The 72,089-nt window shown below is 33.7% G+C and overlaps 1 long non-coding RNA gene and 1 pseudogene across 1 annotated transcript; both read right to left on the reverse strand.

The window, feature by feature from the left end:
- Nucleotides 1-12,250: 12,250 nt before the first annotated feature.
- Nucleotides 12,251-29,619, reverse strand: LOC114087664 (uncharacterized). The gene is made up of 3 exons (XR_003581874.2): nt 29,516-29,619; nt 14,195-14,355; nt 12,251-13,477 (listed from the first exon to the last, which is right to left on the reverse strand). It is a non-coding gene; the product is annotated as an uncharacterized lncRNA (long non-coding RNA).
- A 4,725-nt stretch (nt 29,620-34,344) lies between these two features.
- On the reverse strand, nt 34,345-43,362 carry LOC114087790 (oxidoreductase HTATIP2 pseudogene; annotated as a pseudogene).
- Nucleotides 43,363-72,089: the final 28,727 nt, after the last annotated feature.

Below are 72,089 nucleotides of genomic sequence, written 5' to 3' on the forward strand. Positions count from 1 at the left end.
GTGTCCACCCTGCCCCCTGCATCATATTCACTCTCATTTCTACTGTGGCTTTTGAAATTTTATCATGAATACCTCACTTCATTAGCTTCTGATACAGAGTGAGAAAAACATGCTCAATTTGATCCCCACAGCATTTAATTCAGTCCTCAAAATATCTGAATTCTGCAAATCCTCAGTGCTGACTCAGTTCTGCCCAGATTTCATTGCTTCTACTTCCTACTGTAGCAAGTCTCCTAAACCATCACTGTCTACCTTAGAAAGAAAGATGGCATCCTTTTAATTTTCCATGTTGATATTTTCCACTTGTAAATGTATAATACTGGGGTGAAAATGGCATAATAATTTTGGAAAATAGCATAATAATTTTAGGGTTCTCATTTGTTTTTAAGTTAAATATATAATCATAACATAACTGACATTCTTACTATAAGCATATACCTACAATACATGAAACTATGACTATGCAGACTTCAAATTATAGACTTCATTCAAAATAACCCCCCAAATCAATTGTAATATTCAAATGATGAATGTGTAAGCATTATATGGTATATCCATACAATAACTATTATCCATCAGTTAAAAAGCAAACGAGCCACTAATATAACATGTTAAAACATCTAGATAAATGAAGACATATAAAAATTAGTGAAAGAAACTAGACACAAAAGATTACATGTGTACAATTATATTTACATATAATTAAATGAAACATAAATATAATAAATATAGTGGTAGATATATATATAGTCAGTCCTTGCCCAGGGTCGGGGATAAGAGTAAGCATTTTTTTTTTTTTAAAGAGAGAGGAGAGAGAGAGAGAGAATTTTAATATTTATTTATTTAGTTAGTTTTCGGCGGACACAAAATCTTTGTATGTGGTGCTGAGGATCGAACCCAGGCCGCACGCATGCCAGGCGAGCATGCTACCGCTTGAGCCACATCCCCAGCCCCAAGAGTAAGTATTGACTGCTTAAGAGCACAGAGAATAAATGGAGTGATAAAAGTGTCCTAAATCTAGATAATGGAAGTCATTGAATTTCTTGCACAATTACCAAAAATTATCAGATTGTATAAATGATATGAATGAGTTATTTTAAGTATATTATGGCAAAGTTGGAAAATATATCATCAGATGTAGATATTTTGCATAAATTGAATTATTTTGATAACACATCTATGAAACTGATGTCAGTGATTGATTCTCAGGAAAGAAGTGGGACATTAGAAATTAGGAATGAGCAAAAACATTTGTTTCTATAGAACTGATTAGGCTGAGGAGGGCTTAGTGGTGGTCCTTAAGGACCCTGCTTCCACTTTCAACTCCATGAAAATATGATCAATAAATATAAAATCTAACATAAGACAATGCATGCACTAAGTTTGTATATTTTAATAAATTCTTCTAAGTGATTCATTCATATATAAATAAATAACTTCACATATATATATTTAAGTTTTATTCATAAAAATCTGAGCACACAATCAGTGTAGAAGTACTGGTGGTTAATACAATGCATTAGAAAAATGTACAATTCAAAGTTTAATTTCAAAGTCTTTCTACACTGTAGAGTTTTATAAAATTGTCATTGAACACTAAGCATATAAGAGAACATTATTTTCTACTATTTTATTAGGAAGATCAATAGACAGTCCAATTCAACTTGCAGCATCCATTCATTTCTCATATAACATTAAATGATTTTCCACAGAATTAAAAGAACCATGTATATAAGCTTTATTGTATCAATTATATTTTTAAACTTTAAATATTTCATATGATAAATTTCCTTTTTTATTAAGATTCCCTACCTATTTATTTGTTTTTTAACATTTTACTTTAATTCTTTTAGCACATTTATAAACATTATAAAACATTTGTCTGCTAAATTCAACATCTGGTCCTAAGTCATTTTATTTGAATGCTGTTTTGAAAAGATGACTCATATATTCTTATTTCTTCCCATATCTAGAAATATTGTTGGTGTTGTTGAAACTACACATTTTGAAAATGTATATTGCAGTGTCTATTGATTCTGCTCTGTAATTTGATGGTAATTAAATTTTTATTGTCCTATGCAATTGATGTACTCTGATTTTTGAATATGTGTTCTCTGTTATGTACAATGGTACACTGTGATCTCTGTAGCTTGTCCCCCCAGACATATATTCTGCACTGATGTGGCTTAAGAGCCAGACAGTAATTTCAATAGCTGTGCTCAAACTCTTCAAGTCAATAGGCTTCCTGTCAATCAAGAAGTATGTGGATGAAAAATGCTCTCATTGGCACAAGATTCAACATTTCCAGATTTTTCATCTCCATTAGTATCCTGAATTTTCCGTTCTTATTTATAATTTATGTGGATTTTCAGTCATCACAGAATGTATTGGTAAGTTCACTATCCCTTCAAGAAATTTCTTGTCAGATAACTTAGGTTACTCTTCCATAGACACATGTAAATAGACCACAAACTTGCTGTTCTAATCTCACAATGTGGCTATTTTTTTTCATTAATCTCTTGGGTAGTTTTCAAGCTGGTTGAAGTTTTTATATTTTAATAATCACATTTTTATTTTCATTTTTGAAATAATTTTTTCCACTCCATTTTTCTCTGAAATGAAATTGACAACTTTTTAAGCAAAGTTTTAAATGTGTGCACATAAACTAGTTTTAAAATTTATTTGAATAATTCTGTTTTTATTTTATTTTGACTTTAATTTCAGAAAATTAAAGGCAAAATAAAATTGGACAGATTCATAATAACCATGTCATCTGATTAGTACTTAACATGTTTAGCAATACATTTTCCTTAAGAGTTATATTTATTTATATCAGAGAGTTAGCATGGCAACTGTAATCTAATTGATTAATATTTAGCAATATTGGCCTTTTCAGGTCCTGCATCCTTGGTGTTGGTTCATTTTCTTAGAAAACAAACCATCATGGCTTCCTGTCTGACAACTGTTCTGACTTAAGTGTCTGGTTTAGTTTATATAATATTCTTCTTACATTATACTGATTAGAGAGCTTGGGGGCAGGGATACACTAAAACACCAAATAAGTTTGCTGAATATTTACTCTGACATCCAAATTTTCAAATATATCAAATATTAAATCATTGATTTTTTTGTTCTTTTTTGGACTATCATTTTACTAGAACATAAAAAGGCTAACTATAATTTGTACTGTCAGCGAATAATATAATCATCCAGGAAGAAACAAAATTTTTTTCATTTTATCACTCTTAGATCTATTCTTACTGAGAATGATTAAGGTCTTATTGTCATGACAGTACTAAACTAAAGAAGAACTTAACTAACAGAAATAGAGGATTTCAAATGACATCAAAGCAGCTATTTGCACTCATTTAAAAAATAATTAATTTTACATAATGCCATGACAACTTAACATATGATTAAGCCTTCGGAAGATGTTTATTACATTATTTTTAATTTTATGTTTTATTAGTTGAGTTTTTTATATATAATGTTGAGGTTCATTATGACATAATTATATAAGCATGGAATATAATTTGCTCTATTTCAGTCCCCTGTACTTCCTTTACCTTCTCTTTCTCCCTCCTCCTTATCCCTTTCTTCTATTCTACTGATCCTTAAAGTTTAAAATATAATAAAGCAATTTTGTAAATCTGCTTAAATACATTATTATTTTATAATATAATTTAATAACTGAAAATAAATATATTCAGTCATATAAAGATTGATGTAGTGCAAATATTAACAAACCTATGGATACTAGAAAGATAATATAAAAATGCAGAATTCTGTTGTTCATTAATGAGGATTTTATTTGTGTAATGCTTGCTTAAGTCAACTAGTTTGCTAGCAAATAGATATTAGAGCCAGTTTATGTTTTATGGCGTTGCGGATAACACAAGGACACCGTGAGAAACAGTGTGGATTTACTCATCAACTCAGCTGAAATATTCTAAATCAATCAACAGTTTCTTTGCTAACTAAAAAATTCCATACCAGTCAATAACCCATATTGATTGATTTGTAGAGAATCAATTTTTAGTATTCAGGATTAATTTCATTTCACATATTCAAATATTACTTCTGAAATATCACTATAATGACATTATACACTAAGAGCATAAGAACTAAAATTTGTATTTATACAATTTAGTATTGTTATGTATTATAAGTCACTTCCCCTGCATACCTTTGGAAAAAGGCTTATTTTAGTAATATTGTAATTCAAGTACTGCTTGTTTTCTATGTTAATAGAGCACATTCATTGCTCTTTGGAACCTGTTATTCAAAAACCTATGAATATTATTAAATATTTTTATGATACTTGGATAACACACTTCTTAATACTCAACATTTTAGAATGATTAATAAAATTACACATGTTTGATCTTCATGATTCCCTGGCATTGGGAGACATGAATAAGTTATCAGGTAGGACTGGCTCACACCAACTAATATCTCATTGTACAGATTGCCTCAATAATCAAGAATCTTGACTTCTGACAGTCCTTTGGTCAAATTTAAATGGTTTGTTGGATGTCTTTTGTTTAGTTGAAACTTTTTAGAAAGATATTTTAGTCTACTCACTGGTCTTTTTAAAATTTTTTTTTGTGATTTTTTTGTTTGTTCTTTTTTGTTTACATGATAGCTGAATATATTTTGACATACATAATGCAGTATAACTCCCCATTCTTGTGGTTTTACATAATGTGTTGTTATGCTCAACATGTTTCCATATATGAACATAGGTCCCATCCCCTCTCCACTACTCCTATTCACCCCTGCCTAATCTGGTGAACCTCCACTCTTCTCCCACCCCGCATACTGTGAGTCAGCATCTACATATCAGAAAGAAATTTCAGCCTTTGTGTTTTTGTGATTGGTTTATTTCACTTAGCATTATAGTCTCCAGTTTCATCCATTTACCAGAAAATAATACAATTTCATTCTTCTTTATGGCTGAGTAATATTCCATTGCATATATGTAGCACATTTTCTTTAACCATTCATCTATTGAAGGGCACCTAGATTGGTTCCATAGCCTAACCAACTTTCTTGCACAAATATCACAAAAATATTTAATAATATTGATAGGTTTTCAATGACCAGATTCCAAATAACAATGAATGCCCTCCATTAACAAAGAAAATAAGCAAAATTTAAATTATAATATTACTTTGAATTGAGCTGTTATGAACATTGATGTGGCCACATCACTATAGTATGCTGATTTTAAGTCCTTTGGGTATATGCTGAGGAGTGGGATAACTGGGTCAAATGGTGGTTCCATTCCAAGTTTATTGAGAAATCTCCATAACGTTTTCCAGAGTGGTTGCATGAATATGTTTAACAGACATATCATTTGCTTTTAACCTTTGCCTGAAAATAGAAGAGTAATTTTTCTTTGTTGCTTAAAGACCTCAGTCTGAACATAACAATTGGGATCAAGAAACTAATTTCTCTTCCAATCGGTGAAGGTCTTGAATTCCTGAATTATTTCCCTTCCACTCTCATTAAAAACCCAATTTTTTCTTACTACACTCATGTGTCTTCTACTATAGCTTACCAACTAGAGCTATGTTTTTCTTTTACTGCTTGAAAGAATTCCTCCATGCAAGACACTTCGCTGGGGAGAGTTCCACTTTATTACAAAAGGCTGTAGGCTTATAGAGATCTAAGGAGAGATGGCAGGGCTTAGGTAAATGATGGGTCACTCATTTATTAGTAAGTCCCCAGATGTCAGTTCTGGAGCCCACAAAATTAGTTCTTATTGGGGCTAAGGTTTCCTGCCAGCGAGATCTGAATTTGGCGCCGGTGGGGGTTTTTGGCGCCGTCAGGAAGAGAAGCTCCTCAGGCGCCATGTTGGGGTTTTTTGGGGTGTAGCTGCCATTATACCTTTTCCCAGCACTGCTCCTTCCCCAAGTCTATGTAAATTAGCTATGCCTGCAAGCCACAGCCCCCCCGCCCGTATTTCACTACCAGGAAGGCTGGTTTTCCAAAATGCTGTGTTATTGCTGCAATATCTCAAACCACCACATCCATACCCAATATTTTGAGTTTAAATAATATTATGAGCTAAAAGCATAATTGGTCATAAGAAAAATGAACAATGATAGTTCTCAAATTTGCTTAAAGATCATTCTTGTTTTAGTACTCAATGATGATTAGGAAAGATAGTCATGGCTTATTGTTTATTTCAATATGGAATCTATTTCCTGAATTCTAAAATTTATGATTTTTTACATATTAAAATTTTCTGTGATTATTTTTTAAGGTATCCAGTGATGACTGTCAAGGAATAAACATGCTGGGTGCTAGCTAGAGTTCTAGTCTTCACAAGACAGGATTTTATAAGTCATCAATATAATCAGGTACTACTGAATAAAACTAGTGCTTAGCTTTATTAGGCTTTCCTCAGCTAATATTTCTGCTAATGTCATATCCAATCACATAAATTATTATTCCAGTTTTATAGATGATGAATCTATATATTTGAAGACTGATTCTTGCAAGCCATAGCATGAATAAATGGTGGTCGTATTTTCTAAAATATTTCAGGCAAAGAAACATATTAGGCTGGAAAAAGCTGTTAGTAATAAAAATTTAAAAATATGTGATCATTAATAATGTGTACAATACCTGTATCTAAACATGCAATAAAACTTGAGGTAGGGAAATAACATATATGATAGACAGCTAAGAGGAGACTATTCACATAAGGTCAAAAGCAAGCAGGTAATAATAGAAACAATTATAATATAAATATTTAAAAATATTAAAGTGATAGTCTCTAAAAGTAGTTGTTTATTAACATTTTTTTTCAAACAGTATAATTTTATTATCAATTAACTCAATAAATGAAATGTTACTATGTGATTAAGGATGATGATTTTTTTCATATTCTAAGTTTAGGTTATCTCATCCTTTTTACATATGTATAAAATAATTTTAAAGTTAAAATGCATTATGTTACTCACTAAAATTATTTTGCAAAAACATTAAAGTCATTTAGAATTATTATGTATTCATAGCACTTAATGAAATATATTGTAAATGTGAATTATGAATGTAATAAAACCTGGAGAAATTACATTTTGAATAGGATGAATAGAGAAGTATATATTATTTAATATCATTGACAGTTTATATATGAACACCCACACAGAAATACAAGCTAATCTAAAAATATAAATTTTTAGATAAGTGGAATTTTAGGTATATATTTCTTTTAATAATATTAAATATCTTTTAATTAAATAGAATATGAAATATATTACATATATTCCTATAATAATTTTTAAAAATTTTTTTGTGTTTATTGATCTCTTCCCAAATGAAGAAGATTTCAGAGTTAACAATTTGAGAAAAAATAATGTATTTAGTAATAAAGGTTAAGAGGATCACATTTCCATTAACTACATTCTAACAATCTTCTTAAGGAATTCAGAAATTGATAGAAAATAATCTAGAAAAATGGTTCAGCCTTGGGAATTTTATATGGACTACACAAAGAACTCTTTTAATACCAGAGTACTTTCCAATTAAACAAGGATAAAAACTTAAAAAACAAAACAGTAATGAAAACAAACAAGTGGAGTGATGTTTAATATCATTAGCCATGAAGAAAATGCAAATTAAAAACAATGTGATGCCACTATCATTCAGTCTACCAAAATAAATTAAAAACAAAGACAATACCAAATATTGTTAAGGATGTGAAGCAACTGGATTCCATTCTGCTGGAAGGCATGTCGACCAGCATAGACAGAACACAGTCTATATGACAATTTCTACCAAGTTAAACACACAATTATCCATTTGTCTTTTCACTCAGCAATTATGCTCAATTACATAGCTATGCACTACAAATATTATACAATTCAAAGACAAAGAAACAAAAATATTGCTGCTAATAACAACACAATATGGAAAAAATCTCACAGTTTATGTTCAGTGAAAGAAAACAAACTCAAACAGTAAATTCTGCAGAATTCCACTCACATGATGGAAGCTGATACAAAAAGACAAGTACCACATGTTCTCTTTCATAAGTGGAAGCTAAAATAATGTTGAGTTGAATATAGAATAGGCACTACTAAAGGTTGGGAAGAATGGAGGAAAGATGGATAAAAAGAGGTTTGATAAAAGAGACCAAAGTATGATTAAATAGAAGAAATGAGTTCTAATATAACCCACCATAGGGGAGGACTATAGTTTACAATAAATTATTATATAATTTATGATCTTGAAGAGAGACAGTCAAAATCTTCAACCATAAAGAAATGACAAGGACAGAAAAATGCTAATTACTATAACTTGACCCAGCATGTGCTGTATATTTGTGTAGAAGTATTTCACTAAGCTCCATGGATATGCATGATTGTTGTGCTTCTATGTATCAATTCAAAATAAACATATTTACAAAAACTAAAAAAAAATAATATGAACATATCTTTTCAAATTTTGATGAAGCCTGTTTGTCTTACTCTTACTATATAAATAATGCTTTTGTGTCCTGGAAAAGAAACTTTGAAGTTTTAGTTTTGCAAATATTTCCCTTATATTTTATATGCTACTTCTTTATTTTTCTGTGATGGATTTTATTGTAATTTTTTATCATGTGACATAATCAGTAACAAAGTTTTTATTTTTATAAAATACACTGCAGATTATTCAAGCATTACCAACAAATTAAGGATCATTATATCTTGTGAACAATTTGTTTATGCTTAGCTTTTAAAGAAAGTACAAAGTAATCTTCATTCTTGGGTTTTTTTCAATGCATATGCTTTTTAACTTTGAGAAATATTCAAGTTAACATTTTTATTCCCACAACTTTTTAAGAAAAGAATTAAATATTGTTTAATTGAAAAGCATTGGTATTCATTATATTTAAAATGTTGATATCTCAATAGAATGATCATCTGAATACTGGAGAAGGCTGTTTGTTACAGTACTAGCCCCAGTGAAATTATTAATAATCACTTGAGCCACAGACATTAGAGATTTTGCACATACACACATGAGCACACATTCACCAACATTGCTCTATCTGCAAGCTCCAAATCAAAACTTGTGGTACGAAACTAATTGGAATTTTGGTTTCTGGACCAACTTCACAAAATGTCAAGGAATATCTCAAGTTCTCTTCATAAATTTCTTTTTCTTTTTTGGTTTTTGAGAAATCTATTTTATTGTCTGAATATGAATGTGATTCAACAATAATCATGTCTCTCGGCTCTTTAAAGACTCATTAAACAATACTTCCATTGAGACCATACATTGCCGAAATTCAACAATATTTGAAATGTCCACCTTGCACTCACATTATGAGGGCCTTTGCAATAAACTCTTAACTGCCTCCAAACAATGACTGGTAGGACTTTATTAGAAAGTTACTTGAGACTACTGCCAAACACTTTTCCTTTAAAGATAACTGTGGTTCTGAATTTTAGTTAAAATTGCTTCTGAGAAGACATAACATTATTCCAAAATCTGAAATACCCATGATGTCATAGACCAAGAACATTTCAGTAGAAAGGCACATGCAGACAAAGCTTTTCTCATCAAACGTTCAAGAACATGTTTCAGGGCATCCCTGAAGGTATAAATTGCCCACATAAGATGTTTCTGCCATGACCTGTGGACTACATTGGATCCTCCTGAGAAAGTCTCCTGACTCCGCTGCCAAATGTGTTCCTCTTTATGATCAGTTACTACAGGTTGCTTAATAAATAGCACCTTTACTGTTCGAAGGTAAGAGTGGGGCCTGTGTCTGGAAACAACTATATTGCATTTGGTCAATTGTCATATTTGTAAAGGGAGAAGATAAGTCCACTCAATAGATAGAAAAAATGATGGTGTTGCTGATCAATGGGTAATGATAATAATAAAGGAGTGTGAATTTATACCCATCTTGTGCATTTAGCCAATGAACTGGAAAAAGGTTCAAAATAACTGGGAGATAAAAAGGAATCGCAATGTAGAACATAACTTAAAAATATTTATGCATTCAGAGAAGAAGAAAAATAAGTAATTCTGAATTAATTGCAGGGAATTAGACCAGTAGATATCGTCATTTTTAAATTTTTTTACTGAAATGGTCCCCTTGGGTAGACATAATGCAAGTTCATAAAGTCATTCAAGTGGTGAAACAATAAGCAGAAAAAATATGTGCATTGTTTTCTATACCACTTTCTTCCACAATAAATAAGTTTTTTTAACAATTCTTTTTCAATAGAAATAGAGATGCAGCTATGTGTAATCTTATCATGCAAGTCAGGTTGATCCATAAATGGCAAATAAATAATACTTACCCACCTTTTAGTATGTCAGATAGATAATTTAGAGTTTAAACATAAACTTTATTGATTCTTAATTTGAATTTGTTTATTTGGTATCTGAAGAAGTTGCTATATTATTACTAGTATTCTTTAAGTGAACTATTATTTTAATTTGAATCCCTAGGTATATCAGTTGATGAAGCAATCCATTTTGTGACATGTATACCACAACTCTGGGCTAAGATTAACCAACATACACAATGGGTTTATCATTTGCCTACAACATACACATCAGTGGACTGATTTCTTGCTAAAAATAATTGTAATCCCTGATTGCAAAATTGAGGGTTCATAAGACTGAAGAAGTGATTTACATGTTGGAACAAATGTATGTAAAAGTGAAGAGATTACCATTGGATTAAGAGAAATTTACATCCAGGTTTTTCACTTCTTCTTTAAGTTTATGAGTTCCTAAAGAAGTCTTGTTCACCAAATATGACATCATGGCCATATCTTCAAATGTTGCTTTGAAAAAGAGATCCATGCCTATGGCCATACCACCCTGATCTCCTCTGAAAAAGAGATGTACATATAACTGCTGTCAGTCTAGTTGCAAAGTATATTGGGATATATATTGTAACTTTGGCACTTTTGGAGTTTCCTATAGAATTTTACATAATGGCCAAATGATTGCTGCTATTTGGAAATAAAATATGTGCTTCATGTCTTACCACTGAACAGAAGTGATTGTTCAGAACAAAATATGTGCATTGTTTTCTATCTTTGTGAAAAACCATCAGTTCACTGGTTTCTGGGATTTAAGCCAGGAGGATGGTGATATTCAAATAATGTTGTTCCCCTATTGTGATATTTATTATTCAATTAATTTTTTGATGCTTCCATCTCCTATTTGCAAGAGCAATAAGAATCCCTTAATTGCTTTGCATTGCACATAGATCTCCTTTGACTATTCTTAGAAAACAAATTTAATTAGGAATGTTAAAAAATACTCGAAAGTAATTTTACCTTATGATTTTTAGTCACTACTAAATTAGAGGTCAAAACAGTAGTCAAGATTATAAAATAAGCAAAACTCAAGTGTTTGTATCAAATCCTTTTAAAATTCATTTTATAGCTAATAGGTTTTTAATGCATTTTTCACATTTATTATATAGATTAATTCTGATTACAATGTATAAAATTCAAAATTGTTTAAAACAAGTCTACATTCAATTAATATTTTATATGCAGCCTTGTTAACAAATAGAGTCAATATTTGTAGCCTTAACTTCTTTTAACTGAATTTTTTCATAACTGTATTGCTTGCATATTGATCATTGTGTATCTGAGCTGAACTCTTTATGTTTTGTTTGTTTTAGTTGAAACATGAACAAATGATGATATATCTTATCAAAAGATAAGATTAATATAAGTAGGTGGCATCATTACTTCAATGTCTTAATAGCAGAAATATCTCTTAGTGATATAGCCCATTTTAGAGACTGGATTCACAATGGTATAATTAAATATACAATCAAGAATTCAGTCTGGATGGGAACATGATTGTGGAACCTTTTGGTCAAGTGAAATGGCTATGTGGCAGAATAGAATGGTAACTGGAAATCAGAGGATGTAGATTTTGTTTGAGAAAATGCAGGATACTAAATTAAAGTAACAGACTCTCAAGTCAGATTGCCTGGATCTAATCCCAGCTCTGTAACTGATCTTTTTTTGTGATCTTTGCTCTTCTGAACTTCTCTTTTTTATCTGTATTAACAGGATTAATAATATCTCCTTCTCGAAATGATTATTTTAAATAATATATTTTAATAAAATCTCTTATATTAGTCCTAATGCATAGTATTTACTTAATTTTTATTATTATTGTCATTGGTTATGAAAAGTTGAACATAACTTTAATCCTTGCAATGTTAACCTTAAAAATGACAGTAAAAATGAAGTACACACAATTAGGAATAAAACAACTATTTTATTTCCAGACTATAGTTTATCATGTTAGATGTTAACAGAATTAACCTCTTGCCTTACCAATTTTTCCTTATGTTAGGACTTCTTCTCAATTTTCTAATTAATTGTGTTGTTCAATCCATAGTTCCTATTACTTTTTCACTCTCTCTCACTACCGAATGCTCTTGCTTTCTATTTTACTAAGCTTAAATTCTCGGGTACATTGTTTTAATCACAATTACATTTACCCACAAAGGCCATAAACAAAATAATTTTATCAAATTGGGGAAAGCACAGGTGAACAATACTCTGCTTGTTCACATCACATCTTGAGGCCTGGTATATGAGCACTGTCATTTTGAATGGCCTCCTTGGAGTTTCAATAGGACCTACTGCTGCAAGGAATCCTGTAATATCTCCCTAGACTACCAACTCTGTCACCATCTAAAAGGACTATTTAATGTCTTCTCTTTTTCAACACTCCCAACCAACATATGGTACTGTCTCTCCAGATGTTGAGAGATACCTGACCAATTGTTTTCAAAATCATAGGGTAAAGGAGTATGTTTCCCATTTGGATTTCCAAATGTATCCTGTAGAAACACAGACACAGAAGTCAGAGCATAGAGTTCAATTTGTGAATTTTGAGACTCTTTTGAATTTTTCAAGGACTTGTCATGTCTCTGACTGAGCCAGCAACATTATTATTAGTTGAAACCAAAGAATTAATGAATGTCATCCATGTATAACAAACAATCTGAAGTTTTTAGAGCTTTTCATTCCAGCAGAAGAAGTTTTTAAGAAGATGACTTTTGGCTCTAGCTTGCCTTTCCACCTTTTGCCATGTGAGGGAATAATGGCATTGCCCTCTGGAAGATGCAGAAACCAGGTGGCATCCCGGAGGTACACAGCAGCCCTCACCAGCCAACAAAATATGCAAGCAACTTGATCATTAACTCCCTGGTCTTTCAATATCTTCCAAATTTGTTTCAGTGTTAATGAGCAGAATCTCATTTGACCTCATATCCTGACACTTTTTTTCTTATTTTTCTCTTCTCATGTTTCTTATCACACCAAGTAATTCATTGCATGCTTTATTTGCCTCTGAATCCCTGTGTTTTGAATGGAGTGATCTGAGATCAGCTCATCTTCTGCCTTCAGCAGGTACCTGTCTTATGATTTCCTTTTGGACCACAATGTGAGCTGTTCTTCCTTATGAAGGCTGAGTACTGTGCAAATAGAAAGCATGGAAGAATTAATTCTTCAAAATGTGAAGTTTTACCAGTAGTAAACCAACTAGTTTCACCCATCTAGAATTATTCTTTTACATTTTCACCAACTTTGCATTAAATGAGAGTGGTATTTGTAGTAGGTTTTTGTTTATTTGTTTGTTTATCTTTCTCATTATAAATATATATAAGAACATGTAGTTCTGTTTTGTTCTTTGGATTTATAGCACATATTCAAAATCGATTGTCTTGGTTGGATCTATCAAAATCCAAAGTTTAAAGAAAGATTTAAAAGGCAAGTTGGAATCAAAACATTCAAATTCCCAGGAGGCAATTGTTTGAGTAATAGATGAATAGTTAAGGCCACCAGGTAAATGATCAATTGCATAATTCCATCTTCACCTGGTCTCATCATTATCCAAAAATGTGTAAACTCTTTAGAGCTTGTATCAATTTACCTTCAATTAAATATAAAATGTGGAGATAACATATACACAGAAATATTTATATTAACATGCAAAACATTAACATATTAATATTCATCTATAATAATAGAATACTTTTGTACTTGCAGAAATTCAAAGTAAAATAATAGGCATTTTATTGAGAAATATTCTCAATATATAATCATTAAAATTTTCATTGAAACATGTTTTCCCTATGAAGAGTTCTTAGGTAAGGAAAATTTGATTATAGAAACTTGAAAGGTGAGCTTACGGAGAAGCATATCCATAAATGTCATCTATTTATTGATGTATATGCTGATGCTAGAAGAGATTTCTTGAAGTTTATGCATCTGGTCCCAATCCTTTCATTAGAACAATGGCATTCTTCCTCTCTGCCTTATAACCTTCATAAAATTCAGTTCAACTGGAAAACTGTCACCCAGAAAAGAATTTTCGAAACTGTAGTTACTTCATTGCTCTTTAGATCACAGAACAAACTTTAGATGTGGAAGATAATAATGAAAATAACAAAACAAGCAAATTATCTTTCAAGGCTTTTAATCTCATAGACTTGCTATCAAGGAACCAGTCTTTTTGAGAAGTGCTGCCTTATAGATCCTTGGAACTGTGCTTAGCTTCCATCTTTGCCACTGTTACTACTCCACTGATGTTTATGTTTTCTGGGGCTGCACAATGAGAAAATAAAACCAACTAGTTATATCTTTGGGCAAGTAGTTCTTCCCCCATATGCCTCTAACATAGCACTCTTTGACTCTGAATTGCCCCATCACTTTTTCTTATAAACCTAGCATTAGGACCAGTAGCCAATTTGTGGTTCTTCTCTTTTAGTTGTAACTTTGGTCATTCTAACTGAAACATGCCCATGCCAATACTGTAAGCAATGTGGAGATGGTCTCCATTTATTACGTGGGCCCTATAAATTCTGACCTTAATAAGGAACACATTTTTTTGTATACAGAAATATTAACTTAGTTCTGACAATTTTATCAGTTCTAGGAATAGAGCAAGGAATCATGATTATTATTTTTTTTTTTTTGCAATAACTTTAAGGACCTTCCTGTTCCTCCAGTTTTGCCTTCTGATGATTATGTATATTAATCAGAACTTTCTTTTTTACTCCTAAGGAACCTTGAAAGAGTATTTGCTAGTTTTATGGATTCTTGTAGTTATACAATACCATCTAGTATCTATTGATCCAGAGATGCATCAGTGCATCACTTTTAACAAATTAAACCTTGTGACCATCTTTTTTTTATCATCAGTTCTATTCTGCAAAAGAGAGCCAACATTCATTTCATTTCTTTTTTTTTTTTTATGATGTTGGTGACCCTGAGTAGGGTCATTTTATAGTGCATAGTATTGTACCAGTAGTCCACTTAATAATGTTTTGCATATAGCCCTTGCTGCTCTGCCACAGCAATTTCTTTTTTTAAATGGATGTGGTTCTCTTTTTCTCTTCCTCTTCCTTCCTAATCTCTCCCTCTCCCTAATCTCAGGGATAAAATGATTATCTTTCTTCCCCATCCTAGGCAGAGTTATCTGTCCCTGTGTACATACCCACCATAGGAACAAAGTATTCCAAACTTTGGGAATGGTACTAGAAGATCTCAGAAATAACTATCTCCCAAATTACCAATTGAATTACAACTCCAGAAAGGGAGCATGTGGAATGGAGCCTTTGAGTCACCTCTTCAAAAGCACCCTCTTCCTGCTGATGGGAAGAATCACAGCTTTTGGGACAGGAGTGTTCTGTGTTTCTCCTTTGCTAGCAAAGTAATAAACCTTTCTTTTCCTTTTTCTCAAAACCATGTCCTCATTATTGGGTTGGCATCAGGAACAAGGACTGAGCTTTCGGCAACAGTATGTCCTGTGAAACTATGCAGTAAACTACACTGTGCTTCTAAGCTATTGTTTAGTAGCCTATTTATACTAAATGCAATTTTTCTTTATAATATTTTAAATTTATGATAGGTTTATTAGGACTTAACATTATCATAAGTTTAGTAGCATCTGTATATGTATCTTCAAATGAATGGTTGAATTCTTCTACATATTTAAATAGTTTTATTGTCCAGTTGTTTTAAACTACATTTACATGTACACACAGATGTATTCCAAATTTTCAAAATAAAGCCAAGAACAACTTTTAAAAAAAACTAATAAGAGACACACTTGTGAGACCAGGAAACATTTTTTTCTCCTGTTTTGTTAATATATAATAAAGATGAGAACAAATTATTTATTCATAGGTACATACAAAAACCAGTTTGAAAACTTATTTTACCCAATCACCAACCCATTACTGATCTTGCCACAACTATTTGCAAATTACTAAATAAGCTACATAAGGAAACTTTATTCCTGTTCTGCAAAATCAAGGAATTTTGATAGTTCCTTAGATATGAAAAATTTACTTCATGTAGGAGAAACACATCTGCATAGATTAACATTTTACACTCCATTAAAAGTTATCATGTTGTTAGGAAAAGTACTTCATTTTTATATAACACAAAAATGTGACCATTTTTCCTAAAAATAAATTTTAAATTATTTATCTTATTAACATGATTAATTATAATGTAATTAAATATTAAAGTTCATTGAAATTTATGAAAAAACACTTGTGGGCAGATCTAGATATAAAAAGTCCAATTATTTCAGCTTTTAGCGTGACATTTAAAGAAAGTAACCTATGTATCAAAAAGAACTGAAATAGGAGTGGATTAAAAAATATGCCTATAAAGAATTAGAATTCCTTTTTCCTTCCATTAATCTAATTCAGTTTTATTGGGCAGAGTTCTCTAATAAATGTGTCTGTGCACTGTGGAAATGTCAATGAATGTGATAAGGAACTTCTTTGGAGATTTATCATAGAATGTAATTTTCAAATTTTACATTTTGTTGCACTGTGCAGTGTCACAGATAAAAATGCTTTTGAAATTGCTGTTTCTTAGATGATGCTGAAAAACTTGAAAGGTCATGAATCTCCCCTCTGTGACTGTTAGATAACAAGCATGGTAATATCTTACAATTAAACCACTGCATAAGATCATCTCTAATGTTAACACACTTCTTCTTTTCTTTTTGTTCCAGGATGTTTGAATTCATATGGCTCATTTGATATAAATGTTTGCTTAAAAGCATATGATTATATGAAAGCATAAGATTAAAGTGAGTATGGATAAATCAATTCATTTAATCTAATATCAGATTGTCTTATAGTGTAAAAACTAAGAGTTATCTGAATACAGATTTTCATACCAAGAAAAGAGGATCAATCTCCCTGTTCAAGGTACTTGATATTTCTTTGAAGACAGCAAATAAATGCATAAGTGGTATACATGATAACAGAGCTTAACACAAATATTTATTTGTGTCTAGTTACTATTCAATTCAATTGCATCATATTATAGACATACAAGTCAAAGTGAAAAAAGGACCAGAATCCTTTCTTCATTATTTAATATTTTCACCTGATCAAAATAACGATAGTGACAATGTTTAAACTTAAGTAGGTTTTGAATCTAAATATGTGAATTGAATAATGCAGAGAGACTCTGAGGTGAAAGCTTTAGTCTCCACTAGCTGATTTAAATGGTGGAATATAGAGAACATTAGCTTAGATTGCTATCAAAATGACTGTCAAGAGAAAGGTAATAATCCCACCCTTCCCCAAAAGGTGTTTAAAAAAGAACTGATTCCCTTGGGAATAACAAGACAAAAACTAAGAATCAAGCAAAGAATCAAGATAAGAGCTTGGGAACATTTTGGAAATTTTCATGAAACCTATTTCTTTAATTACTAAAGGCTATATTACATTTATAAACCCTACATTCTTTTTATTTCATCTTTACTTCTAATCTGTTAACTCATTTTTTTTTATATGCAGAGATGTCACCAGTTTAACAGAACTGGAGGGGAGAGATTACATGATAAAGGAATAGGTAAGACAACACACTGTCAAGATGGGGCCATTGAAAGTGACCTGGGATTCTGTATGGCAGCATTTTTCTATGATCATGAGGGGGTCTGCTTATCATCTGCATGGATTCCAGAATCTTGTGGCCTGGAATGGTAAGCAACCTTCAGGCATCATAAAAGGTCCAATGTCAAAAGGAAAACTACAGTATGTTCTTATTTAAGGTGGTTTTGTGGTTGAGGAAAAAAATGTTTTCTTATACCAATTAGTGTCATGAATTATAAAGCATCTGAGATTTTGCAAGCAAACAGGTTAGTCTGCTATAGTTCCGTGAATGCTGGCAGAAAACATGAGACTGCTGAACCAGTGACAAATGGTGGTTTATTTTTCAAAGGAGTATCTATAGCCATAGAATCAGCATTTTCTTATGACATTTTTCTGAGCTCCTGTTTCCTCAGAATGATGAGAGGAGGTTATGTGACACCTGACTGAACACATACTAGATTGCATTACAAAAAAAGAATTTGAGCTTAGGGAATCCTGATATTTTAAAAATGGACTTCAGAAAACCTGCATGAGCTGGACATTGAGGCAGTCATTATTAGATGGGATAATTAAAAAAATAAATGCTGCCCTTTGCTTTTGAGGGAGACACTATTTCTGGCTACCAAGCAAGGCTATTCTGTACAAAAGTATTCTTGGAATGATATTTTTGGAACCAAGTTGCTAAAACATGAGAAATCTTTGAAGAATATCTACTTCTCCTTTGTACTCTGCCTTATATCCAGTTCCAAATGTGTCCTGCCATTGATCACTTAGGTTAATATGAACAAATAGAGCATATTTCCAAATCCATTTTATAACACAACATTTAGTTATTGAAGGCAACCCTCCCTAGGGCTCAAAACAGCAGAATGTGGTAAAATGAAATACTGACCTTAAAAATGCTCTAGAGTCGAAAATTCATCAGGAGAGGAAATACCTTAGAGAGCCTCATGAGACTTTTCTTAAAGATTCTGTATTGACCATTCCCACATTTTCTGAGTCACTAATCCAGAGATATGTACAGCTATTGCATAGACTCTGCCTTGGAGCAGAAAAAGGTATCTAGAAAAGTTTTGTCTTCTGTAACAACTCTGGCCGATTAGTTGAGGCTGAATATTTTTTTTTTTTTGATAAAAGAATATTATTGATTATTTCAATTTTAGTAAGTCCATACTTGCTTTTCAATAGTTTTCATAGTATTAAAAACCGCTTATAGTTTGGACATAAATTAGGATTCTTTATTTCTTAGGAACCTTTGTATAACTAAGGGAGACTTCATTTTGGTAAAGAACTTCATATTGACTTTAGGGTTTCATGATGTACTGGGAGTTTTGAATATTACAGGTTGCTTACTACTAAGAAGCAAGTCATAGTGCTTTTGGAAGATCAGTTAATGACTGATTCCACAGAAGAACTGTGTCCCTTAGGAAATAGTTAATAATTGGTGGGACAACAAAAATGATCTCCAACCAGTTTGGGACAGAAATTGATATTACTTCCAAAGTTGCACAAGGACTATTCAATATGCTTTTTGTTCCCCTTATCTTTACCCACTGTGTCTAGTCTTTTTTTGTTTTTAGAGGGACTATTTAGAAATGATTCCAAAATGTTATTTAAAGCCACACCAGTTAGGTGTCATTCCACTCCAAGATATGATGAGTGTGATACTTTAGGAGTTGGAGTGTGGCAGAAATCTGAAAGTACTGGCAGATGGTTTCCATGGGAGGTACAGTATTTTGGACCATCTTAACCTAACAGACTATTTCTGATAGATTTCTCAGAGAGATTTAGGGGAGGAATAGTCTAATTGTGTTTATTGCTTTCTGTTGGGCAAGAAAGCATGCTAGGCTTATGTACATGTATGTGTATATATGTATGTACATAGTCTCTTTCTATGGCACAGAGACAATAATACAAAGAACAGAAACAAAACTCATTATTTTACCATGATCCTACTACCTACTCCTGTAATAATGAACCCACGCATTGAATAACAGCACTAATACATGTACAATGGCAGAGCCTTCCTGACCCCATCATTTCTTAAGGGCCCCATTATATCACTGGTCCATTGGGGTCAACTTCTTAACACATGAACATCAGAGGACTTATTCAAATCATAGCATTAACTATGATCACCATGCTATGAAGTAAATCTTTAAAACTTATTTCTCCTGTCTACTGATCTTTCACTGGTCAACATTTACCCATTTCCCATCTCCATTTTCAGTATCTGGTAACTACCACTCTACATGTTATTTCTGTAAGTATGAATTTTTATAATTCCATATATCAATGAAACCATAGACTCTGTTTTATTGTGTGCCTAGCTTACAACATTTCACATAATTCCATCTAGGTTCATCCATGTTGCTGCAAAAGGCAGCATTTCCCTCTTTTTTTAAGGTTTAATGGTACATTTCATGTTATATATTTTACATTTTATTTATCCATTCACTTTTCAATGAATATAGGTTGATTCTATATACTGGATAGTATGAATAGGGATGCAATACTGGGTGTGGAAGTAATTTTTTGGCATAATGATTTAAATTCCTTTGTATATATACACAGTAGTGGAATTGCTGGATCATATTAGTATTTTATTTGTAATTTTTTGAGGAACTTCCATGCCATTTTTTTAATGGCTGCACAAGTTTACATACTGATTAACAATGTGTAAAATTTCCCTTTTCTTTAGACCCTCCTCAACAGTTACTATCCTTTCCTTTTTGATTGTAGCTATTTGAACAAGCATGAGGTCATATCACATTTTATGATTTTGATTTGCTTTTAATAGATGTTTAGCCATGTTGATCATTTTTCATAAACCTGTTAGCCATTTACCTGTCTTTTCCTTTTAGAAATGTCTACTGAACTCCTTTTACTAATTCTTTTTAAAATTAGGTCACTTGTTTCCTTGCTATTGAGTTGTTTGTGTTCTACATGTATTTTGGATATTAACTCTTTGTCAGATGTGTGATTTTCAAATATTTTCTCCCTAACTCTGGGTTCTCTTCACACTATTGCTTAATTTGGGGTGCAGAAGCTTTTTAGTTTGATGAAATCCCATTTGTTCTGTTTTATTTTTGTGGCCTGTTCATTAAAGCTAATATATGATAAGTTTCCATCTAACACCAGAATCAGCAAAGTTAATATATTTTTATTTAAGATAAAGAACAAAAAAAATGTATGTTTATGATCACAATTTTTTTCTACATCACATTAGAAGTTCTAGCCAGAGAAGTTAGGTAAGAAAAGTAATTTTAAAAATACATTCAACTATCAAAGGGAGAAGTAAGATTGTATTTGTTTGCTAAGGACACAATATTATATATAGAAAACCCTAAGTATTCCACCAAAAAAAAATCTATAGAACTGATATATGAATTTAGCAATTTGAAGAATATAAAATCAACATAAAATTACTATTGTTTCTATATACTGACAACAAAAAATTTAGAATACAATTACCCAACAAGAAATTAAGAATACAATATTATTTTCAATAGCATCCATAAATTAAATACTTTCAGGAACAAATTTAATCAAAGAGATATAAGATCTGTACACTAAAAATGATAAAATACCAACCAAATTAATTGAATAAGGCATTTATAAATGAAAAGACCTCCCCTATATATCAATTGGAAGAATTAATATTACTGAAATTTCCATACTACCCAAAGAAATCTATAGATTTAATGCAACCACAAAAGACTATCAATTCTCAAAGCTATTAAGAACCAAAATAAAACAAAAATAAAGTATGAAGCATCACACAAACTGATTTCAAAATATCCAAAAAGCAGCCATAGTAATCAAGACAGAAAACAAAAAGGACAGTATAACAATAGATGCATATCAGTTGAAACAAGACAGATAATGCAGATGTAAACCCATGTATTTATGTCCCATTGATTTTCAGTGAAGTTTCCAACAATACCTTCTCTTGTACAGATGGTGTTGAGAAAATAGGATGACCACATGCAGAATAATAAAGTTATATCTCAGCATAAACAAAAATAATTTCACAACAGGTAAGTATTTAGATTTGTGACTTGGAACTATAAAACTACTGGGAGAACACAATGAAAATCACCAAAAAAATTGGTCTGAGTAATGATTTTTCAGATAAACATATTTCTTGAAACTTTGAAGACCAGTTAGCCAGTATATTGTCAGGTGAGCTGCACAAAAATTATTGTTGATAGTTATGGTAGTAAAAGGAAAGTTTCTTGTGCCCTGGAGATAAGACAAAAGTTTGAATTTTCAGGAGACATGGACACTCGTTTCTCTTTCTAGTTGTGTATCCTTGAGGTTAGATAAAAACTAAAACTATTTATTTGTTTGCTTGTAAGTATTTGGAAAATATTATCATTTTTGAGGTTTGTAAGATTTTTTTTGTGTGTGTGTGTTTGTGTATGTGTTAATGAAACTCAGGAAACATAAGTTCAAAATTTAGAATTGGTAAGAATTTATTTACTAATACATATAAATTATCTCTCAAATTAAATGTACATGGAAAACAACAACTGTGGGTTGAGTAGTAGTGCAGGGGCCTCAGAGAAAGAAGAAAGGAAACAAAAAGAATTGGGAAGTTGACAAATTCATAATTTTTTCCCTGGAAGAACAAATAAAAAGAATAATTGGATAGGGGAGCTTACAAAACTTTTAAAATTCAATGGTCATTGAGAAGTAGGGATGCTTTTTTTATGATGGTCAAAACATTTGAATACACTAAAATTTGATAACAGAGTCTACATAACCTCTGTTTAATAAGAGCAGAGGCTTTTAACCTATGGTCCTATATAATTGATTATGATAAGTGCTAAAAATTATAAAATTTTTATGCAAAGTGTACATTTTGTACTTGAGTGAAAGAAAGCCATTCTATTCATTTCCAGACTCAAAAGCAGTGTTTTCAGTTTTATTGTACTTGTGCATTAAAGTGATATTTTTATTTATTTATTTATTTAGTGAAAAAGAAATATTTTCCAGAAAACTTCCTATTTTATATGTAGAGAAATAGGATTTACACATGAAATCTGATAAATTGTGTTTTATTGCATTGGCACAAAGTAAATACTCTTTTTCAATTCATTTCCTATTTAATGATAGTGGAATTTTAAACTTTTATAGACATTTGAATAACTTAGTACAAAAATGTTTTTTTTTAACTCTGTTGCTGTTTCTGTCCATTAAGTAATTTCAGTCAATTCCTAATATTTTTCCTGTTACCTTCTTTTCTCAGTGAAAGATAAATAGGTTCTCTTAAGAAAAATATTTGAGAGAGCAGAACAACAAATGCCTCAACCTTTTACTTGTTATGTCCTAAAAGAAATAAGGTGTTTCTTTCAAGTTAAATAATTTGCAAAATGTTTAATAAATATACTTTTGACAATGAAGTTAAAAGATTGCAGAAAAACTTTGAGGAAGTGTGAGTATAGATGGGAAGTTGGGGACCAGATAGAATTTACAACTGTTAGACTTTATGGGACAAGAGGAAGGTTAGTTATGTACTTTCCTATGAAGAATATGACCTTGCAAGAACCAGCTAGTGTGAACCCCAAAAGAGGAAGGCACCTCACTCTCCTTCCTTTCTTTGATCTTCTTCTGTTGCAGAAAGAATACTGTACGCTGGAGTAAATATGGTGGAGCTAATGGAATTTATGTAATAGAATCTCAAAAAATAAGCCAAAGCCAAGGAAAATGATTTTAACAGTTGCACCCATTTACAATCCAACTATTATGGATTAATTAAAGCAGCAACAGACACTATTTCCTGTGGCATACAGGGTTAACAAGTAATCAAATTGTGTTTCTATTGCCTTCTCCCTTCCCTCTCCTTGTTCCATTATTACATTCATCTCTGTGTTCCTTTGTTTTTATCATGACTTCTGTTTATACTCACCCTTAAATTTTCCTTAGAGTAAAGGCTTGCTTCTAGTTGAAATACAAGTATTTACTTTTCTTCATTCAGAAATATTGCTTCTTTTAAAATAATTTTTCTTCTTCCTCATCTTCCTGTCATTCTTTCTACTCATCCTTCTCCTTCTCTTCCTAGTCCCCTCCTCCATGGCTGGCATGGGACCCAGGACCTCACATGTGCTACACAAGAGCTTGCCTATTAAGTTATATCCCCAGCCTAAGAGCCTTTATTGCTGAACCAGAACCAGTTCAGATGGATTAACAAGCTCATTTTAGATGAACTGTCAATATTGTTGAGCCCTCATCAAGGTAATGATACTAAAAAGTAGCTGAATGACAGATGTATCTGAGAAACTTCACTGATTCAAGCATAGCAATTATGCTGCAAAACAAAAATCATAGTTAGCTATGACAGAAAAATTAGGGCATATTCCTTAGAGATTTATATACTTGTGACCTCCTGATAGACACCATTACTCGTATTTTGGGAGTTGTTTGTGTTTATTCTGTTAAGGTTCCATCTTAAGCTGTAGGAATACATTCCAGAAATTTTGATTGTTGATTATTTAAATGTATTTAAGCACCAAAAATATGAAGAACTCTATTGAAAGTATACATGCCAATAACTTAAACACTGAAATTGACTAATGACTTTGTTGATGGCCTGATTTCTTCTCTTGATAAATTTTGTTGACAATGCTAACAAAAATGACTTAATTTATAGCAATACCATGAATTAAATAAAAAATGTAACTATAAAGTTGGGTGAAAGAAACTTAAATATTAAGATTCAACAAAAGAAGTCGAGAGTTTGACACTCTGGGTCCCCAAGGTTATAAATCTAGAAATTGAAATCAACTGAAACAATCCATTAGAAATCAACTATCCACTAACCTACATTGTATTTTTTCAATCCAAGCCTAACATCAGATTTAAAATGGGTAATCTAAACTTGTTTTCAGTGGATAAGAATAAGCCCCGAAGAAGTACTTTTTAAATGTTGCATTTCTCCTCAAAAACTGGGCTTCAAAGATATTCTGAACACACCATAAAGTTTCAAACTTCAGTACTCTCAAAAGGCACTCAGGGCTCCCTTTGGCATCAATCAGAATTTTATGTGCATAAGCTAAGGGCAAAGGATAACCATTTATATGATTGACAATATGTTTGATGACTAAAAATTTGTCCAAAATTTCACTGTGACTTTATACTCTGCAAGGACGTTGAGTCTCAATGGCTGACTGGCTATCTTAATCTGATAACAATACTAGTTTATTTTCAAATTTAAAAGAAAAGTGTTATTCGATATTTGAAAGACATAGCTAAATTAACTGAAGCTTCATAAATATTGAACAGATATAAATATTGAAGAGATATGAAGTTTCTCTTTACTGAGATCCCTTTTATATCAAACATTGGCTTATAAATGCCATAAATCTATATGCACTAAAAGCAAACATTGTCAATGAACAATAGGAAGTTGCAACTTAGTAAATGAAAACTTTTCTTTCATTAAAATTACAATCTTAAACAGAATGTGTATTTATTTACCATGATGTATTTAAAACTAATATATTAAGCCCTATTAGCTGATTATAACTGGGATTAAACTTCAAACATTTTCAGTGTCAGCTCCCTGTGTTGTAAGCTAAATAAGCATAATTATTTATTAGAAATGACAAGTTTTCCCGGTTGAGTTATTTTTTCCTGGAAGAGACTTATTTTGTCCCGTTCTGTTCCCTGAATCATTGTGAATGCCTTTTCTGCTTTAAGGATGAATCATAAAGGTAATTGTATTGCAGGTATCTTTTCAGTTTAAAGTCTTTGACACTGTGGTAAATGACTTCCTGTGGTGAAGACCTATTCCATACACTGTAGGCCACTTAGTGAAATCCCTGGACTCTACCTCCTTGCTGCTAGTGGATTTTCCACTGAAGTTTAAACACTAAAACTTTCTCTGGAAACAGAAGTTCATTTGCAACATTTTATTCATTGTCCATCTCAGTAGATGAAAATCTATTATTTTTATTATTTATTCTTTTTTGCCTTTACAGTGCTGGGAATCGAAGCCTGGGCCATGTACATACCAGGCAAGGGCTCTAACACTGAGTTGCAACCAGAGCCCAAAAGAATTTTTAACATTAAATAATCTGTTAAAATGAACTTGAGGCTGAGAAGGGCACATCCTTGCATTGCTACGAGCTGACTACATAATAAGGATAACAGGTCAGAACAAGTTTAAACAAAACAATAAGGAAACACATAAGGAAAAAAGTATATTGTAGAATAAAGAGAGTCTGAAGGCTAACATTGTGGGAAAATGTTGGGTAAAATGAAATAAAAGTCTACCAAATCTAAAAATCAACTACCACACCATTTTGACCCTTTTATACTCAGGGCTATAATTTCTTATTATCTAATGTATGTATCTAATACATGTATGTATCTAATACATATATAAGTATACATATTAAAATCAGCAAAGATAAATGTATATGGGACAAAGTCCAGGAGAAACAAGGGATGTTTCTGATCGTGCTTTCCTAGTGGAGTCTTAAGAGATATTACCTTAGTCTGCTAGCAGTGATAGGAGCCAGCCTGCAGAAAGATTTGCCAACCAGGAAAATTCCCTGGACACTGGGTGTCTAGCATTTTTATTAGGGGTTGGCCATGTAGATCAACAGCATTCTCGTGGGTAACATTAATTCCTCAGTCTCCTGCTTCCCACACTTCTCTCTCTGCATTAAGATAGACATTCCAGTTTTTCTTCAGGTCAATTATTACTGTGTGGACGAAGGTCTAGACCATTAACCACAGTGCAACCATATATGATCCAGCCTAGGCCCAGATCCCAGGAAAACAAAGACATTTTTTAGGCAATGATATGCTAAGGGCTTAGAGATTATCTCCTAGATTATCTCCTAGAAGTTGTCAAGGAACAAAGGTTTCTTGAAGATATGTAGAGGTTAGACAGCCCAGACATGTGGAATGATAAAATTTACTCATTGCATTGAAGAAGCCAGTGATGCACAATCATAGGAATGTGAGAATGTTCTTGGCCTTCAAAATTGTTTCTTATTCAGTATCACTATATATGTATTACTAGGAATGTTATTAATATTGTATATATTCACCCATATATGTAATACAAGTTAGAAAAGAAAGTGTCCTATATGATACTGAAAGAGAAATCCAGAGCTCCTACATTGTTCTTATGTACTAATTTCAGTGCTAAGTGTTTTACACAGTTTAGTAATCTATTGCTGATTTCAGGAATTTGCCATGATGTAATAGAGTTGGCTGCTACCTACACACAAAGGCTAATTGTTATATTTGAGACATCATGTTGACAGCTTGATATTGTTCATGGGTGGTGATATGTACACTAAAATTGGTAGAAAGCTCAAATCATCATTCTTTCACCCCCAAAGCCACTAATTAAATATTTTACCCCAGACATCAATATGAGGTAAGTAATTATATCCCAATAAGTTGCAAAGCCAAGACACAGCTCAGTGTTAAAAAGATTTATTCTGACCCATGTATCTAAATTTCTTTTGGAAATATGTGATTTAAATGTTCCAGTTCCCAGCCAGAACTCAAAAGAGAATCACCAATTATTGTGTTCCTCTTTTGTCCACTGACAATAGCCTCTACCTCCTGGTCAGTACTTTTGTCTTTTTTATTTTTAAGAGAGATAATTTTTTAGTATTTATTTTTTCGTTTTCAGTGGACACAACATCTCGATTTTTTATTTTTATGTGGTGCTAGGGATCGAACCCAGTGCCCCGCACATGCCAGGCGAGCACGCTACCTATTGAGCCACATCCCCAGCCCAGTATTTTTGTCTTTTACTTTATGATCTTTGGCTCTATTTTAGAAATTATATATGTTTCATATTTTTTCAACAAGTCCTTTCATCATTTTTCATTTTCTTCTCAATTTGTCCATAGTGTGTTTATGTACCAACTCCGAATTCCTTCCACCAAAGTACCTCCAGAACCATTTCCCAGACATGGGAGCTTTTATGTGCTGTTATGTGGGATAAACAAAGTTTCTTTTTCTTTTTTTCATTGCCCAAGTGAAGGACAATATTTTAATTGTACATTTTGAATGGTCACTTTTTATTTATCAGTTTTAAATTCAGAGTCATATGAATCACATGAAAATCAACTACGATAATTTTACATTTTCTTCTGTAAGATGATGCATGGTAAAGTTATAAGCAATGAAATACAGTTGGATCTTGGACTCTTCTAATATTGTTTTACTCAAGTATAGAGCAAAGAAAATATTGTTAAGTCAAATCACTCTCATGCAGATCAATAGGAAAAAGTTTTAGTATTTTAAGTCCAGATCATATGTCATTCTTTGACTATTTTCCACCCAAGCATAAATATCACCTTTTTTGTGGTTAAAACAATATTAAATATATGATGTCTGTTTCCTGGGAAGGTTCTCACATAATATTTAAAAAATTTATACAATTTGAAGAACTGCTGGGATATTTACCTTGGATAACAATCTTGTGCCATGGTTATAATCTAATCTACCTGCAGTGCTCAGTTTAAGTTAATGTAAAACAATATGTTCATTTCCATTGCATTTCTGTTCTCATCAGTTCATCACTGGTATTTATTAACTTTAATACTATGATACATCAAGTTGTTCCATGAATGTCAAATCTGTTGCATTTAACTGCTGCTTCATTTCTAATATTTTTTCTCCACAATAACGTGTTTATCATGTTATCATATGGTTGGTATAGTATTTTCATTAAACTGAAAAAATGCAGTCATTTATTTGTTCCTTTACTCTTTTTCATCTCCATGCATATAAACATTTCTATAAATATAATAGATACATACTAGTATTAATGTTATTTTTGGTGTATCATTTTTACTTAAAGTGATCTCTAAAATACACAAAATTGTATGCAAATATTTTAATATAATTACATAAATGTATAGGTATATATCCTCTAAATATGCAATACTGTGTGTACATATTTTAATATATAAATATATAATTTCATAAGTACATTGGTATATGCCATCATATTCAAATTGAAATATATTTCTATATATCATGTTCTTAGTTTACTTTAATACTATGATACATCAAGTTGTTTCCTGAATGTCAAATCTGTTGCTTTTAGCTGCTGCTTCATTTCTAGTAAATTTTCTCCATGATACCTTATTCTTTGTTAGTGATGGCTGCTCAAATTTCTTCTAAATGCTAATATCAAAAACTATGATACCATGAGCATTTTAGTTCATATTCATTTATGGACTTACACAGAAATTCCCCAGTATTATAAAACTAGAAGTGACATAGATGAGTTAATTTTATGTTTCTATATTCAGTCTGACAAATATTGAATTGTTCTTCAGTGTGGCTCTGCAGAATGACTATAGAAGCAGTGCCTGAGCCTTCTGATTTCTCCAAATTTCCACCAGGATATGACTGTATTAAAATACCATATTTTACAATCTAGTACACATATAAAATGGTATCTCATTTTTTTAGCTACAATTTTTCTATTGCCAGTGATTTCTGTACAATCACGACAATGCTGGTTCTTTGGGCTTTCCTTATGTGACAGGCAGAATAAATCTCCTTCCTCCCAAAATGTGACTATGTCCTAATCTTTGGAGTCTGTGAATGATACCTTACCTTGTTAAAGGGGTTTTGCAGACATGATTAAGTTCAGGATCTTGAGAGGGAAGATTGCCCTGGATTATCTGTTGGGCCCAATGTGATCACAAAGCATTATAAGAAAGAGGCAGGAGAAAAACAAGCAGAAGTAACAGTTGCAATGACAGAGGTAAAAGATCAGAATGACATGAAAAAGAACTACAAGGTGTCATCTAGCTGCTCGAAAAAGTGTGGAAATAGATTTCCCCATCAGAGTCTCTGGTTAGAAGTAGTTCTGCAAATGTCATGACTTTAGTGTAGTAAGACTACTTCTAAATTTCCAAACTTCAAAACTTTAAGATAATACATTTTTATTGTTTTAAATTACTGAGTTTGTAGCGTTTTTTTTAACAGCAGAAACAGAACAAATAAAATTTACTTTTAAATTCTCTTTAAATGTTTGCAAAATGTATATTTTATTTTCTGTTTCATTTTGTAAGTAAGTTTCCTTATATCTCAAGATCATCCATTTATAAATTCTAAATATAGAATTTTTTTTTTTCTTTTCTACCATCTGCTGTCCAAAACTTTTATTCATAGCATTCTTCATTGAACAGGACCTTTGATATAAACATTGTTTTTGCTCTGTGGCTTATATTTTAAACATGTTTTTTTTGAAAAGTTATTTTTATTATTTCACAGGGATTCTCCATTCTCCTCTGCTGAATATGTTCTAACTTTGACATTGCAGTGGGTAAGCATATAGAGACCATATTTATTTTTGATGTTACATGGGATACCTTTTGTATGGTCTCTCCTGAATTGGGTCCCAACATGATTTTGAAAACAACCTAACCCATCCACAGTTGTTAGTGATGTCATCTTTATGCACTGCTAAATTTCAAATATACACGTGGGGACACCTTACTTAGACTATCCATAAATTTTCTGTTTGCACACCTTAATAAAACTATTTTTCTGTTTTTGAAAAGATACTGTATTGTAATTATTTAATCTTAGCATCATAAAATTAATGCTTTCTCTAAAGAATCAAACTAAGATTGATTAATTAAAAATAATCAATATCAAATAATTAAGTATTTTTAATATTAAATAACAAATTATTTCATAAAGAATACATTCTTTACCTATTCTGAAACTACCAAATAAATTTAATACTAAAAAGAACAAAATCTATGCAGATTGTTTGATTTTCAGTAAACATGACCTAGAGCTTTGTGTCTAGAAAGAATAGTGAATCACCTACAATAATCCAGGGACAAAACAATTGAAAAGGTACCTGGGCAGGTGCTTGTGTTCATGAATATGTAAAAATGCATGCTTAAGCATTTAGGCATTTGCTTACAATTTCTGTTAGCTTAAAATATTCTTATTTTTCTATTTCTTTAAAATAAAAAAGCATTCAAATACCACATAATGATGATTACATCACTTGAGGAATTATAGTAGCTCAAAGTAGGAACATTGTACAATTTAAATCTCATTTTACATGGATGAAGTTGCTAAATATATCAAAAACAATAATAGAATTTCAAGATTAGGTTAGCTTTTGTATTTTCCAAGTAACACTGAGTTGACACTGAATTTCACATACTTGTTATCGTAAAGTTCAGATGCTCATTAGGTCAGACCACAAGCAAGCAAGGAAGTGAGAAAGCAAGAAAAAAAGAGAAGAAAAGAATAAAGACAAAAAGAGAAAATATTTCAGTCATATCACACAAAAATTTGCTATTTAAATAGGCATTATATAATTTATTGTTACTTTTCAAATTATTTGTAGAAAACAACAAAATAAATGTTTTTTAAAATATTAATTCATAGTTATATCCATCTGTATATATTTATTCTTTTGTTTCTTTGAATAGTCTCATCATCTGAATCTAATTCCCTGTGTTTTTATCATTTATATCCCTTCCAAATATTATACATTATAGTTTGTTATCTATTCTCCCTAATTCAGTCTTGCATTTTTCTTTCTCTAAGTCCTCTTAGAATCTTCTTCACCAATTTATAAAACACAAACTCAACAATATTGTCTTTGATAAAACACAGACCTGGTAATGTCTGCAAGGAATGTCTAATCTCTATTTTCAGAATCTGCAAATTCTTTGCATGTCCTGATCTTCATCTGTCATTTCACTTTATTTCATACACTCACCTTTCTGTGTCTCTGACACTTGCTCTTCTGTGGTTTCTAGAACGAGGTGTTTATCCAATGTTTGATCACCCCAGTCTACACATGGAAAAAGCTCCTCATTTAGAGGTTATCCGTGTGTGTCTCATGTGTTCCTGCAGCCATTCCATTCTGAGGTATCAGAGAGCTTGTGAGAAGGAAGAAGGACAATCGTGGCTTCAGGTGTGACACTCACTTACAACAGCATGAGCCATGTGGAAGCTTTTGACATAGACTGCTCACCATGGTGGACTCCCAGAGGAAAATACAGAGATTAAAAAAAAAATGTATGCAGTACTAGTGGTGAACTCCCAAATGTCCATAATGACAATAATTACAACATATTTTTGATATGAGAATTAAATAAGTTGATATGATTAAGGTATGATAATAATATATATAATAAGATAATATGTAAAATAGGCAGCTTTATTGTTAATTCTATCAGTATTATTATTTAATTTACTACTGAGGGCTTGTTACTTTTTAATTCACAATTCACTTTGTATTCTGAATATTAAAAAAATGGTTATTTAAAAGTTGGAAATATTTTTTACAAATTGGTATTTATCACTGATGTAAATTATTACAAGCTATATTTTACATTATGACAAAACTGTAAAATCATTTCTGATTATACTTTTTAAAATCTGTTCTAATTTTTCCCCTTGGCCACATTTAAAAAGTATTTTTCTAATTTTCTTGTTTTTAATTGCCTTATTTCAATTTATTTTTATGATAACTAATTTTGCTTTATTTTTTTCATCTGTAAATCTAATTTTAGCAATAGCCATTCTTGGATATATCTTTATCAATTTAATGAATATGACATCATCCTTTAGTGAATTGCCATTAGCATACATTCATTTCTGAAATATTGATTTAAATCCATTGATTTTTAAAAATCTTTCTTGAGCCAATCCAACTTGAAAATATTTTTACTTTCTCCTAAGAGTTGCCATGTTAGCTCATTTTTAAATGCATTTTTAAAAATATTTCTTTAGTTGTAGATAAACACAATGTCTTTATTTTATTTATTTATTTTGATGTGGTGCTGAGGATCGAACCCAGTGCCTCACACACACGTGTGCTCTGCCACTGAACCACAATCCCAGCCCCTTAAATGTATTTTTAAATATTTAATATATTTAAAGATTTATTTATGGATACCTGATATTTCACAATTACTGATCATTCCTTTTAAACATAGCATAACTTCAATTTATTTCAGTGATAAAATATGACAGAATATTCTGATATTCTCTGTAAGCAGATCACTTAAACTTTGGTCCCAAGTAGTGCCTATCTAACTGGAATGCATTTGTATCTGTAGTGTTCATAGCTTATGCTGAGTGTCCTGGTTTCAGGGACAAGTGGGAGTCTGAATCGTAAAACTTTGAGACTCTTAACTAAACTATGGTCTGAATACTGAGCTAAATACATTTATTCTTGCAGTTAAAGAAATAAGAACCTCAATACCTTTATTCTTGCAGTTAAAGGAATAAGATCCACTTACAGGATTAACTTGCCTTTGCTGTTGTTGGGATATGTGTGTGTGTGTGCGTGCATGTGTGTGTGTGTGTGTGTGTATGCTCGCGCAGCACGCGCATATGCTTGTTTTTACTTTTAATGTGTTACTTAATTAAAATGTCAACTTTTAATTGATTTATTTACCTAGCTGCATTTAATGTTTTTCCTTCTTCACATTAGATTGATTCCCTCTGTGAGAAATACTTTTCCCAAATGTAAAATTCCACTTCTAAGTTTGCCTCAACATTCCTCTTATTGTATTCTGGAGAAGGAATAGATCCTATAGTTGAGAACAGTGTGGGATAAAAGTCAGAGGGAGGTTGGAGCAGGAAAGGAGGAGAGTGGAGAGTAAGCCTCTCTATGGTTTTCATCACTTTCCCCACAATTTCCAAGCTGAGCTGAGTTTGTTTCTTTTTTCTTTTCTTTTCTTTCTTTTTTTTTTTTTTTTCAGTGACAGTATCCTTTATAAGGATTGTTTGGAGGGTTAAAACATAGATGATGCAAATAAGGACTGGAATGTAGCCAGCATCTGATAAACGATAGCTGTTATTAAATCAGTGCGTTGGCCAAAAAGCTGCACATCACCCGTAGTACAGCTAATATTTTTGAACCATTGAAGAGGTACCCAGGATTTGTGCATTTATTTTCATTGCCCTACTTAGTTCTCCCTTGAACTATAAAAACTGTTAATTTTTTATTATATGTTCTAAAGTAGTAGAAAGGCACAACATTAACAGAACAAGGATGGCAACAATTTTAGCACATCACTTGTCTGAACAGCATATAGGGTTTATACTGCTGTTGTGACTGCAGAGGAGTGTTTCAAAGCTGCCTCCCAATCCATGGCATAATAACCATCAGAGGAATTTTAAGCAAAACCAACTGCAGATTCCTATGCCCACTCCCCCCACGTTCTGATTCACAGGGTTTGAAACAGGGCCTATAAATCTCTACTTCTCACAAGTTCCCTGAGTGATCTACATGTACACCCAGGCCCTGAGCTACCAATGCAGAGCAAAGTCATGTCCCAATTGGATCTACATGGCTAAGAACAGTCAAACGACAAAGGTAAAGCACTCAAATTCTTTTGAGGCCCTAAAATTACAGATTTAGTGAGGCATGTGGTCAAGTTTCTCAAGTCTAGTCATGGCCTGAGAACACCATGAGCTTTTCTCAGGTCAGGTCAGGGATGGCCTTGTTGTCCAGAAGTTCCAAGTTCTAGTCACTTGGAGTAGCCACAATCACCACAGACACCGAGTGTCCACTGGCCCAGACTCTAGTGAGGAGCCTAAGAATTTCTAACCATTCACCTGGGTGAGATTCTTGCCTACCACATGACAAAACTCCAGGCCTAAATACTGAGTGGCGATCAAATTTTAATTCCCCAACCCTGGTTTCTATTTCTCACTTAACTTGTAAATATAAAAAATTGCTCAACTTATCAGCTCCTTTCGAGGAAAGCAAGTTGAAATATTTGCACCATCCAGCTTTTTCCAGCTCTGCAGACTTCAGCACATGATCTCAGTCAACACAAACAAATCCCTCCATCCCAGCTTTGTTTCTGGTGGTATTCAGGCAACAGATTCCAACATCATGACTTTGTAAGACACTTTAGTCTTCCAATTTTTCAAAGTCCACCACTTCTTGATTCATATTTTTTAATGTCTTTTTCATTTATTAATTAGAACCCCTCTGAAAACAGACACTTCCTGTCAACTATTTGATTGCCCAGAGACAGAGTTCTTACAGGAAAGGCATTAAATGTTTGATTCATTCCCTTGATTTTCCTGTTTTTAAAATTCTTTTTTTTTAAATTTATATATGACAGCAGAATGATTACAATTCTTATTATATATAGAGAGAGAGCACAATTTTTCATATCTCTGGTTGTATACATAGTGTATTCATACCAATTCATGTCTTCAACTTTGGATAATAATGATCATCACATTCCACCATCATTAATAACACCATGCTGCTCCTCCAACCCCTCTGCCTTACCTAGAGTTCCTCTATTTCTCCCATGCTCCCTCTCCCTATCCCACTATGAATCAGCTTTCTTATATCAAAGAAAACATTTGGCATTTGGTTTCTTGGGATTGTCTAAGTTCACTTAGCATTATCTTCTCTAACTTCATCCATTTACCTGCAAATGCCATGATTTTATTCTATTTTATTTCTGAGCAAAATTCCATTGTGTATAGGTGGCACTTTTTTTAATCCATTCATCTACTGAAGGGCATCAAGTTTGGTCCCACAGTTTATCTATTGTGAATTGTGCTGCTATAAACATTGATGTGGCTGTATATCTGTAGTATGCGGTTTTTAAGTCCTTTGGTTATAGGCTGAGGAGTGGGATAGCTAGGTCAAATGGTGGTTCCACTCCCAATTTTCCAAGAAATCTCCATACTACTTTCCATATTGGCTGCACCAATTTGCAGTCCCACCAGCAGTGTATGCATGTAACTTTTATAAGCTCCCTTCTCGAAGGTGAGCTTCCTCAGGCCAGAGTGACCCTGGAAAACAGGTTCTGTTCCAGGATTTATTTTAAGAGCACTCTGCTGGTTTCCCTGCTGGCACCCAGAATAAAGAAAAAATTAGTCTGCATCTTGAAGTCTTCCTGAAGCTTCTGCAGCACCTCATCTCGGGCCTTGCTGAAGCTAGCCCCCTGCTCAATGGCCTCATGCTGTTCCAGGAGCAAGGCGCCATCAGTGCTGCCATAACGCTCAGCACTGCAGAAGTGGGCACCACTGACAGTCCTGGAAATCCAGAGGTCAGAGTCCACACCTACCTAGTATTTAAGTCTAATTAATTGGGGTGGACGCTAACCACCTCTGGTAGTTAGTTGTACTGGAGAGAAGGTGGTAGTTGTAGCAATGAGTCTTATCAGGCTCTTATTTTTAGAGCTTAGTAAAACTAGGACAAACAGAGAAGATATGATTCAGCCAAGGGACACTTAGATGGTTCCTTTTGTTCTGTTTCCTCCAATCCAAAGACTTTTAAAATTCTGGCTCAATTTCAGAGTTTATCCTTCTACAGGGAACTGTTTTGATAAGATTTAATGGTACTAAAATCTGAATACTTCTTGAGAGTAAATCATGTCCAAATTAATCTTATATTTCAGTGGGCCTCTTTCAAATTCAATATGAAAGCAAAACAATGCTATCTCCTTTAGGGAAACAGAATGACCAAAATTGATAACATATTCTTTAAAAAGAGAAGGAAAAGCTATATTTTCTATAACTATTCAAAGTTTAATTCTTACAAGTTTTAGTCAATAAGCTCCAATCAATCCATTAAATAAAACTATTAACCATTTGAATACTTAACTATTAACCTTTGGAATAATTCATTTTATTGGTTAAAATGCATATCTATGCCATACCATATAGAGTTAGATACTGTAAAAATTATATAAACTATTAGATATTGTAAAATATCTGTATAGAAGAAAAATAAAAAGAAACATGCTTCCATTTTCTTCAACTAATTAGTCATATATATATATATATATATATATATATATATATATATATATATATATATATTGTAATTATTCCAAAGGTTTTAAACTGTACTCAGTAGTTGCATAAAAATGCTATACATTTATTCATCCTGGTTTATTTGTGGGGTAAGATTAGTTAAGTATAGTATCTCTGTCAGGGTTCAATGAGAAATTTCTAAGAACTGAACTAAGGCAACTGTGGGAAACAAGTAAGCAGTCTCTGTAAGGATCATGTCTTCTGAAAGGTTGATTCTAAAGCTTCAATACTACAAGACAAGCGTTAGGATAAAAAAAAAAAAAAAGATATGGATAGCAAGAGGAAGCAGAAGCTGGAACCCACAGTGTGAGGTCTCAGATCCTGTGAATTCGCTTTGCTTCTGACCTGAATGTGGTAGGGACCCAGAAGAAGCCATGGGCCTTTATTATCTAGTGCTTGCTCTCTCTCTCTCTCTCTCTCTCTCTCTCTCACACACACACACACACACACACACACACATACACACACAGGGGCACACACCAGGGTTTGAAGAAGTCTAAGAAGGATCCAATAAAGACTCAAATTAATGATAAACTGTAAAAATGAGTGGTCTCCTCCTATTTTAGCATTTCCTTGCCAAGCAAATTGAATAGCAGAGAAACAAATTGTCTCATTAGAAAAGAAATTACATAATCATGTTAGCATAACATAATAATGATAGAGTTGATTTTTCTCATTGTCCTCCCACTTCCTGTTTAATTGTTATCTCATATATTTTATTTTTAAAACAACATTTTGTGACTTCTACTGATATGGACATCAATGTAATGCATCAGTGTTGTAACCCTTGTGGCACTTATGTTTAGAGTTCAGTTTTTCATAGTTTATTAAATGCAAAAGCAGGCATAAAAGCAGAGATTGGAAAACATGTTTTTTTTCCTTAGGTATTGGTTTTCCCATTCATTGTTTACTTTTTAGTTCAATGGACTATTTTACTTTTTAATGATTCAATTCATTGTTGCTTCAAAAGAAGCAATCTATAAAAGCAGTGAAAATGCTTTGTTATTTCCCCCATCAACAATTGGTTCAAAAGGCTAAGGTTTAGTTTCTATTATGTGTACTATGATTTGTCTTTTATACTTCTTGGTTTCATAAACTACTGGCATTAAAATCAATTTTGTAAGATTATTTTAAAATACTTGCTTAGATGAATATATTCAGCAGAAATGATCAAAGCTGGAAAAGTGTATTATGAATCAAAGGCCAAAGGGAGCATTTCTGCAATTGGATAGTTATCTAATTTTTTTTTCAAACAGCTATAAAGATAGTATATACAGAATGTGAAGGAAAGAGAGTGCTATACTGGCAGTGATAGGAATCATTTCATGAAATAAAAAAGTGTATTTCCAACTTCTATGGAAGTGATATAGAAAAGGCTCCTTGTTTCATTTGCATATAAGGATATTAAACACAGTAATATTTTTTTCTATACTGTGGAATCTAAGTTAATCATCACAATTAAATGAACAAATTATTTCTATCATCATCATTTTTGAATTGAAGACAATACACATACACCTTAGGCTCCTCATAATTGAATTTAACCATCAAATTAAAAAGTCTGCATTCTTTTCTATACTGCACATATTGTAAATCTCAAAGAATTGTAAAGGTAAGTGGGCATAACATTTTAAGATATTGACATGGAGTTACTTTTTAAAGTCGTATTAACAATAGTGCCAACACAGATTTATTTAGATTTATATTTTACTAAGGGCTTGAAAGATCTTGAAAATGAAAACCGTACAATATTGGTAATAAAATGTTGAGTGACCTAATGAATGGTGGGATAAACTATGTTCATAGATCAGAAATCTTATTATTACTTATTACTAAAATGGCTGTCTCTGAAAAAGCAAGAGTAGATTGTAGGTCTAAAGCAAGGTCAATAAAAATAGCACCATTTGCATATAAAATGACAATCAAGCTACCTAGAGCAATTTTTAAAGTAAAGAAAAATATTTTAAATTTTAAGCTATAACAGTGGTTTCAGTAATCAAGGCATGATGAATATGTAGAGAACAATAAATGATTCAAAGATAAAGTCACATATAATGGTCAATTGATTTTCAACCAAAGTATCAATTAAACTCAATTAAAGATAAAAGAAAATCTTTCTAAATAATGTTTGAACAGCTCAGTATCCATGTAGGCTATGTCTATGTGAGATATAAAAGACATTGACTTCATTTCACATCATAATCAATACTCACACAAAATGTAACATAATCCTCATAGAAAAGCCAAAATGGTAAAACCTCCAGATAAAAATTTAATAAAAATGCAAGCTACCTAATGGAAGATATATTTTCAGCACATATAATTGAGAAAAGACTTATAGACAAAATATATAAGGGCCTTAATCATCTCAACTTTAGGATGGAAATAACTGAATAAAATGGGCAATTATCACTAAAGGCATTACATAAAATGAATGTATTGCAAACCATGAAGCACATGAAAAGCTGGCCAGCAAAAATCAAAATAAGGAACATTCAAATTAAAACTAAAATGAGATTATTCTGGGTAACTTCTAGCATGATCAAATATTTGGTGAGGACTTGGATTAAATGTAATGCTCATATGTCACCAGAGATGCAAAATTGTATAACCACCTTGTTAAATGTCTTGATACTTTTATAAATTAGTTAAAGTTGTTTCTACTTTATGCCTTGGCCATTCCACTCCTAGATGCTCATCTAGAGTAAATAAAACAGGTCTACACAAAGATGTGTACAAGAGTATATGCAGCCCCAAAATTCAAGATTGTCAATACTGGAAAATTTTTAAATATCTGTTAATGAATAAATGGTTGAATACAACGTATTATGTCCTTCAATAGATTAATTCCCAGCAAATAAAACAATACATGTTACATGGGAAGTGTTTGATGAAACTCAGCATCATACTGAATTAAAGAAGCCAAAATAAAGTAATGCATTTAAAAGTTAACTAATTTATAATGATAAGAAGCCAGTCATCCATTGTCATGGTCTAAGGTAGAGGGAGGGATGTTGTAATAAAGCTATGAGGAACTATTGGATGGAAGGTATTAGAAATGTAAGGGATTTGCAACAGAATAATGTCTGCAGAGGACTATAAATTTATCAATGTCTATTAAGTTGCACAGTTTAAATAAAGATTTTTGTATACAAATTAATCTTCAATAAAATTGATGTGGAATAGTAAAAAATAGTATTAAAATTATTCTCAGTATAGCAAGTAAGCTAAAATTAACTAGTGATGGGAGATCTGGTAAATTTTTACCATCCTGGCATTATTTTTATTAGTTTTACATGACTCATCAGTATATTTGATTAATACACTATGTGGCCAGTAGTAGAGCACTTAATGAGAACCAGCCAAATAACAAGTTTTACTTAAATTCCAAAGGTTGTTGAAATGCTGAAATCATAGCAAGTATGATCATACTTTGTTACTTTTTACACATCATTACAGAATAAAAGAAATTGACTATATTCTGAAAAATGCCTCTGGGGAATTCACTCAAAGGATCAACAGTGTACTCTTAAATGGGAATTGAATCTATTTAAATTGTTTCTCAGTGTTCAAAAGGTCTCAGAAGTTTTCTGAGGAAAACAACTGAAGACTTTTATATGGACATTGGTGTCATTATTATTGTTTAAGCAGATTGGGGGTGATGATTCTATTATTTACTACTCTATTTAATGAATATGTCATATAAAAATTAAGCTTTTTTGTTTTCTTTTATATTTTTGCAGTCTGTTCTGTTCAAGATTTAATATGTGGCTTACTATAAATTAGTTGTCATGGTTGTAAAACCAAAACAAACAAACAAACAAAAGATATGTTTCCTAATCCTAAAATGTTACTATGACATTTTTAAATGCTCTGAATTTTTAAAAGTTAATATTTCTAAAACTCTTGACAATATAAGATCTGCCAATGAAATGATATTAATATGCAGACAAAATAATAAATGAGTCTGCTGGATTCTGAAGGAAAGTAGCTACAAGTAGCTGAGCTGGATTGCAGGCCATAGGAATCAAGAGATACCAGGTTGGTGGAAGTCATCTGCCAAGAAAAGCAAGAAGCAGAGAGCAGAGCCCAGCTGAATGAGGGCTCATGTGGGATATAGTCAGTAAGGCTAAAGGGCCAAGACTTCCTAAGTCCTAAGCCACTGTATGCCCTGGATGCTAGATGTGGAGTTACAGGACATATTTGCCCAATTGGATTTCAGTCTTGCTTTGCTTCAACCACTTCTCTCTATGCCCCATTCCTTCCTTTTAGAATGGGAATGTTCTTTCTGTGCCACTGAATATCACAAGCATGTAACTTGCTTTTTATTTTTACAGGGACTCATTGCTGAGAGTTTGCATCCTGTCTCTGAGGAGACATCATATGTGTTCTTTTGAGCAATGATGAAACTGTTAAGATTACAGGGACTCTTGGAGACTGACTGAGCTCATTTTGTATTGTAAGATGGGCACAAGATTTCAGTGCCAAGGGTGTAATGTTATGTTTGGATCTAGGAATGTCACCCCAAAAGCTCAAGTGTTAGGAAAGTGGCACTTTTCAGAGGTGAAAAGATTGGATTATGAGAGCTCCAAGTGGATTAAACCATTGGTCAAATTAATAATTTGAATGGAGTACTGGTGATCACTGAGGGAAGGTGTGGCATGGTTGGAGAAAGTATGTCATTGGGGTATTGACTGAGACTGCACCTGTCTCCCCATACACACATCCCCTCTACCCTTTTTTTCTCTCTCTTTCTTTCTCTGCTACTGAGATGCTTTTCTCTACAATGTTCTCCCACTTGGATTGCCTCAGGTTCAAAAAAAAACATGTTCCCTTTAAGTTGTTCTTGTAAGGTATTTCAGTCATAGCAACAAAAAGCTGACTAACACAATAAAATTCAGTTAGTATGATTGTAATGACTTTTGTAACAATTTCTGAGATTTATGAAATACTGTTCTTTAATCTCTTTTTTTTTTCATTCTTATTCAAAGCAGGAATTGTACTTATTTGTGCTATGTTTCCAAATGATAGATCAGTTTTTTTCCATTGTTTTACAGTTTTCACAGGATCTTGGGAAACATGAATCTTGAATAAATAATTCATTTATTTTAATGACTAAGATGATTACATTGATTTACAATAATGAGTTAGACTTAGGTACTCAGGTTTTTATCATTAATAAAGAAATTATTGAATTTAGCATTTAGACAGAATTCCAAGGCAGGTTTTGTAATATTTAGACGGAATTCCAAGGCAGGTTTTGGATATCTGAACAGAAATACTTCATTCTATTCCATACAAGTTACCTCAGTGGTAACAATGATATTTTACACACTTTGATCTTTAACAATACTTTTATTGCAGGTGTAGTCATTGAAATTTATTTGTACCTATCATTTAATATTTCCATAAGAGGCTGCCATTAATCTTCAAACTGGAGAGTTGATTTGATAAATTCAAATTTAGATTCCCAGTCATTTGACTTAACACATAGAAAGCGTATCACATACATTTAAATGAATATTTAGCAACCAAGGGCAGTATGAAATTAAAAAAAAACAGCACTAATTTTATTCACTTAAAAGAATAATTACACTTGCTAGGTTGATACAACTCAGGTGTCTTTTGTCCAGTGAATTTTCTTTTGGGTGCCATAAAATATGGAGATGATACAAATTAAAATTAACAAAGTGGTGAGGATATAACACAAATGGCATGTTATGTAAGATTTAGTTTTATGCTTAAAGAACACAAAAAGATCTATGTGCTCAGTCCCACAATAAGCTGATACTAGCAGCAACAGGAGGAATAACTCTTTTGAATTTCCAAAGGAATTCAAATTTAGATGAAAATCTTTATAGACACCCTAAGGTTAAATGACTTGAATGAAATTATCCAGGTAGTTAATTGAGTTAATAGGAAAACTAAGAGTGGAGATTACCTGTGGTTATTTTAACACAATGAGTTTTTAGTAAGATTGGAGGTGAATTTATGCTTGAAGGAGTCTTGAATCTAAAACATTTCATTACTTCATAATAAATCTTCAGTTCATGTTCAATTCCATCCATTATTAAGTTCTAGCAAGAAGCTATGTAAATGAAGACACTTTCTTAATTCATTAGTTTAAACTGAAACCTTACAGCATATTTTGATAATCCTTAACAAAGCTAACATGTGGCTTGATGCATTTTGTTTGTTTGTTTCTTTGTTTCTCTCTCTCCCTTTTTTTTTTTTTTTTTTGAGAATGGCTATTATCTTGATACATGTATAGTAGAAAATGCACAAAATACAACCATAAGAATATAACTTTTTAATTTGTAGCATTCATCCTTAATTAGGCATGTATTATTTCCCAGTATGTAAAAATTGCTTCTTGGGAATAGTGGGAAATGTTTTACTTTTTTTGGTGTAAAAATATTAATTGAATACATAAACAGATAGTAAAGTCTTCTGAAAGAAGTTATTAGAAAAACAGCTCAGACAATTTTAATATCAGAAAAAAGGAATTATTAAGATCCTTTAAAGATGATCTCAAATATCTCTTGTTTCAATACAGAAATAATCATCATCTTCTTCTCCTCCTCCTCCTCCTCCTCCTCCTCATTCACTTGTATTGTCATTCTTCATTTAGACTTCAGTTTTCCCTCTACTGAGCTCACTGGAAATCCTTACAGTCTTGTCAATAGTTTTTCCTGCCACTATAAATTCTTCAAAAGATTCATGTGCAGATCTTGCCCTTTGCTAGGGACACTGTTCTGGTGCTGTAAGCAAGTCATGGTTCAGAAATTCAAATCATTGTCTCTATTATCATCTTGGGAGCCTTTTGTTTGGCTTTATGTTCTGTTTCTGCAAAAGTAAGACATTTCAACTGGGAGAAAAAAACAAATAAAAATGTCTACTGTTGCCTCTTGGCACCAAGTGCCAGAAATTCTTAAAATGTGCAAATTAGAAAGTTCTCATTTTTGAAGAAAGACTGGGAAGAAAGAGATGCATCTAAGGATTCTGGGCTCTTCTCTGAAACAGCACTGATTAACACTCCAGGAAAACTGCATGAGCTTCATTAATCAAGGAAGAGTGGCAGAATCTACTTTCACCATTATCACCAATATGAACTCAATTCCTCAGTACAATTCAATAGATGAAGGAGATTTTTGTTTATTTTCTGCTGAAATATAACAACTCTCAGAGAGATTTTTACTAACTATAAGAATAGTGCGCCACGAATAAATCTTTTATCTTGCTTTATTTTGTTTTTCAAAGTTATTACTCTATGATGTGTGCATGTTCATCTATGAGTCATTATTCTTCCTATACTGGGTGATGAACTGAAGAAAATCATGACATTTTCAGATGTGTTCGTTTTACTATACTCAAGGCCTGTCACCAAGAAGGAGGCAGTAATTATTTGTTGAATAAAACCAATGTTATATGAAAGACATCTTGTTCATTCAAAACAATTCTCTCAGAAAAGCTGAGATGATATTAAATTTTAAAAATTATTTTCTTAAAAAATTGCCAAGTATGGTGGTGCTAAGGAGGCTGAGGCAGGAGGATCACAAGTTCAAAGCCAACCTCAGCAACTTAGTGAAGCCTTAAGCAACTCAGTGAGACCCTCTCTCTAAATAAAATACAAAATAGGGTTGGAGATGTGGCTCAGTTGAGTACCCCTGAATTCATTCCCTTGAACCCCCCCCCAAAAGAATAATGTGCTGATTTAACAGAGGATAATATACACCATGATCCTGTAATAATCAGTATTAATAAATGGCACGTTGATATTACATCCCAATTCTACAAAAAAAAAATCATTTATCATAGAGTAATAATGTAAATAAGTTCAGTTATTATTAAATACAATTAACTAAAGTTAAACATTTTAAAAAAGCACAGTCTTTTGTTATGTATCCATTATCCATTCTCTGGCAATTTATAGCAACGAATATCCATATACTGGCATGAAACAACACAACACATAGAAATGCAGACATATTTAAATTTCAATATTTAAATTTTTATTGATGTGTTTAAAACTAAAATACAGAAAGATTCTGCTTGGAACAATTTTTTTATGAGATGCAATACAGTTGCCTATCTCTTAGTTTTCTTGTCAGTAAAATGTGGATTTGAATTTATAATATTCAGTACGACGACTGCCACATTCAAGATGAGTTTTTGTTCTGCATTAGGTTTTCTTAATGGATTGGTGTAAAAAACAAAAAGGAAGGCAAAGCTCAGATAATCAGTTGGAGGTTGTCAGGAAGTACATGTGCGAGTTCTGTTTCTTGTGACCTGAATCCTACAACCTGTTAAAAAGAGGCTTCTATTATGGATTTCTCTGCAGTCCAATAGCCCACTGGAATTTGCCTTCTAGTCATTGCTGCCCCCATAACTCTCCCTAAACATATCCTAACATGCCTGCTGAGTGCCTGAACAGCACCTTGAAGAATTACTGTGCTCTTCTCAGAGAATAGGAATATTCTTGTCGGAGATAATAAACATAGACATTTCCAATGGAAAAAATACAACTTGCAAAGAATGTAAAAAAAAATAATACAAAGCACATATCAAAAAACAAACTTAACAATGTACATTCTCACATATTTATTTTATAGAAATATCACTGTTACTACTCCTGTTAGCCTGCATTTTTGCTTATCTATATATGGAAATGTTTTCTCTTTGCCTTATTAGACTCAACTACATACTTTGAATCTGATGAAATGGAAAAGAAATAATGTGTGGCACATTTATGCAAAAATATTTTATTAACATATACTAATTTTTCATATTAATAGGCTTAAGTATGACATTTCCACCCATGCATATGGCACTCATTGATCATATTAAACCACACTTCTTCCACCCTAACCTTCCCCTGTAGTCCCTGGCACACTTTCCAATCTAGTAATCACTATTCTACTGTCAGACTGATGTTTTCTATATATGAGAGAAAACATGTGGTACTTGTTTATATCTGGCTTTTTGTGCTTAACATAGTGTGCTCTGGTTTCATTCATTTTGTCACAAATAACAGAACTTATTTCTTATTTTATTTTATTTTAATGTACCAGGTATTGAACCCAAAGACATTTAACCACTGAGCCACATCCCCAACTTTTTTTTTAAATTTTGAGACAGTTTCACTAAGTTGCTTAGGCCCTCGCTAAATTGCTGAGGCTTGCTTTGAATTCTCAATCCTCCTGTCTTAGCCCCTTGAGCCACTGGGATTACAGGCATGCACTAGTGCCCTCAGCTATACTTTATGAATGAATAATTTTTAGAGTCACTGAATTTTCCCAATCCTTTTGTCTTTCTGCTGGCTACTTCTTTAGCTTGGATCCTGAATTAAAGACATTGAGCTCTGGGCTAAGGATGTGGCTCAAGCACTATCGCGCTCGTCTGGCATGTGCGGGCACTGGGTTCGATCATCAGCATCACATAAAAATAAAATAAAGATGTTGTGTCCACGGAAAACTAAAAATAAATAAATAAATATTAAAAAAACTCTCTCTCTCTCTCTCTCTCTCTCTCTCTCTCTCTCTCTCTCTCTCTCTCTCTCTCTCTCTCTCTTAAAAAAAAGACATTGAGCCCTAGAGCCAAAGCTGACTCATGATGCATGAGTTACTTCTTCTTCTTCTTCTCCTTTTTTTTTTATTTTTTTAAGAGTAAGAGAGGGAGGGAGGGAGGGAGAGAGAGAGAGAGAGAGAGACAGAGAGAGAGAGAGAATTTTAATGTTTATTTTTTAGTTATAGGCAGACACAACATCTTTGTTTTGTATGTGGTACTGAAGATCGAACCCGCATGCCAGGCGAGCGCGCTACCACTTGAGCCACATCCCCAGCCCCAATGTGTTACTTCTTTTATGTAAACCCCAGAACTTTCAGAATTGTTTATTATTTCAGCAAACTTTGCCTATTCTGATCCATGAAATCGATGGTGGAATTGAAACTATAGTGGAAAGCAACAATTTTAAATGTTGTTGGCACATTTGAAGTGTAACATTTAATACTACCACTCTGAAAATAATGTTTACTAAATGACATAAATATGAAATTATTATTTATGTGTTTGAAAAACTCCTGAGAAAACAAAACAGAACTATACTTCTAAAGATATTCAGTATGTAGTACAAATTCTCAAAAATAAAATAATGGTTACTAAAAAAAATGATATTCAATATTAAAATCGTGCTGTAAAGACAAACTTTCATCTGTTCTAATGGTATCACTTAACATCTCAATGTTCTTACGGGAAGTGTCTGCTGTTTAGTACTGGTACTTTGGAAGTCATTGCTGACCATAGATGACACCAGTAGCTACGATTTTTAGCCCTTGTTTGTCCTCAAACCAATTCCTGAAAACCATATTTAAGTATCTGGAACTCAACTGTTTACACAGCTCTTAAATCAATCTATCTATCTTTTTTTCTTTCTTATATATTATATATCCTAATCTTAAAAATTATTACTAATTATTATTTAATAATTGTTTTAGTTTATTTTGTGGCTAAGAAAAAATCAAACTGTTATGCCTGAACATGTTTCTGTTCTCTGAAAATTTAAAGCATAATTGCTTTGAAAACTTTTACATGTACTGTTAAGCCTGGTTGTATTGTAACTACAAGATTCTGTATACAAACTCCCCGTGAAGTGTTGTCCTCTCACAAATCCCTGTATTGGAGAAATGGTACTGATTCTTCTTGCCTGTTTTCTTCTGTGAACTCATATTGAAAAGATATGATCTGCTTTAAGATCTTATGATCTTTCTTTCAATCTGATATTTGAAACTCAAAGGGAAATTATCTTGACTATTCATAGCTTCTGTTGTCTCACTTGTACCATAGTGAGAGAAATAATATTCCACATGAGGTTTTATTAAATTTTGTGGGATATAATCTACAGGATGTGATAAGAATACTTCTCAACATATAAGTTACTTTTGACAAATGTTAGGGATTCTTAAAAAGATGATGATTCACTGACATTATACATCAACTGTGAATATTGATACAAATTGTATTAAATACGAATTTCCATTGGTTATCAAACAAACCCCATTTGAAATGGAAGTCAAAAAAATAAAGTATACAATTCAGGTTGTATTCTAGTCTATGATAATATTCATGAATGCTTTTGTTAGTTCACACACACATACAAAAAAAAAAAAAAAAAAAACATTCAGAATGGTATACCAAGAAGCACATCTACAGCTAAATTCACTTAGGAATACTCATCTTCCATTTTGGAAATCCTTCCTTTGACAGATTAATGTAATAATAGTGTAAATACTATTATCATGATTGATCAGTGGATCAGACAAATAGAAAGGGGAACATTTTGCACACAGACAATATACAACAAGTCCCTTGCTTCTGTAATTATTTGTAGATATTCAACCCATATGAAATTGGAGAATGTTGAAAACACACCTTAAGTATTATACTACTTTAACTTTTGACCCAAGAGGTTAAAAGTTGCAAGTTTATAAAACAGAAGTGGACATTTTATCACCTAAAGCAAAAATGATTCTTAATTCTTATTGTCATAATCTCTGGAAAAAAAATCTAAAGGAGCATTGTAAATACAGATAGTAATGCTAATTCTATATTTATAAAAAATCATTATACTTTCTATGATCTCTCATATTCAATGACTGCTTTCCTTAGAACTATGTGACATTTTTATTTCAAAATTAAGAAATAGGTCTTGCAATCATTATAAGTACAACCCATGAATTCATTACAAATGTAGACACTTCAACTTCAAGAGAAAATTGGCACTAGGAGTTGTAGGAAATAAAATATTTCTGAGCAATTAGGAACTAAATGAGTATGTAATTCTACTTTAGGAAAATATTGTTCATCCCTTTCTATTTTATATAGCATTTCAAACACTGTGATTAAAATACAAACAAAATCGCCTGAGAAAACATTTAGCTTGAACAACTGATAGTAAACTATTATATCATTTTCATTATATATAGGAGTGTTTTCTTTAAGCAGCAACACCTGACAAATAGCCACTTTCAGTGAATTACAGTAATGACAGTCATTGTACTTTGAGGATTTATACCAGGACCTGTGCCAAGTGCTTTGCATATAATATCACAACAAATTCTTTCAAGAATTTGAGAAGCAAGTACCACTATTATGTTCAATTTACCAATGTAAATTGAGAATTATAGAGATTAAACGTCTTGGCCAATGTACAAAAATAATTAAAAAAGGCAGCTGGTTTCTGCAACTAGTTCAGAGCCTCTGCTATTATCCAGGAAGTCCTCCTGTCAGCTAGCTGTTAAATCTTGGACTCTTCTTTTTCCATCTGCTTTCCTACTTCCCCAGCTCAGACAAGCATCATGTCTTTTTTTTTTTTTTCAATTACTACAGTATCTTCTTATTGATTTGCTGTCTCTCAAACATAAATCTAATCAACTTATACACTGCTCTAATGCTTAAAACATGTCCAAGCAAAATAATTTATTACCTGGCCACTTCTCCTTGCAGACTTAGTCCTCAAAACCCTCTTGTTTATAGGTGGGGCTCCAATTTTAATTTGATCCTTTCAGTTCACTGAAGATGACAAGTCATCCCTTGGCAGGAGACCAATGCCTGTGATTTTCCCTGGACAATGCTATCTCTGTCTTCATTTCTTTGCTCAAATATCACATCTTACTCAAAAAATCGATTCTACCTGGAAAAGCCCTCTTACGTGCTTGCACTGTAACTGTATCTAGGTTCAAGAGTAAACCAACACACATATCAACAGAGGTAATTTGGACATTTCTGAGGAATTGCTGCCGATTGCCAGTGGGAATCATGTATTTCTCCATTGTCCCAGCTGCCTATTATCTTCTCTGATTTTAACTGTCCAAGAGTTAAATACTAACATTAGTTTCCCTGGAGTCATGGGCCTATATTTTTGTAGACCTGTCTTATAGTATTGTTTTATTTTATTTAATTAATTAATTTATTTTTTGTGTGTATCTATGTGTGTGTGTGTCCTTCTCTGATATAACTCAAATACATAGTTATCTGTGATTTAAACTGGAGATTCAACTTTAATATGTGTGTGTATACACACACACACACACACACACATACATATATACATATGCATATTCTTTTAAACAAATGTCCTAGTACTCCATCATGGAAGTTCTCCTCTACTTCTTTAATTTACCTTGTGATCTAATTTAACATTTTGACTCACTGCACTTGTTCATGGGGTTACACATATAAATAAAAATTTAAAATACATTTTCTCTATTTTTTAATGCACTGTCTTCCCTGACTTCATTATTGCCTCTTGATGAGGCTCCAGAGGTTTGGTCAATCTCAGGGAATGAGGAAGATAAGATGATAAGTGAGAAAGTTAGACTCCACATGGATATTGTCTGCTATTTTTTTTTTAATTAACTCAGGGGCGCTTAAACACTGAGCCACATCTCCAGCCTGTTTTTATATTTTATTTAGAGACACGGTCTCACTGAGTAGTTTAGGACCTTGCTAATTTGCTGAGGCTAGTTTTGAACTCATGGTCTTCCTGCCTCAGACTCCCAAATTACTGGGATTACAGGCATGAGTCAATGCACCTAACTTGTGTGCTAATTTTTATCTGGTCTCTGATCATTGCCAATGGAAAGGTTGACATGACCACAATATGTTCTGAGCTAATGTCCCACAAATAAATAATACCCATTTGAAAGTTTTTTCATTAAAATGGGCATCAGGAATATAGGTTAAATGCTTCATTCCTTAATGTCAAAGACATTAAACCTCTTTGTAAAGAAAGATAAGTATTTTACATATATTTTTAAAATATCTTTTTTGCAGAAAAATAATCTATGAAATTCATAAATAATACAGCATCATTTCTTCATTTAGAATAAGAAAATTAGGAGTTATGATTTTTGTCCATGGTGTTTACACATCTCTTATAAGGTTGAAATAATATTATCACATCCTAAGCATCATATGTTATCATTATCTGTCAACAGAAGAGAATTATGGTGTATAAATGTTTAGAAAGTAGTTATTAACTAGAAACTGGAAGCCTATTGTATTTTCTAAAGAAATTAGTCACAGTTTTAGTTATCAAATTAACCTACTAATATGTAATAAACAGCTATCCCACTTCTCCTTTTATACCCAAAGGACTTAAAATCAGCACACTACAGTAATGCAGCAACATCAATGTTCATAGCAGCTTAATTCACAGTATCTAAATTGGAATCAACTTAGATGCCCTTCAACAGAAAAATGGATAAAGAAAATGTGGTATATATACAAAATGGAATATTACTCATCTTTGCAGAAAAATGAAATAATGGCATTTGCAGGTAAGTGGATGGAAATGGAGAATATTATGCTAACATTAATAAGCTTATCCCCCAAAAGCAAAGCCAAATTAATCTGAATCTCTGATTCATGGATGCTAATGTGTAATGGGGTTGGGAAGGGCAAAGGAAAAAGAGGTACTTTGGATTAGGTAGAGGGGAGTGAGAGGAGGGGAGGGGGTAATAAGGGTAGGGAGGATAGTTGAATGAATTGAACATTATAAACCTATGTACATATATGATTACATGAGTGATGTGATACTACATCATGTATAACCAGAAGAATGAGAAGTTATACTCCATTTATGCATAGTGTTATTCTACTGTCATGTATAACTAATTAGAACAAATTTAAAAGATTTTTTTAATTGCAAAAAAATTAATCTGCAGCCAGATGTGTTAGTGTATGCCTGTAATTCAAATGATTTAGGAGGCTGAGACAGGAGGATCAAAGCTCAAAGCCATCTTCAGTAACTAGTGAAGCCCTAAGCAGCTTATTGAGACCATGTCTCAAAATAAAAATAAAAAAGACTGGTGATGTGGCTCAGTGGGAAGCACAACAGGGTTCAATTGTTGGTACAAAAAAAATTAATCTACATGTTGGGGAAGAAACACCTAAATGCATGATCAGATTTGTAGATTTGGGAACATTTATTCCTAAATAAGCAAGTTATCTCTTAATAAATAAGCTCTCTTTATGGGAAATATATACTTAAAATAAGCAAAATATTAAAAATAAGCATTTGATCAAATTTTTACTAGACATGTTTCAAAATTTAACATTTGGTTCATTTTCATAACAATGTAATAGTAGACAGAAAAAACAATCAAATGGAAAATTTGCTTTGGCATTGCACAACATTTTGAAATGCGGGAAAAATGAAATATATTGAATAAAGTTAAAAATTAAATTCTGCTTATTGTACATATTTTTAAAAGATAAATCTTCTGTTAAAGTGTTTCTTGTGAATTTTCCAGATTATTATAAATTAAATGTTAAATATTGAAAACTTCTTATGTAACAAGAGAAATAGGTTATTCAATGGAGAACTATTAAACAATACTTCTTCACAAATACGTCTAAAACTTAAGTAGATAACTTAAAATACTCATTTTTTACTAAACTATCACTTATTTTTAAAATATTTTAATAAAATAGTGGATATGTTACTATTTTTCTAAATCAAATCTCCAATATCAAATGTCACGTATGCTTCGTTAAGACATACATTTTTCTGCAATTCCAGTTAATATTTATTTCAAGCTTTCATTCTGCCTGAGAAAAGGAAATGTAATCTGTAGCATCTTAGGTTAAACTCACCCAACTCTTCTGGTGGATTTTCCTTCTTCTTTTGATAGGGTTGATTTTTAAATTTGAAGAGTTTATTAAATCCTGTGTTATCATTGCAGATACACTATTGTCCCATCTGTTTCCCAGCAAATGTCATATCTCACATTTGGCATCTGATGTGAGAGTAACATTTTAAGTTGATTCATGAACATGGGCCAAAACTAAGGTGAATGAAGCATTTAAAGTACAAAATTAGAGGAAATTCACCATGGGATCATCTGAGTATTCTGTTCTGATGTAAATATATGCCTATGCCATATTAGGGTGAGGTTTGCAATCTTCAAAATTAGAAAAAATTAAAATCAGCATTATTTATTTTTTAAATTTTGACTTGTTATTATGACAACAGAATGCATTATAATTCATATTACAGATATACAGCACATTTTTCCATATCTCTGGTTATACACAAAGTAGAGTCATATCTTTCATGTCTTCTTATATGTAATTAGGATAAAATTAGCATTTATTCTGTCACCTGCTCTGTCAATTTTTAGTTACTTCAATGGTAAAAGTAAGTTCTGTCACTTTCCTCTCCTTTCTTCCTTTAAGCTAAAATTTGGTAAAATCTCTCTCTCTCTCTCTCTCTCTCTCTCTCTCTCTCTCTCTCTCTCTCTCACACACACACACACACACACACACACACCAATTTGTTCCCTTTTATATACTATCCTTGTGGTTTCAAGAACATCTGTAAGCTTGCCATGTATTAGGGGAAAAAAATCCAGAACATGAATTCTAGCCCCATAACAAAACTCACAATAAAACTGTGTAAAATTTGTGATTTAATAAAATATTTAAGCTTTCAGGGGAAAAAAGATGCATTGTATACAAAGAAAATAAAAGACGAATGGCATTAAGCAGCTGCTTTCCTCTCATTAAAATAATAAGTCAAAAGTCATGGAAGCAACATCTTCAACATACTAAAGACACTGCCATTCTACAATTCTGTACTAAGCAAAACTATTTTTCAAAAAATAAAGGTGAACGAAGACATTTTCATACAGCCAAAACTGGAAGAATTCACCATCATAAAACTTATACTACAAAACAATCTCAAGGGAAGTGGTTCAGGGAGAAGCAAAATGATACCAAATAGAAATCCAGACCAATGAAAAAGAATGATGAAAATCACGAAGTAAATATGAACTGAACAGCTTGTTTGGACTGCCCATAACCCAGGGTCCAGCAGACCTAAATGAAAGAATCGTCATTTGGCACTAGGATTAACCACAATAGGCAGTAAGAGAAGGGGAGTTATGGGCCAGGAACGAATAGGTTTGGACTTAGATGGTCCCCTTATGTTTCTTGTGTTTTCTTCTGTCTCTCATAATCCTGAGTGTGAGAAGATGAGCACAGTAAAGTTAGCTATGGCTCAAGATATCTCTGGAATGAGGATATGGACCACACTACAAGTCAGGCACCATGACAAGCAGATATAATTTTGGTAGGAAAATACTCAATTTGAGGGAGATATAGAAGGACTTAGGCAGCCAGGACAAGATGGTGAGTGAGGAGGTTGGGAGCAGGGTCCAAACCAAGGGGCACAGAGAAGGTCTTTCAAAGAGGCCAACTTCCTGGTTAACAAAAGCACTTGTGGAAGCAATCAGGGAAACGAATCAGACAGATACCTGGTACTCATGCGCCTAAGCTAGGGATCCAATAGAAAAACTAAAATAGATGTGTGGACACAGTGGCAACCAATCAATAATAGTGAGAAGAGGAGAGGGGAGGAGATAAGAAAAGGAAGTAACTTCAGAGACCATAAGAACAGGCCCAAACTTCTCCATTAGATTCCCAGCTCTGGGATTCCTTCTCTTTGGGGAAGTCTGATTCTGTTGCTTGTGAACTAAATCTTCTGATTGCTTGCTACCTCTGTGTTCTGTTCTTCAATTCCTTGCTGAATGGAGACAATACACCCATCACCCCTAGATGGTTAAAAATAGCATCCTTCAAACCATCTTCAGTGATGGAAGGCTATAGTCTGTTCAAGTTATGTCCATCTGTTTATCTTCGAAGTTTTCTTACAGGAATCTCAGAAATCAAGCTCATGTGGAAAAAAAAAAAACTTCATGTGTACAAACCATGGTCTGTGAAAGGAATGAATTTGCAGAGTACAGGTAGATTTTCACAGAGGAACATGTGTGGCCTGTCGTCAGACAAGTCTCCAGTTTTTACTAACTTCTAGGTATATCTTTCAAACTGAGGCCACACTCCTCCCAGGAAGCCCCAGCCAATGTTAAAGCTGGGTCTAGCCATCTCTTCCTGAGCTGAGACTCTGAACTGACCAGTAAATTTGATGGAAAGCTCAAAGGGTTTTGTTTTGTTTTGTTCCCAATGGATGCATATAAATCGCTTTACTCCAATTATTTGGGTCATCTCTTTATTTTGTTTAACACTATGCATGAAGACATCTAACCAATTAAAAAACTGGGTCTTATGATTATGCTTTGTACATTATTAATATTAAACTCAAAAATATTATCACAGTGGATGTAAATAAGCAAGTTAACAGTGATCACAAAAAACTGAAGGGGCAATAATTGTACAGCAATTATCTGAAATTTTTCAAGTGTGGTTTCTACTGTAACTTTATTTTCCTTGGATTATGAATTTTCTATTCTTAGGTATTTTTATAGGTACTTGCCTTATCCTCTCATTTTTTTCTCTGTCTTTCAGATTCTAATGATTTAAAACATGTTTGAAAAAAAAAAACTTTCCATTAAATCCTAAATTCTGTTATGTAATAAGCCTATTTTTTTTCTAATTATTTTTTCCCATTTTAAGATTATTTACTAACGTATCTGTTTCCTAATATATAATATACTTATGTCTTAAATGTCAATAACTTTACAATTTAAACTTACTCCTTGAAAATTACCTATGACTTAGGACTTTTAGCTTTTGGTTTGCTTTAAACCAAAACATCTCTGTTTTTGTAATGAAATATTTGGGTGAATATAAATAAATGAAATATGCAGCTATTGAACAAATGTTTACTGATTTTCATAGTCAGGATTCTGAAGATTTCCATTCCCAAGTGATTTATCAACACAGATCAAGGAACTTTGGAGAATAATCTATTAAATTTATTAATTAGTTTTTTTTATATATGTGTAATAAGAATTGTAATTAAAACAAAGTACATGTATAAAAACATGAATTGGCAGGAACATAATTTATATACAAATATATGAAAAATTTTGCTCTATATATGTAATAATATATTGTTATACATTCTGCTGTCATGTATTAAAAAAATAAAATCAATTAAATAAAAAAAGAAAAGTTTCAATAAGGACCAAAAAAAAGTTATTAATTAGTGTCCCTTAAATTTGGAAGATCATGTGAAATTATCCTTATGTATTCAATATCATTGTGCAAGCTTTAAAAAATAAATAACTTTTTCTTTGGTTAGAGCCAGGGAAATAGTTCAGAAGATGAAAGCAAAAGACACTGGGCAGGAATGAAGGGAAGACTGTTGTTACATGTGGCTCAGGAAGCTGAGGTTGACTGCTGGTCTACAGTTGCTAAGGAAACAAGGCTTCTGTCCAACAAACACCAGGAATTCATTTTGACCAACAACTGGAATGAGCTTCAAGACTGATTTTTCCCAGAGCCATAGATGAAGAGCCCAGCTAACTGACATCTTGATTTTGTCCCTATAGAACCAAGAACAGAGAAACCAACTGAGTTAGCCTGGACATTGATAATAAAAGGAATGTGATAATAAATCTATATTGTTTTAAGCCACCAAGTTTGTGATCAGTTTTTTTACAGGAGGAATAGAAAATCTATAAACTGAAAATTTCTTTATGTTATATCATATATTATTGATTCACATATTTTATTAATCCTATTCATGAACACTAAACCTTCATAATAGAATATACAGATTCATGGTGAAATGTGCATTGGGTCTCAAGGGCATTTGACATTTTTTCTTCTATTTTTGGAGTGACTACGGAGGTAATGGGGTAGAAACAATGGAATCAGACAGAATGTAACACTGGATATTACATGGAGGAATGCTATCATGTGAAACATACTATTAATATTGAAATACACCAGGAATAAGAAATAAAATTTGTTGTGCTAAACCACTGCAATGTTTTCGTTTGCATGTGTTTGTGTAGAGTGGATATGAACAAAGTCATTTGAATGATATGGCCTGCAGTTGCAATTATTATAGCTTCAGAAATCTGGCAGATTCTATTCTAGTCCTGAAGTGCTCAGTGAATACATCCCATCATGTAAAGAACTTGCAAAGAAAACTTGTGACTTGCATTAATTTTGTCACCTTTTGGTTGGTGTGAGTAGACATGAGAAGCAGACCAGAATCTGGTGTTATGGATCCTTTTGATATTGAGTTGAATTATGAATATGAGTTTTTCCTGAACCCCATATTCTCATCAGGTATAAAATTAAGGATAATACTGCAGGTGTAATGTATTTTCCTCTTCTTTTTGTTTGTAATATACAACACAAGAGTGAGTAATTGCTGAAACTTCAGCAATGTTAACGATCATATGGTTGAAACACACTTGTGAAAAATCATGGTTAAGAGGAGATCAAGGCTTGGAGGTAATGCTAAGCACTGGAATTTGCTTAAAATCAGAAGGTTGGCCAGGCACAGTAGCACACCTATAATCCCAGGAGGATTACACCTGTAATCCTCAGGAGGCTGTGGCAGGAGAATAAGATTTCATGTCAGGCTCAGCAAAAGTGAGGCACTAAGCAACTCAATGAGATCCCGTCTCTAAATAAAATACAAAAAAGGTCTGGAGATGTGGTTCAGTGGTTAAGTGCCCTTGAGTAGAATCCCCATTACCCATCCCACAAAAAAAATCAGAAGGTCCTTACGGCCACTTTAAATCAGAGAATGGCATGGTGACAATGAATTATCAACATTGAAATATATGAAGGGGTCAAGACTGAAGAGAGAAACTGACCCATTGGGCAGCAGTGTTGGAGAGGAGGTGACAGATGTGAGAAATATTTAAGAAAGTAAATGTGGAAACTTGGAATGTTAGACATAGGTCTATAGATTTTTTATAAATCAACAATTCACATTTTGGAGATGTAGTGGCTTGTGTAACTGTTATCTTAAATAGCAAGTGTTTAAGAGAATATTCCCTCCCTAGTGCATTTTTAAGATACACTTTAATCTGAGTGCTCTCAAAGGTGACTTCATGCTCACAATCTAAATTTTAGTGGAGATAAATGGAAGGTGCTATCTTGTATCCTCTTATACAAGAGCTCACCCTGTATTTTTTTAATTTTTACTTCTTAAATGAACCAACAGCTTAATGTGCTATAAAGTCCCAGCTTATGGAGAAAACATCACCAAGTCTGCAACTCAAACAGAGGTTATCCGGAGTTTTACCTATGACTTTATTTATTTTATTTTTTTTTATTTTTAATTTTTTATTGTGGGTTGTTCAAAACATTACAAATTTCTTGACATATCATATTCCACACTTTGATTCAAGTGGGTTATGAACTCCCACCTTCACCCCATACACAGATTGCAGAATCACATCAGTTACACATCCATTGATTTACATATTGCCATACTAGTGTCTGTTGTGCTCCGCTGCCTTTCCCATCCTCCACACTCCCCCCTCCCCACCTCTCCCCTCCCCTCCCCTCCTCTCTCTCTACCCCCTCCACTGTATAACCCTGAGGGTCTCCTTCCATTACCATGCAATTTCCCTTCTCTCTCCCTTTCCCTCCCACCTCTCATCCCTGTTAAATGTTAATCTTCTTCTCCTGCTCTTCGTCCCTACTCTGATCTTAGTTACTCTCATTATATCAAAGAAGACATTTGGCATTTGTTTTTTAGGGATTGGCTAGCTTCACTTAGCATAATCTGCTCTAATGCCATCCATTTCCCTGTAAATTCTATGATTTTGTCATTTTTTAATGCAGAGTAATACTCCATTGTGTATAAATGCCACATTTTTTTTTTATCCATTCGTTTATTGAAGGGCATCTAGGTTGGTTCCACAGTCTTGCTATTGTGAACTGTGCTGCTATGAACATCGATGTAGCAGTGTCCCTGTAGCATGCTCTTTTTAGGTCTTTAGGGAATAGACCAAGAAGGGGAATAGCTGGGTCAAATGGTGGCTCCATTCTCAGCTTTCCAAGAAATCTCCATACTGCTTTCCAAATTGGCTGCACCAATCTGCAGTCCCACCAGCAGTGTACAAGTGTACCCTTTTCCCCACATCCTCGCCAGCACTTGTTGTTGTTTGACTTCATAATGGCTGCCAATCTTACTGGAGTGAGATGGTATCTTAGGGTGGTTTTGATTTGCATTTCTCTGACAGCTAGAGATGTTGAGCATTTTTTCATGTACTTGTTGATTGACTGTATGTCCTCCTCTGAGAAGTGTCTGTTCAGGTCCTTGGCCCATTTGTTGATTGGGTTGTTTGTTCTCTTATTGTCTAATTTTTTGAGTTCTTTGTATACTCTGGATATTAGGGCTCTATTTGAAGTGTGACGAGTAAAGATTTGTTCCCAGGATGTAGGCTCTCTATTTACCTCTCTTATTGTTTCTTTTGCTGAGAAAAAACTTTTTAGTTTGAGTAAGTCCCATTTGTTGATTCTAGTTATTAACTTTTGTGCTATGGGTGTCCTATTGAGGAATTTGGAGCCCGACCCCACCGACTGTAGATTGTAGCCAACTTTTTCTTCTATCAGACGGCGCGTCTCTGATTTGATATCAAGCTCCTTGATCCATTTTGAATTCACTTTTGTGCATGGCGAGAGAAAGGGATTCAGTTTCATTTTGTTGCATATGGATTTCCAGTTTTCCCAGCACCATTTGTTGAAGATGCTATCCTTCCTCCATTGCATGCTTTTAGCCCCTTTATCAAATATAAGATAGTTGTAGTTTTGTGGATTGGTTTCTGTGTCCTCTATTCTGTACCATTGGTCCACCCGCCTGATTTGGTACCAGTACCATGCTGTTTTTGTTACTATTGCTCTGTAGTATAGTTTGAAGTCTGGTATCGCTATACCGCCTGATTCACACTTCCTGCTTAGCATTGTTTTTGCTATTCTGGGTCTTTTATTTTTCCATATGAATTTCATGATTGCATTCTCTATTTCTACAAGAAATGCCGTTGGGATTTTGATTGGCATTGCGTTAAACCTATAGAGAACTTTTGGTAATATCGCCATTTTGATGATGTTAGTTCTGCCTATCCATGAACAGGGTATATTTTTCCATCTTCTAAGATCTTCTTCTATTTCTCTCTTTAGGGTTCTGTAGTTTTCATTATATAAGTCTTTCACCTCTTTTGTTAGGTTGATTCCCAAGTATTTTATTTTTTTTGAAGATATTTTGAATGGAGTGGTTGTCCTCATTTCCATTTCAGAGGATTTGTCGCTGATATACAGGAATGCCTTTGATTTATGCGTGTTGATTTTATATCCTGCCACTTTGCTGAATTCATTTATTAGCTCTAATAGTTTCTTTGTAGAGCCTTTTGGGTCTGCTAGGTATAGAATCATATCATCTGCAAATAGTGATAATTTAAGTTCTTCTTTTCTTATTTTTATGCCTTTAATTTCTTTCATCTGTCTAATTGCTCTGGCCAGTGTTTCGAGAACTATGTTGAACAGAAGTGGAGAGAGAGGGCATCCCTGTCTTGTTCCAGATTTTAGAGGGAATGCCTTCAGTTTTTCTCCATTCAGAATGATGCTAGCCTGAGGCTTAGCATAGATTGCTTTTACAATATTGAGGTATGTTCCTGTTATCCCTAGTTTTTCTAGAGTTTTGAACATAAAGGGATGCTGTACTTTGTTGAATGCTTTTTCCGCATCTATCGAGATGATCATATGGTTCTTATTTTTAAGTCTATTGATGTGGTGAATAACATTTATTGATTTCCGTATATTGAACCAGCCTTGCATCCCAGGGATGAATCCTACTTGATCATGGTGTACAATTTTTTTGATATGTTTTTGTATCCGATTCGCCAGAATTTTATTGAGGATTTTTGCATCTAGGTTCATTAGAGATATTGGTCTGTAGTTTTCTTTCTTTGAAGTGTCTTTGTCTGGTTTAGGTATCAGGGTGATGTTGGCCTCATAGAATGAATTTGGAAGTTCTCCCTCTTTTTCTATTTCCTGAAGTAGCTTGAAAAGTATTGGTATTAGTTCTTCTTTAAAGGTTTTGTAAAATTCTGCTGTATACCCATCCGGTCCTGGGCTTTTCTTAGTTGGTAGTCTTTTTATGGTTTCTTCTATTTCCTCAATTGATATTGGTCTGTTTAGGTTGTCTATATCCTCCTGACTCAATCTGGGCAGATCATATGACTTAAGAAATTTATCTATGCCTTCACTATCTTCTAATTTATTGGAGTATAAGGATTCAAAATAGTTTTTGATTATCTTCTGTATTTCTGAAGTGTCTGTTGTGATACTGCCTTTTTCATCCCGTATGCTAGTAATTTGAGTTCTCTCTCTTCTTCTCTTCGCTAGCATGGCTAAGGGTCTGTCGATTTTGTTTATTTTTTCAAAGAACCAACTTTTATTTTTGTCAATTTTTTCAATTGTTTCTTTTGTTTCGATTTCATTAATTTCAGCTATGATTTTCATTATTTCTTGCCTTCTACTTCTTTTGCTGTTGTTTTGCTCTTCTTTTTTCAAGGATTTTGAGATGAAGTATGAGATCATTTATTTGTTGGTTTTTTCTTTTTTTAAGGAATGAACTCCAAGCAATGAATTTTCCTCTTAGAACTGCTTTCAATGTGTCCCATAGATTCCGATATGTTGTGTCTGTGTTTTCATTTATCTCTAAGAATTTTTTAATTTCCTCCTTGATGTCTTCTATAACCCATTGATCATTCAGTATTCTATTGTTCATTCTCCAAGTGATGTATGCTTTTTCCTTCCTTCTTTTATCGTTGATTTTCAGTTTCATTCCATTATGATCAGATAAGATGCATGGTATTATCTCTACTCCTTTATATTGTCTAAGAGTTGCCCTGTGACATAATATATGATCTATTTTTGAGAAGGATCCATGTGCTGCTGAGAAAAAAGTGTAACTGCTTGATGTTGGGTGGTATACTCTATATATGTCAATTAGGTCTAGGTTATTAATAGTGTTATTGAGTTCTATAGTTTCCTTATTCAACTTTTGTTTGGAAGATCTGTCCAGTGGCGAGAGAGGTGTGTTGAAGTCTCCCATGATTATGGTATGGTGGTCTATTAGACTCTTGAACTTGAGAAGAGTTTGTTTGATGAACATAGCTGCACCATTGTTTGGGGCATAAATATTTATGATTGTTATGTCTTGTTGGTGTATGGTTCCCTTAAGCAGTATGTAGTGTCCCTCTTTATCCCTTTTGATTAACTTTGGCTTGAAATCTATTTTATTTGATATGAGTATGGACACTCCTGCTTGTTTCCGAAGTCCATATGAGTGATATGATTTTTCCCAACCTTTCACCTTCAGCCTATGTATGTCTTTTCCTATCAAATGCGTCTCCTGTAGGCAGCATATTGTTGGGTCTTGTTTTGTGATCCATTCTACTAGCCTGTGTCTCTTGATTGGTGAGTTTAAGCCATTAACATTTAGGGTTATTATTGAGATATGGGTTGTTCTTCCAGCCATATTTGTTTATTTATGTTACTAAACATGGTTTGTTTTCCACTTTGATTATTTTCCCCCCCTTTACTGTCCTACCTCCCACTGTTGGTTTTCATTGTTATTTTCCATTTCCTCTTCCTGTAATGCTTTGGCGAGGATGTTTTGAAGAGATGGTTTTCTAGCTGCGAATTCTTTAAACTTTTGTTTATCGTGGAAGGTTTTAATTTCATCTTCCATCCTGAAGCTTAATTTCGCTGGATACACAATTCTTGGTTGGAACCCATTTTCTTTCAGTGTTTGAAATATGTTATTCCAGGATCTTCTAGCTTTCAGAGTCTGTGTTGAAAGATCAGCTGTTATCCTGATTGGCTTACCCCTAAATGTAATCTGCTTCCTTTCTCTTGTAGCTTTTAAAATTCTCTCCTTATTCTGTATGTTGGGCATCTTCATTATAATGTGTCTAGGTGTGGATCTCTTATGATTTTGCACATTCGGCGTCCTGTAGGCTTCTAGGATTTGGGATTCTGTCTCATTCTTCAAGTCTGGGAAGTTTTCTTGTATTATTTCATTGAATAGATTGCTCATTCCTTTGGTTTGGAGCTCTGTACCTTCCTGTATCCCAATGACTCTTAAGTTTGGTCTCTTAATGTTATCCCATATTTCTTGGATGTTCTGCTCATGGTTTCTTAACAGTCTTGCTGAGCTGTCTATGTTCTTTTCCAGTTGAAATACTTTGTCTTCATTGTCTGATGTTCTATCTTCTAAGTGTTCTACTCTGCTGGTAGTATTCTCCATTGAGTTTTTAAGTTGGTTTATTGCTTCCTGCATTTCTAGGATTTCTGTTTGTTTGTTTTTTATAACCTCTATCTCCCTGTATAGTTGGTCCTTTGCTTCCTGGATTTGTTTGCGTAATTCATTGTCGAAGTGATCTTTCATTGTCTGATTTTGCTGTTTAATGTATTCCTTGATACTCCAGATCATCTGAAGCATGTATATCCTGAATTCTTTATCTGACATTCCATCTGCTGCAGCTGTTACCTCTTCTAAAGTTACGTTGACCTGCATTGCTTGTGGTCCTTTCTTTCCTTGTCTTTTCATACTGCTTGCGTATCTTTCTTCAGGCACGGGCCGCGGCTCTGCTCTCTCCTTATTCCAATTGGGGTGTCATGGCTACCACGCCAGCAGGTCACTGGGCCTGTTCTGGGCGCTGGCGGCGGCTCTGTTCTGCCCCTACTCCAATTGGGGTGACGAGTGTACCACGCTGGCAGGCCACCGGGCCTGATCCGCCGGTCGGTTCAGGTTTGCCTACCCTGCAGGCGCGGGCGGCGGCTCTACTCTGCCCCTACTCCAAATGGGGTGACATGTCTGTCGTACCGGCAGGCCACTGGGCCTGTCCCGCTGGTCGGTCGCAGATCTGCCCACCTTTCGGGCACGGGTGGAGGCTCTGCTCTGCCCCTACTCCAATTCGGGTGTCGTGACTACCCCGCCTGCAGGACGCTGGGCCTGTTCCTGGCACGGGCGGCGACTCTGCTCTGCCCCTACTCCAATTAGGGTGGTGTGTGTACCACTCCGGCAGGCTCCTGGGCCTGATCCGCCTGTCTGTTGCAGGTCTGCCTACCTTGGAGGCTCGGGCGGCGGATCTGCCCTGCCCCTCCTACCACGCCTGCGGACCCCTGGGCCTGATCTGCAGGTTGGTCACAGGTCTGTTCACCCTGCGGGCACGGGTGGCGGTTCCGCTCCGCCCCCACTCCAATTGGGGTCACGTGACCACCACACCGGCAGGGCCTGATCCGGGCGTGGGAGAAGGATCTGCTCTGTCCCTACTCCAGTTGGGGTGACGTGTGTACCACACTGGCAGGCCACTGGGCCTGACTCGCCATGCTGTCACAGGTCTGTTTACCTTGCAAGCGCGAACGGCGGCTCTGCCCTGCCCCTCCTACCACGCCCATGTACCACTGGGTCGCGGGTCTGCCCACCTTGCGGGTGCGGGTGGCGGCTCCGCTCCGCCCCCTCTCCAATTGGGGTCACGCGGTCACCACGCTGGCGAGCCGCTGGGCCTGCTCCGGGCGCTGGCGGCGGCCCGGCTCCTCCCCTCTGGCTCGATGACAAATTGAGGAGACTCGGGTTTCTGTGCCTCACCCCCCTTACCAGGAGACCAACTGTTTATGTCGCCGCTGGTATTGATGAAGTTCTCTCCTCCGCCGCTTTCTGATGACATCAGATCTCTGCCATGTTGGTATCCTATGCGAATGGCAGCATTTCGTTTCCCTTGCCGGGCAACCAAAGCAACGGGTGAGTCCTGACCGGCCCTCAGCAGGACCCGGACCGAGAAGCAGTTTCCGCGGGCTCCTAGCCCCGGGCCAGGGAAGTTCCAGGAGCCGGAACTCGGCCGCTCCATGCTTGGTGTAAGCTCCTATAAGAGTAGGCTCCAAGAAGCAGTCCCCGCGGGCTCAGTTCCGGGAGCCGGAATTCGGCCGCTTAGTGCTTGGTGTATGCTCTGATAGGAGCAGGGTCCAAGAAGCAGCCTCCGCAGGCTCCGCAGCCCTGGGCCAGGGCGGTTCCGGGACGGTTCCGGGAGCCGGAACTAGGCCGCCCCGCGCTCGGTGTTCGCTCCGATAAGATCAGGTTCTAGGAAGCACCCAGGCACTGAACCCTAGCAATCTGTCTGCAAGCCGCAGGCAAATGGCAGCCTGAAATTACCTGTTCTATGGCTGAATGAGCTGCGGTCAGTCGAAAACAGGGATGGTGACGTCAGCTTTCCAACATGGTGGCTGCTGGCCTCCTCTGTGGTCTGACCGGTGTGGAGAACCGAGATGGACCGCTTCCTTCCCCCGTCTCGAACCCAGAATTCAGCCCTGAGTATGGTGCTTGCACGGCTGGCAGAAACTGCAGCGCTGTATCCCTGCGTCGCTATCTTACCTATGACTTTAAAATTAAAAACATAATGCACTTTCATGTTCAAGTGAGAACAATTGCCCAGAATAGTTGAGCATAGTAATGCAATTAATAATTTTGAAGATATTCAAACATATGCATGCTGTATATAATTTCAAGTTAGTTTAGGTTACATCATGGAGCTTTTTCTTTGCTTTATGAAAGATCTATTTTAAGCCTTTGTCTGACAGGAGAAATAATTATGAAACATAGATCCTCAGCATGTGTAAATCATGAATTAGGGGACAGAGTAAGCCCAGGTATTGCATGAATCAAAGCCTGGCCTAAGCCTTGTCTTATTCACTCTGTTTCTAGAATTCACATTAGTTATTTGTCATGAGCTGCTACATTTCCCCTCACCTTCCACTCCCTGCCAATCCATTAACTCTGATGATTTTTTTTTCCTTTTTGGTACAGGATATTGAACCCAGTAGTGTTTAACCATTGAGGCACATCTCCAGCCCTTTTTATTTTTTATTTTGAGACAGGGTCTTACTAAGTTTCTTAGTGCCTCACTTTTGCTGAGGCTCATCTTGAACTTGCAATCCTCCTGCCTCAGCCTCCTGAGCCACTAGGATTATAGGAGTGTATCACCATGCCTGGCTGAACACTGATTTTTAATGTTGCTTAGGTTTCTGTGGCTTTCTTGAATTTTTTAAAAATTCATACATTAGTTTAGGAAAATTCTTAACCTTTAAATCTACTTAACTATTACCATTCTATATATTTGTGTTTCTTCTGGTAATTCAGTTACTTAGATATTAGACTTCTTACACCATCCTTTAAAATGTCTTTAGTTCTTCACTAATACCCACTAATTACCACAATAATTTTCTTCAATATGCCCCTACTCCACTTAGTTTTGCGTATCTTTTAATATTTTTAGTTGTAGATGGACACACGGACTTTATTTTGTTTATTTATTTATTTTTATGTGGTGCTGAGGATCAAATCCAGTGCCTTGTACATGCCAGGCAAGTTCTGTACCCCTGAGCTACAGCCTCAGACCCCTCCACTAGTTTTTGTATAGGTGGCTCTGACTCAGTCATTCAGGAATCAGTTTAAATATGAGGGTCTTAGAAAAATATCTCCTTATAATCTGTGTGTGAACCACTTACACGATGTTGCACTAACATTTTCTTAAATTTGCCTATCATTTATTTCTTTGCTTACTCTTCATCCCACATGAATTATAAATATCCAAAGTAGGTATTTATTGTATTTATTATGACATCCACAACTAAAAAATCAAAGGCATACCCTTAACAAATATTATTTAAATTATGGAATAAAACAATGACGTTACACAACTATGTCATAAGATTATTCTAGGATCACATAACATAATACTCATAAAGTACTAGTCTGAGTCTTGCATAAAGTATGTTTTCTTTCAGTTTAGAACATCACCTGTATATATCATTTATACAGAAGCTGACAAAATACTTGTCAACAAATTTGATTTTCATGAACAAATTAACCTTCTAATTATAGTGTGCTCAATTATATTTAGAAATGACTATTACCAATGATTGAATTAAAATCTCATTTTCATTTTACAAATGAACTGCTTTAAAAAGTTCTGTCTTTATAATAGTCTATGATTGTGTCAGTCAAGGGAATCTGTTTCCTCGCTTTCCTTCTTTTCATATCAAAACTGTGCTATTCTTAAATATGATTTTGTCATAGAGTTTCAAGTGTACACTTTGAGATTACAGCAATAAATTTTATAACATTAACATGACGTCATAACTTAAGCCTGAATAAACAATGTTTTGGGGAACTTGAATAAACTGCAGATTTTATAAAGCAAGATTCAAGCTCTATTAAACCAACCCTGCTCCCCTCTCAGTGTCATAACACTGACATCCCTGAAGAGAGTGGGGAGGTGAAATACAAGAAAGGTGCAAGGAAAGCACATGCTATTATCTCTATAAATTATTAACAGGTCCCCATAGAAGCCATAAACATATGCCACAGGGTTAGATCAATTGGTAATGAAGTCTATTAGTTCAGTAGGCATTGGAAGCCTAGTTGTTGTTAATGATATATGAAACTAAAAATTGTACCCTGTGGTAATATTTGTAATTAATGTGGTATAGACCATTTATTTCCATTTCCAGATATGTTATGTGTAGTCATCATTTATTAACAATTATAATGATATTGCACGTTAGATCTGACAATTTTGCTATGCCTACCGACTGCTGTAATCACCACATACTTTGCGTACAAAGCTACATGAGGAAATGACATTTTGAACATTTTCCACAATCATATGATTCCTTGAGTATCACATGTACAGGGAAATGATTTATTCAACAAGGTGGAAATAACTGCAAAATCACAAATTTATTTGTGTAATGGTTGTGCACACATTAAATAGAATTTAAGAAACAATGTTAATATATCAATTTAAAATCCAGGCCCTATTCATTGTGATCATTGGGTCACATAAGATATATGAGATACATTTTGTGTATATATGTGTGTCAGAGGAAAATGGCTGTAATCTGTAAAATCACACAAACAAGATCCTCAGGTTAAACTCATAGTAAAATAAGCTGAAGAAGTCATTTTTATCGCTTCAGTGGTCCATTTTGCAAAATACGTTTCAGTGAGGATAAAATCAATGAAAACTTTTATTTAAATAACTTTTTCAATAAACCTAATAAAAGTTTGCCATTATACATCGAGGTAGAATTAAACTTCCAGAATAAGAACTATAAATTTACGTAATTGACTTTTGTGCTTCTATTATTTACCAGTTGTTAGAACAATATTTCCATTAGAACAATATGTCTCTCCCCTAAATTTATGAGATGTCTTAAACCACAAATTGATACCCTCAATATTTTTCTAGCGCTGGATAGGGTCAATGTTTACAATGATATTTTGTTTATTTTAGTTCCACTTTGAAGTAATGGAAAGGGTTCACCTCAAAGCTTAATCAATCGACAAGAATAACAGTAAAGACATTTCACATATCTTTATTTGCAAAGCCTTTGAAATCTGTTATCCACAATGTCAGACTTTTCAACTTCTGTAACACATCTCACATTCTTCCTGTCCTCAGGCCCCCCAAATGGGAAAGACTACTGTGCTCCAGTGAGGAGTGTTTTCTTTACTCTAAAATTATAGTCACTTCCTGTTCATATATCTTCCTCTGGGCATCTTTCTTGGGGTATTATTGGACTGAGATATCTTTTAACTTGGAAACTGAATTTACTTCTATTAAACAGCTGTTTACTCGTACCCAAAATATTTCATTTATTCTAAGGTCCTAGTTTTTTCACTTTTTTTTCTGATACTTCTGTTGACTGTAGTTTTACTCCTGCACATGAATCAGGTGCTTATAAAATGTGCATCTCTAAAAATAATATTTTTCTCTAGGTACTCAGAAACATAGCTTTTGCTGACTTGTTAAATATTCCAGTTGGCTACTTTTATTGGTGGTGTTTCCAGGTTTTATTCTAAAACACTTTCAGACCATTCAGTGAGCTTTTAAAGAAAAATTTTAAATGGAAAACATTTCTGTATGTTATGTCAACTTTAATTGAACTACTATTAGGAGAATTTAATGGTTCTTTAAATATATCCTTCTGATCTAAGTTGAAATGAGAGTACAATGTTTCCCTTCTGGTTTCTTATTTAATTGGCCATCTTTATGAAAATTGCATTATCTCATTTAAAGATCTTGAAGGTAACATCATCTCCCATTTTCTTTAGCAAATCTTGATATTAACATGAAATATGATATTAACATATCACACTTAAGAATTCCAATTCACATTTACATGATTTTGACATAATAATGTTATAGTCACCTTCCTCAGAATCGCTGTAATGTTAATAATATAAGACCTGTAGACTCTTCAACATGACAAATTAATGGTATCTCCTCAAAGAGTCATTAACAATCACTGTTTTTGAAATGAGTGAATGATTACCAATAATAACTTCACTTCTGCCTCATAGATTTCTCTTTAAATTAAGGTATGGAAGCTAACCTCTTCGTACACATGCTAGTTTCTCTCTGGGAAAAGGACTTTTCACTCATTTAACTTCTCTGAGTTCACACACCACCAACCACACCCTCATGATCTCTTCCAGATGACACAGAAAATGTCAAATAGTGACTTAACATACCTATCACATAAATTGTTAAGCATGCACTATAAACCAGAGAATGTTGTAGCAGAGCAGTGTATATGAACTTTCCATGTATCATAATTTTCCACCTCACAATGGCTAAAACTGTAATCTCATGTATTATGTGAAGTCTTCTTTTCACAGTTTTTTTTTCCAATAGAAATTTGAAATGTTCAATGTATGAGTAACTTATGTTAAGCAATGTGGCTATGAAGCTTCAGAAAATTATGTAAATCCCTTTAAACAATATGATTTGTTGCGATATTTCCCTTAAAATTATTTTTATCTAAGATAGTTCTCTTTTGTTAAAAGTTATCCCAGTCCAGTGTAATATTTATACCTATAATTATTTTAGCATGATCTTTCCATATATGTGGTGGTAAGTTCCACTTGGTAGGTTAGATTCTGGTTTGACTTATAACTGAATTTTAGACACCTAGTAAACTATGTAACATAGAAGTGGATGAATCATTTATCTGAAGAAAAATAGAATGGGGAAGGATGCTAGGAAGGAATTAAGGAAGAAACTGAAGGAGAAAAGGATACAAGAAGAAAGGAGAACAGAGGAAGAAAAAAGCCTTTTAAAGTTTGTTTTAGATTCAGGATCATGGAGATATGGAGGAACAGCAAAGTTCCTATTGGTCAAGTCTTGTTTAATGCCTTATGTGATAATTTAATTGTCATGTCCACACCTAATTTTAAAAGATCATGGAAAGAAGTATAATCTAGCAGTCATATGCCCAGCTATAACAATTTCTGCTGAAGAGAAGGAGTGTGAATTTTGGTAATAGCTTAGGGATCTTAACAACAAAGACTTGCCGAGGTTGCTTCTCTGCAACAAAGAATGTAAAACCTATTTATCTGTATAGAAATCATCCGGTTTCCAATCCTTTCATGTTTAGAAGCTAGTAAAATTAGCACCCCTAACTTGACTGTTTAGTGTATGAAATATGTTACATTTAACTTCATATGAAATGAACTTAGCGACATGACTAGTCATAACTTTATTTCATGTTCCTTCTCTTCCAGTTGCTCTGACTTGTTCATTCTATTTTCCTTGTCACTCATCCAGTAGACAAACATGACCCCACCAGTAGCTTTTTGCTCTTCTTGTTCTTCTACCTGAGCTTATTTTCAGACACCATTAAGGTTCATGCCCTTGCTTTCAAATTTCTTTATTCAGAGGACATTTTCTCATTAAGGTAAACTCTGGCCACGTTTTCTTTAAAATTCCCAAGTCACCACAATTCCTAGATTTTTCTCTAATTATATTTTATTGCTGATTTTGACATTAAAGTCCTATTTGCTTTACCATGTTTTTCCAGTTCTGTTTGTCCCCTATTCCACTGAAATTCCTCAAGTGAAGGCAAAAATGTTATTCTCCCTTGTGTGATGTTTTATCGCCTATGTTGGCATAGTACACATTTAATAACTGTGTGCTGAGAAGATCATTGCTTGTTACCCACATAATGTCATCAGTATAGAAATCAATCTGTGTCAGGAAAGAATATGAATATTTTCACACTTCTTGCATAGTCACCGATTTCTAGACAAAAAGTACCAGCAACCCCAAACCTGTCTTTGAAAAATGAGGAAGTGGAAGCAAGTCTCTGAATTAAAGGTAAATACCATGGGGAGATTTATAAATCAATTATCCCTACAGGTGGTCGTTTACATAAAAAAAGGCAAATAAATCCCTCACCCATTCATTTATGTTCCAGAGAGCTGAAAACTTAAGAAATTTCCCTTCACTTCCTCAAGAGAATTTTTAAAAAATATTTTAATATTTATTTTTTAGTTTTTTCGGTGAAGAGAATTTTTTAACAATACAAAGTTTTCTCTTTCTCTGTCTAGATGAAAGGAGAAGAAGAAATATATACAAACTGTCCTATGTCCAGTGAAAGTTTTGAGATTCATACATTTGGAGTGCCTCTCTTAAACCACATATATATGCTGTATGTACAAGATAATTTGGTCTTCACCATGTTGTCCACAAGGTAGAACAGTTTTATGTGCAACCTGTATTAACATATTCTGTAAGTGTAGGGCATGCTGGTGCACATCTGTATTCCCAGCAATGAGGGAGGCTGAGGCAGGAGGATCACAAGTTGAAAGCAATCTCAGCAACTTTGCAAGACCCTGTCTCAAAATAAAAAAAATAAATAAATAAACTAAAAGGGCTGGGGAGGTGGCTCAGTGTCCCCTGGGTTCCTAGTACTACAAGGAAAAACATACACACACACGCTAAAAACATGAAATATATTCTATAAGTAACTATTTTGTATGTCTCTGATTCATGAAGCACTTTTTCATAGTTACACTAAAATAAATGAATATAAACATAAAATGCCAGCCTGTAATTCCTATGACTCAGGAGGCTGAGGTAGGAGGATGATGAGTTCAAGGTCAGCTTCAGCAACTTACAGAGGCACTAAACAACTTAGGGAGACCCTTTATCAAAATAAAAGGGTGGGGTTTGGGGATGTGGCTCAGTGTTTAAATTTATATATATATATATATATGTATAAATTTAGAGGAAGAAGTAAAATACCATCACCTATCATAAACATAATTGGCTGGAGAAGAAGATGGAGGCAGGAGATTGATAATCCAGTTATTATTAGCAGCAAACAGATTGAGACAAGTATTTAGAAAATCATTCTCTCCTCAGTTTCCCTTTAAGGAGGAATTGCTTACTAACTGGAATATAGTTGACCCAAGCATCCTGATTGTGGCTTGCAGTTCTCTCTCTTTCCTCCTCAAGGAAAAGAAATGTCATTTGATTCCTGAGGCTAGTTGCTGGTCTTGAACATAAAGCCCATTGTGTCTCCATCACTGGTTCAGAGATACTTTCTTAATATTCCTCTGATTCCTTTATATTTGTCCACCAGGGACTCGGCTGTTTTAAAGTTAAATAGAGCCAAGTTCTCACTAGACTCCAAGTTCTCACCCACTCCATTAGATCTCACT

The sequence above is a fragment of the Marmota flaviventris genome, chromosome 8, assembly GCF_047511675.1.
Source record: "Marmota flaviventris isolate mMarFla1 chromosome 8, mMarFla1.hap1, whole genome shotgun sequence".
Classification (NCBI taxonomy): domain Eukaryota; kingdom Metazoa; phylum Chordata; class Mammalia; order Rodentia; family Sciuridae; genus Marmota; species Marmota flaviventris.